This window comes from Aptenodytes forsteri, unplaced genomic scaffold, assembly GCF_000699145.1.
Source record: "Aptenodytes forsteri isolate BGI_AS27 unplaced genomic scaffold, ASM69914v1 Scaffold168, whole genome shotgun sequence".
Classification (NCBI taxonomy): domain Eukaryota; kingdom Metazoa; phylum Chordata; class Aves; order Sphenisciformes; family Spheniscidae; genus Aptenodytes; species Aptenodytes forsteri.
In genome coordinates this window covers 884,312-956,400 of record NW_008796047.1, presented here as the reverse complement: position 1 = coordinate 956,400, position 72,089 = coordinate 884,312, and positions in this window count along the sequence as shown.

Here is a 72,089-nt window from a genome sequence, read left to right as displayed (position 1 = left end):
ACTGCTGTATGATTACACTCTAATATCTGCACCTACCATCTATTCAGATAAGCATTATCCATAAAATTCACTACCTGACTGAAAACAATTAGTATCAATCATTAGTATGCTTGGATTCCAACAGAATCTTTTTCAAGATCAGACAGCACAAGTCAGTACATCAGTTAAGCTTCTAGCTATATAAATTAACAATATTTTCCTGTAGCAAAACAAAACTACACACACAACTGTAAGCTTATTTTAACCAAGACAAATCGCCTCCTGAGACCCAAAATATCAAACCAGCCCATCTATGACCTTCCTCATTTCAATCAGCTAGTGGCAGTGAAGAGCGGTGAAGCATTTCTGTAGAGCTTACACAGATTTACCACTGGAGACACATGCATGTCTCTAGGGCTTGTCCACTGTGTCTTTGTGCAGCCAAAGTTAAAAACAGATCCTTCCATTTTAACCCTCCATCACAGAGTTACCTGGGATTGCAGAGGACCAGATCTTTGGCATCTAAGCCTATCTGGATCATTCAGTTCTACTTAACAGAACTGGCAATTACCTGACAGGCAAGAGCTTGAGCATATCATAGGTGTATCCCCAGAGAAATTTAGAACCAATTCAGGAATATTAGGGTTGTACTCATTGCAGCAGCAGTAGAATCAGACCCTCTGTCTCCAAGGCTGTCGATCTTCTTTCATTGCCATTAAATGTACTTAAGGGAACTCCCCAGAAGAGGTTCGACTATAAAAAAGTTTCAGCCTGCTTTAACATAAAGGCAGGCTGCAATTAGTAATATATCAGACATGCTTCTCAGCAAAATATCTTCCCTTTTCCCAGCATCATAACCAGAACAAAACACCACTTTGGCACAAAGCTGAAGTGCAAGCCCCCAGAACTTTGAGCAAGTAATTCATAATTACCAAATAGTCCAGCAGCTAGCAATCAATATATTATGTTGTGTGAACATAAAGATATAAAACTAAAGCCTTAGTGAAATCTCATTTTTTTTTTCTGCTAAATGATAAACCTGTTCCTCTTTGTCAGCTGTGGCTGAAGAGATCTTTCACTGATATTATGAAATACAAAAATAGAAGCAGCCATATCCTGCATTGTAATTGGCAATTTAAGAAAAATAAAGTTGTGATTCCAAGGCTTACATTGTAATACTAGTGATTAGAGGAGATTGGATAGGAACCCAAGATTATCAGCAGCAAGTGAGAACTCCTCACTTGATTTCCAAGAACTCAAAATGCAAATTAGACATGCAAGAGGATAGGAGTCAGGCCTAGCCTATCCACCCAATTAGGACAGCTTCAAGAAAGTTTTCCTTTTTCTCATTTGGATCTGATCATGAGCCAGGAATAAATCAGGCCTACAACAAAGAGAAATAATTTGGTGGTATTCTAAAAGACTGTCTTTTAAGAGCTATTTAGAGGCAGAATACAGAGGTCTTCATTGGTTACTGGCTGTATCAAAGGACTGAATGAATGTCAGACCTCCCACATTGACCTGTTGGGATACTCTGTTCAAAACACTGATTTTTTTCAGTAGCTATTTCTATCAGAAAGGTTCATTGACATGGTTTTTAAAAGAAAAATGAAACTTTAAGTGTTATTATTCCACTTTAACCCACAAAAGGCTTTTATTTAAAAAAGAAATTACCATTACAAAATTCACTTCAGAGTTAAAGTCAAAGCATTTCAAATTCATCTAAGATTTTAGGACTGATCAAGTTCTGAAGCAGTTTTAGGTCTATGCAGTTTTGCCTTTTTCATCCCCAAAGCTACTTTGCAAATTAAACCAAGATTGTATTCAGTTTCAGGAGTGAATTACTTGTGTGGCTAGGACACACTATAGCCCTGCTCTCAAGAGGTTTTGCTGTCCAGTGCATAGATCTTTCATCTGCCCAAAGCACATTCCTTTAAACCATATTTTGCGCAGGTCTGAGCAATGACATCATACACAAAGCAGCAGTGAACAGTCCTAAGCAATCTATTCAAGTTAGAGTGCACAGATATACCTATGATCAGGCCCTTGCCTGACAGGAATCAGGGGTACTGAACCCAACAGAAGTCCTCTGTACTTGGTAGAGCCACACACCTTAATTACCCACCCAGTTGTAGCCCTGTTTCCAAAACTCCTACAAATAGAAGTCTAGACTAATGCCATTTAACTTTTCACCAGCTCAGCATCTGACTTAGAATCTGTTCAATTTCCCCTAATTATGATTAGCAAGGTAGCAGGTTCAAAACACTATATACACAAAATTATGCCAGGCATATAAAGGACAGGTATTTTTGATCTCTGGATAGACAGGACTTGATTCCTATTTTAGACTAAAGTTATTCTCTAGATGCATTAAGAACCTTAAATTGACTGTAAGCAGTTTTTTCCTCAGACTAATGTAGTGGGATGCAACGAATCAAAGTGAGAATTGGGATCTAGAATTCAACTTGGGCTTTTCAGAGCTTGAAAAGCTCAGTGCCACACTGGAGCCAAGGTTTATAGGTAACAAAACCAAACTGATAGCAGGCAGACTCAAGACTGTAGTCCAACATCTATACAACAATTGGTACAAGTATTCTGTGGAACATTTTATAACAGATTTTCATATGACAAAAAAGTGTAATATGTTATTTATTATAACAGACTGGGTTGGGAATAACCCAGACTCTTGACATTATTTCCAGCACTGGGCTCTTCAGGTAAGTCCAGCTGCCCTTGCAAATGCTTTTACCATAGCAGCAAATGGCTCCTGTACCAAGTGGCTTAAACATCTTCAGTGAGTCATTTTGAACAAATAGGCACTTCTTATAAAAGCATTTATACGAGGTTTGTTGGTTCATTTAAGCTTTTCAGTGTTGCATGTAAATTCTGAGGAGAAAAAAACATTCATGATCCACATGCGTCTAAATATTCCTCCACCGACACTCAACTCTTAGCAGAAAGGCATTATCATGCATGCTGGAGGAGGAGCACAGCAGAACAACAGCAAGCCTTCTCCCCCAATTTCAGGGAACTCCCAGATTCTACTTTTATATCTTACTGACATATTCTGTGAAGATGAGCAAGTTGTTTCCCTGCTGTGGCCTTTCTAAACTGTTAAGCAAAGCTTTATATAATTTATAATAGTCACATGAGGCTTTATTATAATAAGAAGCTCCAAGGACTTTTCCATTTGTGATTACTTAATACATCCATAAAACCAGTGTGCAAAATGTCTTGCACCCTCATTAAGACAAGTTGAATCCAGAGACAATGCCACATTGACATTAAGGTCACAATGTCATCTGTTGGCAGAAGACAGCCATGGAAGCCAGGGTGGGGAGTATTAAATGCTTTACTGAGGATCAGTGTATGTTGCAGAAAAATATCCTGGTGCAGTATTACTACTGCTAACAATGGTGGCACCTACGTGGTCTTCGAGTAATTACCTCTCTTGGGAAAAAGTCTCACATCTTGGTTACCCATATTATCTTCTGCATGTTCTGCTCAACTGTACATCTGTGATGGCAGCAGACCATAATGTCCAAATTTCTTTCTAAGACAGACACAGGGATGTGAACCCCAAAGAGCACGCCATGAGTCAGTCTTAGCTACAGCTCAAGTTCAGCTTAGTTTCCCCTCACCTATATAGTCTCATTGACTTGTATATTCATAGTAACAACATAGAGCATGGGACATTAGGCACAGCCCTTCCTGAAGATCTACAGTTATAATACAGGCTTTTGGATTCTTCTCCCTTACAGCTGTTTCTCTAACAAAGAAAGCAACAGGTTTACAGTGATGTTCATCATTCCTGGATTGCACAGAGCTAGTGGTAGAGTCTCTCAAGTTTGTGTTGAGTGGAAACATACTGTATTTACTTCTAATATTTCTGGATGCTGCACAACTCTGCCGGATTTCCCTCTGGGGACAGAATAGCTAGATACATTTCAGAAACATCAGGCTCCCCAGGGGAACAGCACCTCTCTGGCAAATATTAAACAGTATTTTCTTTTGGCAGCGTGTGTTAAGTGCAAGCTTATCCACAGTATTAACAAGTGAGTTTTTGTGCATGACTCCTATGTGATGCTCTAAAACAGACACAGAACAAGAAGTTCCTGTGATTACTGATGTTAACAACAGGTATGATTTTTCAGAGGGATGAGGCAAACAGGATTACAACAGCCATTTATTTTTAAGTGGAGAGCAGTTGCCCAAAGTCCTAGGTACAGTTATTTCAGAGTAAGAGTTTACCACATAGAAAAGGGAACAGGAGACTTCAGATTAAGCTTCCAGCCAACATCTCCTATCGAGCATTCACTCTAGATACCTGCTGGGAATGTTCTTAATCTTACCTCCTCCTTATAAGGACTACTTACTCCCCAGACACATATACACATTTTTAGAAACCCAGGTTAGAGAGCAGTACAAACAGACCCATAAATTTTTTTGTTTACAGAGCTTTGGTCTCCAGTGCTTGAAAGGATAAAATTGCCTGTAATAATAATTATCAAGAAAGCTCTTTGGGTAATTAACAAAGCTGACATGACAAACAAACCCAAAGAGGTAATTCCCTCAGCTCCAACATGAAATTAATGTATTATTTTTGCCCTTTCAACATTGCAGTCAGAAAAATCCTGTAAGTCAGGGCAGTAAGGTCACCTCCATGACTTCATTGCAGGCAGATCATCAATATTTGCTGCACAAGGTATGTTTATTTTGTCAGTGTGCTGGTTCCTGTTTTGCCAAGGAGTTTCAAATCAATACCCAACCATTGAGACTTCCAACCGGCTCCAACCTCATGATTATTTCTATCTTGTAGCAAAAAAATATCCGTGGAATTAAACTGCTGGACCATCCTCCCTCCTGTCTTAACTCAGTATAAATATAAAGGAGGTGGAGGAAGTCTCTTTAGAGCTAAGATCTGGCACACCTGAGAGCACTATCTTTGGTACCTTTACCACTCAACACAAACTCCTTCTGTAGCTGCCACCTTCAGTGGCCTACATTCTCAAAGTTGCCCACAACCCAGGAAACCTTGGGATTTTTGCATGCCAGTTGGCAAGACATATTATAGTAGTGAGGGCTACTCCAGAAGTAAACACAGGCTGGATAGACAAGATATGGTTACTTAAACCACAGTTCAGCATTAACTTCTGCCAAATCTTGGAGCAAGCACATGAGGCCCACTTATCTATACAGGTACCCACAATTTTGATAGCACAGTTAAGTGCATTGAGTTCTTCCAGTGTACAGAAGAGCCACTTGTTCCAACAGAATTTAGAACTCAAGACTCCCAGATTTATAAGAACAAGTGTCCCTTTCTGTCCTCTTCAACATTTAAGTCGCCAGTTTTTCAGGGTGGCAGCTATACTTAGACTGTTTTCTTTTCTAGGCTCCTATTTTTTTTTAATTGTCAAACAGGACTCTGTTCCACCTAGTATAGCTGTCCTTATAGTCCCTTACCATGCATCTTTAAAGCACTTAACAACAGGCAAAACCTGACTTTGTGTGTAAACCCTGCAAACAGATTCATACCCTGTGACTGCTCATTTAAGACAGGGTAATAAGAGCTTGTTGACTTAGAGCAAGGCAAGCCATACTTCATGGGGGGGGGGGGATAAAATTGCACTTCCTTATTGTTCTTCATTTAAAATACAAGTTGTTTTAAAAAACCCAAAGCTTTCAGTCAAAGAGGTTGGCAGGATTAGTAAATAAAGGATACATTTTAATAGGGGAGTTGTCAGCATGACCCCTTCTTTTACAAAATAGATGTGACAAAAGACAACATTCTCCCCACCCCTTATTGCATTTCTAGTACATGTCAGAAGAGGAATGATTTGTTCCCAAACCCTAAACTGACATGGCTTCCTATAAATCAATCTCCTATCACAGCCAGGAGAGGAAGAATAAGACAGAAAGAAAATCTCCTCAGCATCTCTTTAATAGCAGCATCTAGCCTGATTGCTTGTATACTCATTTAAGATAAGGTTTCCTAGCAACCTCAGGGATTTGTAATTAACATTGGGCTGTGAGAAAGACTGCTTTTTACATCCCCTGGTTTTACATCTAAGGTACGAGTATGAACAAACATATAGTTATAAAATTAATTTTAGTTGAAGTCAAACATCTTGGTAGAAGTTAGACATTTTAATATTAGAGACACTCCTTTGGGTGGCAAACCTGACTCTTAAAAATAAGATTCTAAAATTCTTCAGCTCTTTTTGTTCTCACAACATGGTAAAACCTTGATGGGCTGTTTCACATACACCAGTGTGACTTAGATAGGTCAGGGAGATTTGAACAGTATAAATTTCAGATCCCAATGCAGTTTCAGCACTGTAAGAGTCAAAATTACATCCTCTTTTCTGTGATAACTAGAACATCTAAGGCAACAAGACACTCCTCTTTTCCTAGACCCAAGTATTACAGCTTTTGTCTACTATTTTTCACTATCAATAAGAATGAAGTAAAATATTCATGTGCTATCATTATTCTAATGCCTACAAGGATAGGAGATGCAGTTACTAGCCATCATACTGCTTGAAGGAACCAAAAGTTATCAGTATCATTACTCAGCTTAGTTTTACGATTATTCACATTGGTAGCATTAAATCCTAAGTAGTCAGCTACAAAACCTATGGTGAAAAAGCATGAAACACCCATAAGCATCATCCTAGAGGTAAATCTATGTTACATGCACAGAACTAAAACCTTCCTAAATAAGACAAATGGCCCCACCAGCATCTGAACAGCTAACTGCATTAAGGAAATATAAAACTGTCTCTAACCATGACAAATTCCTCACACAGCCTCAGTGACACAGCTGGAGCCCCCGCCTTCCTCACTCCCTTTCCTGGCCAACACTGAAAAGAGCAAGCCAGTTGTAATGCCAGGACAAGTCAAGAGCTGATCACAGAAGGAAAGAAATATATTGGCTAAGGGAAAACACAGAAAAAAAATCTCAGCTTAACAAAGTGTGTTACTTAAAAGCAATTGAAGACAATGGTTCTATTTACAAGCCAACAGGAGACCCTCTGTGTAACAGCTTTGTTCCTCTTGGACAGACAGTCACCACCTTGGATTAGGGGAGATGCAGTTTAAGCTTATAGCAGAATGGAGTCAACTGTCCAAATGTGAGGCAGACGACACAGGCACAGGAGAGAGAGGCCCATGACAACAGGAAAGTATATTTTCCACACCATGTCTGAAAACAGTAAAGTGTTTCTAACAGAAATCATACAATTGGATGAAAGTATATGGTAAAGGTAGCAGCATTAGACAAGCTTTAATCGACTATTACCATTGAAGTTGTAGCAATAGATTTTTTTTTAATTAATAAATTAGACACAAAGAAAAGCCTGAATCTTTACAGTCTGACCCTTTGTCTCTGTATGCTGAGCATGTCCCCTCCCTTATCCCTCTGCATGTGTTTCTACATAAGTAGTGACTTACAGAATACCCTCTACTGCATGCTCTATGCTCTGGTCACAGGTCCATCCCCTCAAGATAATTACTCACCATCTTCACTTCATCTAAAAGTCATTCACAACTGATCCATCCCCCCTTACCTCCAAGCTTCCTCTAGTTCATTGGAAACCCATCTACCATGAACAAGACACACACCTATTCAGTGAAAATAAGAAGAAACAAAAAACACACTCAGAGTTACACATTAATGTCAAGTTAAGGAGCTACTCTGAGCCACAGCTCTGTTCCTTCCATCCTCTACACAGGCAGTGCTGTGGTGATAAGAGTGTTAACTAGAAACAGTTGAAAGTGTTTTACATCAGAGCATTTCACCTGACTGAAGAGGTGCTTGGGCAGAACTAAATGCTAAAGGAATGGGCTACTTCACCTTAACAAAACATTTACATTTTGATATTAAGTTCTGAGACACCTGTGAACAGTTTTAGAACATTACACTAATATTGACATACAAGCCAAGGTTGTATCCAAAATACTCTTACTGAAATAAAAATATTGCCATTTAACCAGAAAAACACATTAAGTGGTTTTCCTTGTGAGGACTTTGAAGTGAACTTCCACTTTCAAGTGAACTAAGAATCAGCAGAAAGGAAACTGTGCAGATTAAAAAAACTATAAATAGCAGTTACATTTGGGTCTTCCTTCACTTTAAGTATTTTGGGGTTCCCATTTCAGAGTTCCCCTCCCCTTAAACTAGCAGATTTCCATAATGATGGAAGTCTTTCCCCAGCAAACTGTACTGCAGATTTTGCTGCTTTAGATCACCTCCATACGCTAAAGTGGCAAAACCCAGCAATAACCAAACACTTTTTTTCTCCTTTCAAGAACTGCTACAGACTCTGGGTCAATCGGGACTAGCAAAACAAAAGAGACAGGTAAAAATTAAAGTGACAAAGTCAAGCTTGGAACCATATTAAAGCATGAGAAAAAGCTCAGATGTAACATGATTTTTAGACTAAACCTGCTCATCTGAGAGCTCTTCCACATCTTTAGCTTGATCTTTGCTGTTCATATAGAGTAGCTGCAAAGGTCAGGAAATATCAGATAGAGAAATGAGCTCTTACAATCTTTACTATTCCCAGGACACAGGGAAAAGGAAGCATCTTTCTGCAGTCTTTGGCACAACAAGCTTTTCAATAGTCAGCTTAGACATTTGAGTAACTAAATCCCTGTTGCACAGCCTTTGAGTTGCATAACCTTTATATTGACAGTAGATTTTCAAGGTTGTTCTGAGGGGCTTTACTCCCTTCTCCCCTCCATGCAAGCCTCCTGCATTGCTTTATTGCTAAAAGGTGTCCAACAGTACTCAGGTTTTAGAAATTGAGACAGCAAAGCCTACTACTTTTTTTTTTTAGAAAAAGAGTAGGGAGGAATTATTCTTTTTCTTAGAAGGAAGAAAATAAGAATTTTGAACAAGGTTTATCACTCAGACAGAGCCCCCTTGGCCTCATTTAGCACCCTGAGAACTCCAGGATTAAACATGCCCTGGAACCACACTACACAGTACCTCAGCCATAACACAGCACATTCATAACTTCTATTTTAATAGTACCCAGATACTGTACTTTTTAAGCAGGAACCAGTTTTTAAGACAGCAGAGATCCCTCAGTTCCCAAACCCATTATTTTTGTCACTACTTATTGAACCATCTCAAAGTTTGAGCAGGAACAAAGCCAAGCATTACCACTAGAGAACATTACCAAAACACACTAACACCCTTCTCTCCACCCAGAAAGCTGCTTCATGACCCTCTATTGACCAGGCAAAGCACCAGCAATGGATGCCTTTTAAGTTGCACTGGGAGTAGCAGCTTTCATGCTTTAATGCTTCCTTCATTTCCACTGGTTGAATTACTCCCCCTTTTTCAGGATATAGAGTTTAAACACTACTGGAGATTCTTATGCAGTTATTTGTCAGGGATTGCAGGCCCAGTGCAGGCCTTAGGCTTACTACTCACCAAGACACCATTTCCCTTCTAGACAGTAGCTGTTCTTGTGCAGTCCCAGCACTATAGTAGCACCTTGTACCACATATACCACCTAATTTAAAAAGAAAAAAAATAAGTTATTTAGCTAGGCACAAATCTCCTCAGAGAAAGCTGCCATCAACAGCCAGCACTCCTTACAGAACCAACCCACCACAGCTCCCTCACTCCCACACCACCATTACTTACCTGAGGTGGCAGCAGCTCCCCAGGCAGCCTGAGCCAACCCTAGGGCAGTACTCCATACCCCACTACTCTCTCACAAAACAATTACTTTCTGCCCTTTTCTGCTTTAAATACCCGCCTTCCTGCACAGGTGAGGCTGGGGAGAGCAGCCCCTCCCAGCAGTGCCCTCAGATGAGCCCCATCAGCTGTGGCCCAACACGGCCCACCTGGGCTGGGCAGAGCCCCCAGTGCTGCTACAAAACCCCCCTCAGAAGGGCCTTACTTCTCCTAGAGATGGTTGCTGTCTCTTTCTTTTCCTCATCTTGGTTGCTTGCAGTGCTGTTGAGGCATTCCCTGCTCCTTCTCAGCTACAGGTACCTGTGGCCTTGCTTACCTGGGTGGTGGGGTTGTTGCACCCTCATTTCATCCTTGCCTTAAATATTTGGTTTTAATTGATGGCTATTTTTGTTGGGAGCCTCTAGTTAGGCCGTGCTTTGAGTCAGGGTTTGGTTAAGCAATGTGGGTAGAGGCCATGCCTGGGCCTGTTCCCCTGAGGGGGTAAGTACAGGCCTTGGGTCCTGCCTGGTGTAACGCACAGGGGCTTGAAGGAGGCTCTCTGAGCTTTTGCCCTTAGCAGTACTTAAGCCTGGGCTGCTATGCCTTATGGCTGGGTTTCAGTCCTTAGCTGACCTCAGCTGCTCCTGTGCAGCAGAAGGAATCTGGATGAGGAGCCAAACTTAATGGTTTAGGCTCATCTTTGGCTGTGCTCTCTGGTTTCCCTCAAGTGCCCAGGGGGCACAGGGGGGGGGGGGGAATCCCTTGGGCTTTAAAAAGTGTTATTTTCTTGCCCTTTGGGCCCTTCTAATGTATTATTTTATCTTATTTGCTGTTTTTATCATGCTGTAACCTGGCGTGCTTCTCGGCATCAAAGAACATTGCTTTATTGTGACATTTTCAAATGAAAACTACATGGCAGTAATAGCTTTCCAAAGAATGTTCGTTTAGCTTGGCAACATTTATGTGTGGCAGGGAGAAGAAGGGGGGGGAACTCAACTCTACATAAAACTGGTGCTTTGAGCAAAACTCTATGATGATTATTTAGCAAACAAGCTCCTCTATTAGAATGGCAGAGAGGAAGATTGCATATCCAGACTAAATTACACTTTACAGGGAGATGGCACAGAATGGCTTTCTGCTGAGGTTATACTTAAATTATAGCTGTTGCTAAAGCAAACAGCTCACAGTTTATATGTGAATTTGAATTATGTATCTAGCAGGCAGTATGTTTATGGAAAAAAATGAAGTCGAGTCAATAGATTGTTAAATTGCAATAACATTTGTAAAGGACAAAAATAACTGTGGTAGTAGGGCATCAAAAATGAACCATAAAAGTGCATTATTCACTGTTGTCCAGCACTCTTCAGAGAAACAGTTTGGCTTTTGAAGGCACCAGGAATCATTGCCAATGATAAAACTGTAAAGTAGCTAGATAAGTTTCTGACTCTTGTGAGTGTTTAATGTTTCATTTGGGACCTTCAGTGCCTTAAAGTTGCCCAATGCTTTGGAGAAGTATGTTCATAGAAGTATAGAGTGTGGTGGTCAATGGTTTAGGATGTCTTCTGGAGGTGTTACTGTAGTAAGAAGACTTGTTCATTTGCATCAAGTAGTGTAGATAGTGTACTAGTGTAGTGTTTGGAGGTAGATGTGAATTTGTTACCTCTATTGCATGAACTGGAGGCAGTGTTCTTAAAACAGGTTAGATAATTTGAAAACATTGGTCCATGGAGTGCTGTGGGGCACCTCGGGGTCCTAATGCACATAGGCACTTATTGTTTGATGTTAAGGTGCATGAAATGTTAAGAGATCTGATTTTAAACATGGTTTTAATTTAGATGTGACAACTAGGGCAGTTCTCTTCCTCCATCTGTGTGCTCCACCTCTCTGCATAGGTTATGATCTCAACAGCAAGGAAGGTAGATACAGTTCAGCCCCTGGTCTGTTGTCTATGCAAAAAAATGTCATCGCTAAGTAGTGAACTGTGGCTGAAGAACTGCACATCTGTTTTGCTCTCCTGATACAGCAATGGTAAGCCCTTCTGGGGTTGTGGGTCAAGTATGAAGGGAAGGTCCCACCAGGGAGTTAGTGGCTGAGCCAGCACCTCCTCAGAGATCTGTCCTTGCTCTGCTACTAAAATGCTGTTTATGGTTCCAGCACTGAAAGCGCATGCTGAGCAATGCTTCATTAAGTTCATAATGCCTAAGTGTTACAGTGGACACAAAGGTAAACCTCAACAGTGTATCTCTTTCATTTGAAGCCATTTTTTTGTTTGCTAATATTGTTTTTCTTGCTGTCTTTTAATAAAACTGGGCAATTGTTTTTCCTGTTCCAAGAAAATTGTCTTTGTTATTTTTTTCCATTGTTATTAATGTGAGTGCAGCATATAAAGTCTCCAATGAAGATCAAAGTAGTATAGTTCTGCTTGTTTTATCATTACAAAGGGAGAGGTGTAAAAGACAAACAAGACATAGGCTTTCTCTGCCTGTTGGAGTGGAATTGTGTTAAGTAGAGCCCTGGAAGAGACCATGGGTGTTCATGTACTGCATGTTTCCTATGCTCTGTCTAATTGCTTTTAATTGGAAGTACAAGCTTTAAATTTGTGATCCAATAACTGTAATGGTAGCATTGTCAGGACATTCTCCTCACCAGCCTTTTTATTAGAACTGAAGTAAAAAGATAATGCAAGATTCAGTCAAGCATTTTCTCTGTAACATTTCAAACTGTCACTTAAAATGTATAAACATTCCTGAGCAAGGGAGACTTTTTCTACTCCCACCCTTTTATTCCTTTGTGATAACTCCCCTAACAGTGCCTTTGACAGCTGAACATGCTTTCTGACTTGTGATCAAAACCACAAGAGAAATCAGTCAGTTCCTCCCCTTGTCTTGCCCTTCCTCCCCCTTTCTTGTGCAATGCTAGCCCTGTGAAAGTCAAATCTAATGCTCCCACTAAGACACTGACTATCGTCAAATCTAATGCTCCCACTAAGACACTGGCTATCAAATAAATAATTACTTATGCTATCATTTAGTTAATGCTTTATTACCCCAGGAACAGTTTTAACCTAGGTGAGGGGAGAAAGACTGATTGAAATGTATAGGAAAACTGTAACCTGCAAACTGAAATGTGAAGAGATGGGAATATAACTGGTGTATGAAGGAAGCAGTGACACGTACTGCAAGGCTGCAGAGCTTCTCAATAGCTAAAAATGTGAGAAAGTGCATCTCAATACTTTTAAAAGCTAATTATTAACTTCAAAACCAGACTGTTTTTGAAGGACTTTAGGAAACAGGACATTAAGAATGGTTAAATAGATCTTCAGTCTTGCACATGAAGCTTTCAATGTTGAAGCCTTGAAAGTAAGGGCAAGAAATGGAAGATGGAGGCTGCCTTAAATATTTTCCTCTACTGAACTGTAACAAGCCAACTTTGAACTCCCAGGGAGGCATGTAAATATGAAGCACTAGGTATTTTTTCCTGTCTGTAAGGACTAGCTTCATATAAAGTGCTTATGAGAGAGAGGAATTGCAGCTGCTCAGCAAATGTATATGGAAAATTGAGGCAGATGCTCACAAAGGAGGACAAAGAACCAGAGGCAGGAGAAAGAAAATGGAAAATTGAAAGCATAAAGGGTGGTACTGTGTAACTGGTATAATGGTAGAAATTGAAATGCATTAGGTATGTCAAGCATGTGAGTGTGTAAGATACTTCTACAAATTCTAGAGTAGTAAGTTACTCTTCATTAAAAAGTGATGATGAGAAGCTAAATAAAAAGAAGAAAAATAGGGGGGGGGGAAAGATGAGTAATAACTACTGCTGCTGTACCTGAAGGAAGTATTTTCCCTCCTACTTAGACACACATTTTTTACATCCTTATAAAGCCAAAAGGTCTTTCTGATTTGTTCTAATACAAATCCAAACGATACAAATGAAGCTCCATGGAGTGTCTCCCAGTAGTTGTGGCATCTTATGTGCTGAAAGGATCTGTTACATGCCTGTCTTTCTAAAGAAAGTAGAGGTAGGAATAAGGGGAGCTTGTATTCAGCTTCACTAAGGCTCCTCCAAAGAACTGGAGTGTGAGAACATTTGCCCACAAGCTGCACCAGAGTGAGGTTTCCTGAGCTCTTACATCTTAATTGGCTTACGATATAACACCAGAGAATAGGTCAGAGGGACAGAGCTATTTGTCAGACTGATTACTAACACCGGGCAGGTTTAGTGTGTAGTCCTCTTGGGGAGGAAACATGTTCTGTATTGAGTGTGGGAGAGAGAGCAAATAGATGGAGTTGGGCAGTAAATCTAGAGGTAAATGACTCACAAAGATGGAAGCAGCCCATAACTTGTCCATGCATAACAGAGAAAGGTTGAGATAAATAAGGGGGTATTTTTTCCAGGAAAAGAAGTAGAAACTGAGAGAAATAGGTGGAGGAGATGTAGGATGGCATCTCAGCAGGCTGTGACAAAAGGGTGGTTAGTGCAATTAAGCATTAACAATGACTAGCAGTGAAAATTAATGCTTTGTTATGGCATTTGCTGGTGTGCTGAGGTATAGACAGCCAAATGAGATGCAAGAGTTCGTGTTTGGAGGTAAGCTTACATTCATGGAATACATAGTTTGTGAAATGGATCTTGGACTGACATTCAGGAGGGCTGGGTATAGTTCCTGGTTTTCCCACAGATCTGGGTTAGCTAGGGAGAAATCACAGAAGCACTGTCTCCCAAGTTTGCCACCTACAAGCAGTTTTCTGTCCTTAGGCTGGTTTCCGGAAAGAACAAAAATTCAGCAGTCACACTGCATGTATGTCTGTCATTGTGCCTTCAGGATTGGGACTGTTTCTTACTGTGTTAAGATAGAGTATCTAGAGCAATGGGGTCTGACTTTTTGGAGATATGCTAGTTCTTAATGAAACACAAATGAAAATAAAGGTGGATTGGTTTCAGTGGGGGATAGGATATAAGCAGTATCTTACAAAGAAAAGCACTTGGGATTATGGCAGTAGAGTTTGTGAAGAATTAAATTCTCAGCTGCTAAATTTTCTTGTTTTAGTTAAGAACTTGCCTGTCATTGCATTACCAGTGAAGAATTAACTCTAAGGTGCTGTTTCAGGGTGCAGTTGTGTTATGATTCATAATCTCTTTTTGTGGAGATGTTGTGGAATAACTGATATGCTGTCATGAAACAAATATGCAGATGTGTATCTTACTGAACATGACATGAGCAAATGCAGCCATCTTTTTATGTATGCATGAACAGAAGTGCTATTGGAAACTGCCAAAAAAATGTTGCATTAAGATACAAACTTTTTATATTTTTTCCAGAAAGGTCTCCTGGAAAACTTCCATCAAAATGTTAAGAAATGAGCTTAGAATAGTAATCAATCAGTTTTAATGTACAGCACCAAACACAAGAAGGCCAAAAACCTTTTTGGCCTTTCTACTATAATACAAACAATAAAACTCAGTAATCTAATTATTCATTTCTTCCCTTTCTTTTTTGAGATCTAAAAATACCAATGTGAAGAAGGGGGGAAGTACATAAGGACCTGTAATTGTTTTACAGAAGCTATTAAAAAGTGCTATTAAAATAAGCTTAATGAATAGATATTAATATCTGGTTAGGGCTGCTCTGACCTCCTGTCTTACAGGTCCCATTTATGTCTTGTTTGATGAAAGTTCTCTGAGACTGTGAAGCAAAAGGGCAAACTGATTTATGAACAAGACTTATTGTTGCACTGGCAGATTTGTATAATGAGAAATATATTAAATCTAATGAAGGGAAAGCGTGCCTTTCCAAGGCAGTAACTTTCCACCATGATGAAGTGATTCAATATCCCTTAGTGGATTAATTTAGACAATGCAGTAAGGCATGCAGCCACTGTTGCAGCCTCTTGCACTAATGACAAATGTTAAGCAATGTTGAGTATTTGTTTTCTATTTTAAATTGTGGTGATAGTGAGAAGAGGCTCACTAAGTGATGAGTTAACAAGTCCCCCAGTGCCAGTGTCTCCAGTGATTGCCTTGGAAGAAGATGCATCAGAGCCTCTGTCACTTTATACAGGAGAATGTCATGGCTTATTCCATTTGACAAGAATTGACTGTAGGCTGTATTTTTTCAGCCACCGGCCTCTACAGATTAAAACTGTGCCTTCAGCCCATTAGTTGTGTTCATAGTCCTTAATGTTTAGGTTTAGGGTGGGAGGGCAGAGCGAGAGTTGTTGCTGGCAGTACATTATGGTAAGAAATGTGCAAGAAGCAGCATGATGAACAGAATTCAGAGCCAATGTTTTCAGAGCAGCCATTTCCTTATCTAGGAACAACTCCCCTAAGGCTGGAGACTTTTCACTTTCTGAACAGGAGTGTGTACGACCTTATCTCTGCATGCTCTGTAAATCAGTGTAACTCCATTACCTTCAGTTTAAATCTAGTGGTACATTGGCTTGAGGTCTGTACAGTCTAAGCTTGCCTGGCTTGTTCCAGAGCTGTGTGCCTGAAAACGTAGTGCATGTGAAGGACGTGCTGCTCTAAATTGAGAAGATAGGTGGAAAAGATGAAGATGGCTTAATGTATATGGCCAACATCAAAGTATCGGCCTTCATTCAAGGTTTGGACTTTGCAGTATCGATGTTCTGGGTTGATCAGATGCCTGTGACTGTGCCTGAACTAATGTATCTGCCTTTGTGCTCCAAGAAATGGTCATGGTCAATGTAGATATGCCTTTAGTATTAAAAGGTTGAACTTGAAATCTTGATGTCCTCTCTTAGTGAAGTGGCAGAGCACCAGCAAAGGCTGCAAGTATATCCCTGACTTTCTCTGCTTTGAAATATTGAACAGATTAGTGTCAAGAGAAAAAATGAAAAATTAAAAAGCAGGGTATAGTAGAAAAAATTTCCCCTCCCACCTCACTAAAAATATTGATTAAACAAAGGAAAGCCTGGGGAAGATGGTAGAAAACAAGGCCAAAGAAGCCAAACACTGATAAACTTAATTAAATTTCTAATGAAAGCAGAGGCAGCCTGTGGTGATTACTCTGTGTAACTGAGACTAATACACCAATTAGGCTAATTCATCCCCTGGTGCTCTAAACACAGTTATAAACTTAATCCATATTTCTTCTCACATGTCAACAATTGATTTCTTTAGTTTTGGAAGCTCCTGGTTTGGACATGGAAAGCAGCATATACTGTTCACTAGGGAGATCCTATATAGGAACAGATAATGTCTAGCTGTATGTTGTCCTCTAGGGATTATCTTTTTTTCTTCATCTTTCACAGGAACCCTAATCTGCACTGAACACTTAATGAGCCTAGTTCAAGATATTATTAATTAGTGAATTCAGCAGTTGGAAAACATTATCTATGGTGGAACAAATGCACAATGGATGGAGAAATTCCTTGTGTCTCTGGGATGAGTGAAACCTCCTGCACAAGGTGAAGCTCAAACCATTTCTGTTGGTCTTACATTTTGGGCCTGATGTTGTAAATCTGACCAAAGCATCAGGTTCATACAAAGCAATTTCCACCAAAACTGAAACAGTTTCTTCCTAATGTATGATAGAAAATAACAATGGAGGACTGAAATGGTCTGACTCCTGCTTTATTTATAAAATGTCTTTGGATAGCAGTTACTGAACCCCAACTGTTTAAAAAGACACAGAGGTTCAGAACTGCAAGAACAGTTTGTGTTTGTGACTGTGTCAGAATGCAGGCCTGTGTACCAGATTAATCCCCTTTTGTGATTTTCCAGAAGTTAAGGTGTGTTTAAGCTTTTGACATCTCTGCACACAGATAAATTCTGTTGCATATGGGAATTAGATAGTAGAAAGGTCAGAGACTGCCTGATGTCTGTTCTGCATATCCTGGAAACAAATCCTGGGCAAAATAGAAGGAAGAACATCTAGCAACTTTGGCTCAGTTGCCTGTCAATAATGTAAACTTAGATCAGCTAGTTAGATACAGTGGCTGTACCAAATAAATACTATCTCTGGCAATTAGCAACACTTAATTTTGAAAATGAGCTAATATAATCAATTATGTCTTTTAATTTGCCAGACAGTATTTTACAGGGTTTAATTTTCTGCTACTACACCTTTCAAATTATCTTCAGGTGCTGTTTTGAATGTCATCATTGATGCTTATTCTGAAACTATTAGCACTGAAGGTGCCCCCACATGTACAGCCTCCTCCAACCACCCACAAAATGTTAGTGATCTATGGGATAGAAGGTGGGAGAAGATGTCGAGGCCCATAATGGGATCCAACCTTTTTCTGTGTCATCAAAACTTTATGGTTTCCAGATCAATGGGTGTGAATCTGTTCTACTGCTCTATGAAGCACGTGTCTGGCATGTTTTATTTTATCTCAACCTGCTGAAGGATAACACTATTTTGGGAGGTTTTACATGAGTAGATTAGAATTATTACCAGCAGGAGGATATGCAGTATGCAGATTGTGAATGGCATAAAGAGTGTGTTTATGCATGTATTTCTTTCCCTCCTTCTCTCTGAATCAGGTAGGCTGTGCTGAGCTGCCTTGGGTTTGCACAGAATTTGGAATCAAAAGTTTAAAGAGAAAGCTTAAATTAAGGAGCTGCTTTTTAGATAGGAATTGCATACTCAAGTAGACTATTGACCTACTAGTCTAATATTTTATTCATAGCTGTGGCTAGTAATAGATGGTGAATGCTAGTCATAGCTTTCTCTTTTCTGCTGTGTTCCCCCAAGCAAATGTAGCATTCCTGGTAATTCAGCAGAAGGGAGGGATGGAGAATGGCTGAGTTTTAATGGTGATCCTGCTGGGGAGAGGTGTTGTGCATCCAGGCTCTGTGTTTTTGGTTGCAGCTGATGAATCCTAATGGAGTGGAGAAGTTCCAAGCTTACACTGTCTGTTTAAGGGTTACAGGGTTTAAGTGATCACTTGGTAGTGGGTATGAATTCTTTGCTAGGTAAGATCCAGGGGGGTGAAGGGGGCAGTTGTTCTCTAGCATAGGGTACAGCCTGTTTCTTAGGATGATCCCATTTTGTTTTTTCTTCTGATGAAATTCCCTACTCTTGCAGAGACAGAGGGCATTGCTTCTGGGCTTGATCTTATTTTCTTCTCTCCAATGCAGCCTTCCTGACATGTTGTCATGCTGTCCACTGTTCTGCACTGGCTGTGTTTAGAGACAGGCAGGACTTGGGGTATGCCACCTACTCTGCAAACAGCTACTGTACACAGTATCCAATTCCTCTTCTGTGTGTCTCCTTACCAAGTGGTGAACAGAACAATCTTTTATTCCTTCTTAACAGTTTGGACTTGAGAAATACATAGCACTCTTTTTGGTGGCGCTTGTCTCACCAGAAGGCTTTGTTCGTGCCTGGCCTAGGCAGAAAAAATGCATTTAAATCAAAGCAATTATATTTATGCAAATACAGTGAATGTGCTTTTCATTTTTTACTTGCAATGAGTGCTGTGATTGCAAAAAAGCCATGGTTGAATAAAGGGCCGGTAGGCATTGCTGGCATTTGATTTGCTTCCCTTGAAAGGAAAACATGCTTTAAAGCAATGTGGTCAAGTTATGGCCATATATGTGGAGTCATTGCATTGAGGATCTTCTCCATTTCCTCCTTAAATCAGCTGTGCTCAGCAGGAGACCCAAGCATAAATCCAGAGTGAACAGCAAACTTTCTCCATGTTTCTAAGCTTCTTGTATTGTTGGTAGCAGCCACGCTGAACAACCTGCAGTTACCAAGGCTATTTTCTTGTAACATGTAACCCTTTCTTCAGAAACTTCTGAAACATACGTAAGTCAGCAGCTATTCAAGTCGTCCCATCCCAACTTTGAGCTACTTCACAAGCAGCTGCTGAAGTCAGAAGCCCAGATTTGAATATAATAATAATTTTAGTCAATTTACAGAAATAATGTGATTTCCTAAAACATGGGAATTAGCAAGTCAAGCCCAGAGAATTAAAATTGCCGAGAGGCTCAGATGCTCTGAAAGAATTTGGTAAAACTCTGTCTAAAGTTAGCAAGAAACAGAACATAGCATCTCTTTTTATTATGATGTCCTTAAGGTCAGACCAGCAATGGGGAGGGGAAGAAATTAAAAGGTAGTTTCTCTGAAGACACTATTTTACAACGCTTTTTGCTTGTAGCTTGTTAATTTTCACAGCAGAGTTGCCTTGGGATGTGAATTAAAGAAACAGATGAAAAAAGTCTTGTGCCTCTAACTGTACTGAAGGCCCTATGCATACTCCTGTGCCTTTGATGAGAAACATTAAACATTTTTAATTTAGCACATCAATTTGAAAATCTAATTTTTTTAATGCTTTGTAGCAGCAGACGCTTTTCACAGTGCTGTCACTACCATAGAAGAATTATGAGAAACTTGAACTGCGAAAAGTAAATTAGAAAAATCTCATTTCAGTTACTCTAAAAAGAGGGGAAATTAGATTTTGATTAAAATCACTCACACATACAATTTTAGGTAAACTAATTTAGCAAGACTGACTATATAATTTTTTCTGCTTGCCTCTGCGTCCTTTTAATAGCAGCTGCAATGGCCTTGTATAAGCATCTTCTCTAACAGCCAATAGGAGAGGAAGAGCTGTTAAGTGTGGTCTTTTCCTTGACCAGTTGTTGCAAGGCTATGGAAAAGAGCTACTTGTTTAATTTGTCAATGAAAAGTCAATAATTAAAGAAAATAGTTAGAATTTGTCATTGAAATGTGCCATATTGTATATTTTATTTTTCTTATCAATTTGCTTAATTAACTGTAAGAACAATCACAGTTAATTTGAGCTGCTCAAAATTCTGGTATGATTGGAAGGAGTTTAACATTTTGGCTTTGGGGACAAGTGAGTGATTTCCAGAAGGCACTCACTCTATCTGCTTTTTTCTAGTTCATGTTGATTCATGAATTCTCTGTGAATACAGCATGATTTCTCTGAAATATATTTGTCATTTTAAACTATTGACTGTATAATGACAGCATCTAATTTTTGACCTACCATTTGTTTGAAAGGTGCTTATTGAGAGCTGCATTTGCTTTTTTAAATGCATTCTGTGTTTTTAGTTTTGATATGGGACATCAATTATATAGCCTCACTTTTTCTTCTCCTGTGCTGGTAGTCATTGCCTCACTTTTTCTTCTCCTGTGCTGGTAGAGTCATTAAGAGACAGGTTTACAGTGCAACTATCCACAATGTTTGTAAAAAGGTTTTGTATTGTTTTATTGTTTCTGTTCTATTTGTACAGTCCCACACTTCTTGGTGGTTAATTGTTGTAAGTACTTTATAAAATAGATAATTGAGTTGTAAAAGGATGTGAGAGTAGAGAAAGATATTAAGGCTCTGAATCTGTACCACAGATCTCTGCAGCAGAGGATGAGAACACTGGAATCCCAAACCCTGTGCTTTTGCTAATTCTTCCATCACATGTTGTTTAAGGAACTGGCTGTCTCCTATTGTGGTTTCACATGCAAGAAGAGGTGTGACAGGAAGAATCCTTCACTGGCCTTAAGTGTACAGTGGTTATGGAACATCTTTTAGTAACTCCGGCTCCTTTTTTTTGAGAGAAGTGGTACATGCTTGCAGACAACCTGATGTGATGGTGTGACTATGCACTTTTGCATTTCAGGCTGGTAGAAGCAATAAATGTTCAACTGAAAATAACTGATTCAGTATTTTACATTTGACAGTAGTTTGCATTTGACAACAATTTTGTGCACTGTCAGTAGTTTCCTAAGGTATTATCCTTACCACCTGAACAGGTCTTAGTGGGACCAAAGTGATGTATTGCTTTGGACTGTTGCACTGGGATGAGCTACACCCGTGTAGTGCTGCAGAGCATTCTCCTTTCAGTGTTCTGTTTCCCTTCATTAGTAACCCAGATGTAGTAATAAAATGTACTTTTTCCCTGGATGGTTGGATCAACTAAAGTCAGCTGGCTTTTATCTCTTTTGCTTTGATTTAATTTGAATATCCTTATAGCAGAAATACCATGATCAAAGATGAAATGCATGAAGTGATAAATGCGTTTATTTGGTCCTAATATGTATGAGCTGTTTGTATGTTTTTAACTCCAGACTGAACATTTGTGAGAATATACAAATGACACATTTTTTATTTTATTTTAGGGACCTATGAGGAGACTGAGGCGCGAGACATGTCCCTGAGGAGAATTTGAGATGAAATACTGTCTGCCTCAATGTGTGGGGTGCCGAACTGCATATGCTGGTGCAGAGGGAGTGAAGTGGGAACAGCTCACAGCAGTAAGATTACATGCCCTCTGTGTTGGCATGCACAATTACACCAAATACAGCAGTGTCAGGACCAAGCAATAGCATAAGGCATCACAGGAGGGAGAAGTGATTGATATGCTAAACAAAAAATCATAAAGATGATGCAGGATAAGCTTTTTTACAAAAACATAACCTTAAAGATGACAAGGCCAATTGACTCTGAATCCCAAGCCAGTTTCTCTCATCACCCTAAACTTCTGATCTGTACTGAAGTATGAGAAATGTTAGTCTGTCTTTTTTAATCACTTGTATTAAATTCTGCTTTGTTTGCTTGCATCTGAGGGAGCAACACAATCTCTCTGCGGGTAAATTTTCAGCTGGTTCAACTCAGCTTAGCACCAGGATCTTCAATAGCAGTATGTAATTTGTGCCCATGGTGAACCTGCCCCATAAGTGTGATGCCCAAGCCTTTTTATTGCTCTAGCTTTTAAACTGCAGATTGCTGGCATTGTTTTTCTCCTCCTTCACAATATGCTTCCTTTTTATTAGCTTGTTCTAGCCTTTTTAGTATATGATTAAACTATTTGGTAGTTTTATTGCAAGATCCATAAAATAAGTAATTTACAAAGAACATTAAAATCAGTTTTATTTCAATAATAACTATTTCCAGTGTAATGGTTCTGGTATAACTGTGAGTCAAGTGAGAAAACTGACCTCTCTATCAAGAATACCTCTGATACTTGAGACAATTTTTACCATGACTAGATGAATGACCTAAGCACATTGACAATGGCTGAAGTTTTGATAGTTAAATAATGTTTGCAAGGTAGTTACACAAAATCCCAGCTGAAGCCATATTTGAGATCTGATCTCTCATCCTATTTCCACGTGAAAGAAATGAACACCTTCTCAGACCCTTGTGTGGCAAAAATCAAGTCTTAGCTTTCAGCTGGTGTTCTAGTCAACCACATCCAGAACCTGAAGCCATATATTCACAGGCAAGTACCTGCTAATATATATTGCTGAATTAGGGCCAAAAGTAGGAGGAGGCCTACATATCTCTTAAGTACTGTCTAGGTCCTCAAAATAGAGGAAAGATGAAATCTCAACTGGCATGTAAGGCTTTGTACAGGTCTTCTGCACTGGGGAAAAAAGATCCCCTATCTGTATTGCACTCTTGGATTTAACTGATGTTGTGTTCTCAATTTCCAGCTTGTCATTGGGCATGAGATTCACTTGGTTACCGAAGGGACCAGTTGATAACTGCAGAGTGGGCTGTATTGATCAAAAGAAATAAAAAGACATTGAAGGTGGCAGGTGTTTTTGTCTCTAATGAAAGCTAACTGGTGGAGTGCTGAGCTGAACACAGGAGTTTCTCCCTGCTGTTAGGAATGGGCTTGTAGTCAGTGCACACCTGCCCTTGTGACACTGAGGGTCACTTCACTACCTCAGGAGGTCCCTGTTGCAGACACAGGGGAAGAATACATGTCTAAAAGTTTGTAGATGGAAATAAAAGTTGGAAGGTGCCTGTGTATAAGCCAGCAAAAGAGGTAGACTGTGTGATGGGTAAATGATTGCTCTGTGTGGCCTTAAAGCTGCAATAGCTACTTACTGGTGTCAGAAAGAAAGCTGTGATTTAGTGTTAAGCCCAAAGTTTGGAGATCTGGCATCCTTAGTTCAGTATATTGCTGTTGCTTTTCTGTATGTTCCCAGGGAGAAATCACCATGTCCTAGCAAATACTGTTCACTGGAGAAGGTCAGAAAAATTATAGCTGTTATGTGGGAAATAACTTAAAGGTAATAACTAGTTTTCCATTTTTCCTATGGGAATTTTCTCTGGAAGAAAAAAATATTATTTCTCTTCTCTTTTCCACTTTTCATTTGTTTTTCATCTTTTATTTTTATAAGTGGAAAAAGGAAAGGGACAGTCGACTCAGTGGAAAATAAGAAGCTTTGCTTTTCTATAGAAACCGGAAAAAATAGGTGGCAACAAGTTAAAATGGGGGGGGGGGAATATTATTCAAAAAGGCTTTGTTTTCCCCTGAAAAAGTGCTCCTAGTAGGTTTGCCAGTTATTTTTATGAAGTGCTTTTGGTGACTTTACTGTGTAAGTATAAAGTATCCTAAGCAAGTAGATGTTTCCATGTGGAAAAAATCCTGTGGTCTCTTGCCTGATGCATTGTCTCCTCTAAGCATTGGAAAACATTGGAAAAAACATTGCTTTAATTTTTTACAATAAAATTGTTTCTTAAGCTTCTGAAATCTGGAAGAGAGCACTTTTTCCAGAGCGTGACCCAGGGTACCAGTGGTAAATGCATGCATCCTGCTGCAGGGTGGGTTTGGGGCACAGTCCAGCTGTACACCTGGGCCTGGCAGTCTGGAACTGCTCCCAGTGCTTGGTTTGGAGCAAGTGTTGTGGCTGTTCCCTCACTGCAGTGGAACAGAAGCTGGTTCGGCAGTACCTTGTGATTGTGTGATGCAGGACACTGACAAAAGATTCTCCATCTGTTTTTTATACTGTCTCAGTAGGAGTTTTCTTTCACTGGGGTGTCCTGAGGATATAAATTATAAATTAATCTGAATACCATACACACTGAATCTTTCTCCCTAAGCAAATGTTGGCAGTTGGAGACCATCAGTGTCCCATTATTACATGAGGATGATCTGAGCTATCTGTGGGTTTGCCAAGGCTGATATTTATTTCCTTCCTTTCCTGTGTGTGTTTGGCCAGGAGCGCATAGGAGCCAGTGCCCTTTTCTTTCTGCCCTGCAGCTGTTTTCCAGAGCAGTGAATCACACTTAAATGGGGGTGCAGCCAAGCATGTGGCTAGAAGTCCTGTGTTTGGCAGCTCCTTTTATGCAGACAGAAGCTTATTAATGCCAGCTGAATCCATGGTGATAGGAAGTGAATATGGCAATGCTACCTGTGGAAACTACAAAACTACCTACTGTCACTGCATCCTGCTCACAGGTGCTTAAGAGTGCACTGGAAATCTAAGGAGAGAATCTACCTGCCTCCCATACTGCATTTAAATGTAGGTCTTAAACATGGAATAAGAAATTTAAATAATTAGTGAAAAGAAAATTAAAATGCCAGACATCTTTACTATACAGCTGACTGATAGGACATAATAGGCTTTAATATGTTGTCATTTATCTTAGCTTTGCTCCCATGTATGCCTTCCTAAATCTGGAGTAAGTCTTTCACTCAATGAGCTCCAGAAAGCACTAAAAGGAATTGGAGCCAGTGGTCTATTGCCCCCTCAAGGAATGACCAGCACACCACATCTTTTTGCTGCACAGGAACATTAATGTAGCTTCCTGACAGTGTAATTGTAAGCAGACTGTCTGCTCTCGGGAGATCCAAGGAAGGTATGTTTTCTGCTGTGTCCCTGCAGAGGAACAGAGGAGTATTTAAATGATATAGCTGGGGAGTAAGGCAGCAACTCAGTGAATAAATCTGTGCAGGCAGATTCTAGTCACCCCACAGGGATGAGTTAGGTGTTGAACACAGTGAGGATACTTTACTTGCATGCATTGCCCAGTTTAAATGAAAAGGTGGGTTATAGTTTGTGCTTCATTGTTGGACAGAGACTAGAAGAGCAAAGATTTATAAAGTTAGGTGATGCTGTGTCCCTCTATCACTTTTTCCTTTCCTACTTGTCTGTTCTCTGTTCCTATTTAGACAAAACACTCCAAGGTAAGGAGGAAGGTGTGTGTTGCTTAATATCCTTGTTTTCATGAGGATGTCATCTAGACCAACTTCCTTTTGCTGGTGGTCTTGCTGAAACATAGGTACAAAATGCCTGTGTGGCCAATCACTTACCTGTAGGAGAAGATCATTCTGCTCAGCCCAGGTTGTTTTAAGTTTGATTTAAAACCAGAGTGTTTAAATGCCCTGTGGGCATTGATATACCCTGCACACACAAATGTGTATGTATCACCATAATATACATATGTCATAGAATCATAGAAAGGTTTGGGTTGGAAGGGACCTCTAAAGGCCATCTAGTCCAACCCCTCTGCTGTGGGCAGGGACATCTTCAACTAGATCAGGTTGCTCAGAGCCCCGTCCAGCCTGACCTTGAATGTTGCTAGGGATGGAGCATCTACCACATTTCTGGGCTATATATGTGTATACTTTTTTAAATTTCTCTGAACTAAACCACTCTGAGCTGAAATTTTTGTCCTAATTGAAATCAATTTGATCAAATCAGAAGACGTTTACCTGCCATCTTTTCAGTCTTTGAATGAAAATCCCTCCAGGACTCTGATCATCCCCTCCACTGGTCTCTTAACACCTATTTCTCTATTGCATAGTGAGGTTCCATTTCTGATCTCTCAGCTTGGAGATGCTCCAAACCTGGCCACAGGTGTATCACTGGTACACAGGAATGGAAATGCTCTCTACAAATTAATTTTCTCCATGTTCTTGGGTTTGAAAGATAATCAGCAAAAATTAATTTACATCAATTCCTAGCAATAGGTCAGTGGCAACTTTCCCAAGGACAGACTAGCAGGAATCTGGAAATGATTGAACAGGAATAACCAGACAGATTGATACTGAAATAGATGGTAAAAATATTGCATTACTATTAGCTGTAGTAGTAGTGGGAATAGTCATACTGGTAGCTGTCATGAAAAATCTTAAATCTAAAATTCCTAATTGCTATCAGCACTGTTAATCTAGCTATGGAAGCCTTCAATTGGTATCTAGAATGATAAACTATTGGTCTTTGTTATGGTCATCACTGATCGGGGGAAGGCTGTGACTGAATCTGTTTCTGGACTCTTGTGCTCTCCCTCAGAGATAATGTTCAAAGTATAACACAAGGAGCAACAGCTGGATTCTGCAGACAGATGCAGGGAGCAGTGAGTCAGTGAGATTGCTGTGATTAGTGTGATAAGCAGCAATCACAACATACCAGCTGCCTTGTCACTTCCAAGGTTTTTGCAACATAGTGAAGCTTCTGTGATGTCTCAGCCTAGGAAAGTCCCCAACATCTGTGTGCAGAGCTCAGACCTCTCTGCAGAACCAGAGCTCACCTGTGTGAAGCATTAAAAGATCTTCTACAGCGAGCTCTACAGTTACTGTCTGCGAACCTGAGATACTTAAGGCTCCCCTTCTGTGAGGTGAATGCAGTCCAGAGCTTTATTAGCACTTGTGGCATTTTGAGACCCCTTTTCAGTCCCAGGTGACCCATTTCTCCACTGCTCTTTCTGAACTCTATCCTGACTTGTATGTCAAGGCATCATTTCAATCTAAATGCAGATGCCATTTTTCCCTGATTGCCAGATTCTTATGATATAATGTGACCTGATAAGTGTCAGCAGAAGCATCCATCTGGCCTTACTTGGTGAGATCCAAGTTATCTGCAGAGAACACAAATGCACACGTGGGCACTCTCTGTGCACCCGTAAGTGTGCTTCTCTAGTGCTTCTGCTCAAAAACATTTGATCAATAATTCTCAACCCATAGGGTAATGCAAAGGACCTCTGTGTGTCCTGGAAGCAGCCTATCTTCAAGACAGCTTATATTCTACCTTGGTAGAAACCCCCAAGTTTTCTAGGGCTTCAACAACTGGCAGCTTATTTAGCTGTGGCTGTACTCCTGCTAACAAGGCAGTGGTGTCAAAAGACACTGAGGGCTCATGATTGTAAATAGGCGCAGTTATTCTTGTAACCACAGCCTTTTACTTCATTTGATATCAAGTGCTGAAAGTATAACTATGCTGCTGGTTTTCTTGGACACCTTTTATCAATGGCATACGCTTATGTCCAGTATTTCAGAAGTACCCAGAAAGCCTCACACCTAAGACAGTGAATGGTGCCAAATGCTCTGGAAACAAGAGTAACACCAAGAGATGTTCCTTGCCAAAACAGCAAAAGCACTTTAAAATACTACTGCCTTGCCTTTATTACCACTAGCCTTCCAGTAAAATAAAATGTAGCAATGCTCCAAAGCAGTGCAAGTCTGGTGACTAAGCTCAAAGTGCCTACTGCAGCAGCTAGAACTAAGCCAAGTTTTTCACTAAAGCATATGAAGAGAGTTTGTGCTCTGTTTCACCAGCAGAGCTTTAAGGATAGTAACTTTTGTCAAGAGAAGAACAACTTAAACCATTGCAGCTATTTTGATAGTGAATCTTTTCTATAACCTAAGAGCTAGTTCCTTCTGTGATGCAATGACATGCTAAAAGCCTAAGGCACGGGGTGGGGGTGGGGAAGCAGGGTTATTTCCATTTTACAGGTGGGAAATCTGAAACATAAGGGAGGTGATGTGATTTTCTCCAAGCTTCACAGGAACTGATAAAAACCACCAGACTTCAATGGAGACATATCCATTTTACAGTTGTACTATGGGAGGCAAGTGCAGCTTGTGACTGCAACTGCAAGGTGATGTTTGATTTCAAATTTTCTTGTTTGCTGTTGGATGGAGGGAACTGGATGAAGGCAGTGAAGCTGCTGAGGGGACTGTGTTAAATGTGCCTGTGTAATTACAGGCCAGGGAAAGGTGATAGTTGAGAGCCTACAGTCTTTCAGCACATTTAATAAAGATCTCTCTCCTACTGCAGCAGCTAGGGCTAACAAAACAATGTTTGCATATACTCAAGTTTAACCTGAGACCCCTCGTGCCTGCCACTTCGTGTGTGTGTTCACTGAGGGTCAGAAGGCTGCAGAGCAAGTCAGCTTACAACTTCTCTCCTTAGAGCAGTTCCTTGCATTGTGTTCTCCTCAATCTGCTGTGAATGCCAGCTGGATGGATGTAAACACAGGAGGGTTTTTTGCATATGGGAAAATACATCAGGAGAGGAAGGGTGTGTGTGCAAACCTCCCTACAGAGTGGCATAAATTATCTGTTGAAGAGCTAGGCTGTGGCCATCACCATTACCTGAATTATAGGTCTTTAGTCTGAATGGCTTCAAAGCAAGCTATGTTTTTGTATATTACCCCTTCGTCCTTTAATATTTAGAAGATGAAAGGAATGATTTCAAGCACCAATGGGGAACTTAGGCAGGAACAGAACATTCTGTTGCTTATTGTGTAGACAGAGGATGTCTCTTAATCAAGGTAGAAACTATGAGCACAACTACATAGAAATGCTTATTTCTAATGGCTTATGGGATATGCCTGGGAATATAGTTTACCTGTGTGTTTTGACCAATTCAGGCCAAAAGCAGGACATACTAGAAGGCCTGTGATCCTAAATTTTTCAGCTCAGTTTTTGATCTGTTGGACAAGTCTCAAGTCAAAGCTGCTGAAAGCTAGCTAAAAACAATGGGTGAAGTTAGTTTATAATTTCATTAATATTTACAAATTACTACTCTTGATTTTTCAGAAGAAAATATCTAGTAACAATAGCAACAAACCTCTATTTTGGGGGCTTTCTGGTAGACCAGAAAGCAGCTCTTGTGAGGCATAACAACTGTGTATGATGCCAAGGACAAATGAGAGCTAATAAAATGCAGAATATATATCACCCATTTACACTTATTGCACATTAAACCTCAGCACACACAAAAGATAATGACAGATGCAAACTGAGAGCACTCAAACAGTGTGTCTGTCGATGGGGAACAGGCACTGTGCCAGAGACCCATATTTTCATGAACCACGTGTTTTGAGGGAGGGTCAGGGAGGAACCAAGCTGCAATGCAGGGTCTGTTAGACTGTGGATTAACCTCACCGGGGAAGTGTGCTTGCATCTTCTGTTTTGCATCCAGATTCACTGTAACTAATTGCAGAGGTGGGTCTGAAGTTGAAGCCAAAATACCACCTTCACAAACTTGGAATTCTGATCCAGACAGCCTATCTTGGGCTCACCTGACTGTTCACTTGTATTATGGCAGCAGCTAGGAACCCCAGCTAAGGTCAAAGTCCTGTTGTACAAATGTATAAAAGGCAGTCCCTCACTGGAAGAATTTATGATATAAATAGACAATTCAGACAAAGGAGTTAGCGTCCCTCTTGCTTAGGTGGGGTGACACTGAACTTTGGTGATACACACACAAGATCCTATATGAGTGCATGGTAGAGTTGGAAATTGCCTTCCAATGTGCTATCTTTATGCCGGTGTATTAACAAGGCAAACTATCTGTTCTAGGAAGGAGCTGGCTAGTTTATTCTTTCTCCTTATTCTGTGTGTTCAAACTGTTTACTCTCTTTAGATCACTTTTCTTTAGTCAATCAGCACAAGAGTCTGTTCCTCTAATGCAGAAACTCCCCTTTTAGATGGGAACAGCAGAGCAAGATGCAAGTTTCTGCACAGCTGGAGCATAGCTATAGTACTGGAGAAACATCTGGATAGAACACAAAGCACTTAGTATTACAAGCGAGTGAGTTGACAGGGCTGTATCAAAATAGTTACCTGGACAGTTACCTAGAGATCTGGTCCTTGTTCAAGTATGTATTATAAAGAAATAATGCTGGCACCAAAGACTGAATATGTTTGTCTTCAGCTTTTCTGTCTCTCCCCCTCCTCCTGTGAGTGAATTGCTACAAGAACGTTTTGCTGCTTCCTTTGCTTCTGCTGTGCCAAAGATAAACAGCCCATCAGCGCAATGCTGAAAAGGAACAGAGAAAGAGGGCTGGAAGTAGTTTAATTACGAAGAGTGCTTGTTTTGTGTATGGTGTGATTGCTTCCCATGATACAGTAACTTCTCTTTCCCTATGCAAGCATGGTGTTTCTATTTATCAGGATGAAACTGAAGCAGCAAATTACAGAGGGAGAAGGAGCAACTGTATTGCTCTATTTGTAAGCAAAACTGGCAGTGTGTGTGAAAAAGCAGCAGTTCCTGTTGGAAGCCTATTATGGATTTACTCCTTGCAGAATTCCAGCTTCTTTGGCCCTTTCTTGTACTTCGTTATTAATTAGATTTTAAAAGATTGCCCAAGTTCTTGCCAAGTTTGAAAGAGTTAGATACTATTCCCATTTTACAGAGGGGGAAACTAAGACACAGGACAACTTTTATCTGTGAACATTGGTAGTTACCATTTTTTTTAAATACTAAAAGTGTGTTGAAGCTGGAAAATCAGATATAGTGGACAGCAAAGCTGACTCTGCTCTAGCTCCTTGCTGCAGGGAGCTGCCTCAGCTGGGTCCAGAGCTGTTCAGGCCTTGAGATGTCATGGGCTATATACCAGAAAACCTGTCTCAGTGCAGCAATGCAACAGACTGGAAAGATGCTGTCTAGTCAGTGGATTCATCTGCAGATTCATGTGCAGCATTGGGGTCTCTGATGACAGGGGGGGAAGGGTTCTGTTTACATTGGGTAACGTTTCTTTAATCACCTTGTCGGTTTAATTTTCTGTGCTTTGTGCTGCCTACTAGGGATCGTTAAGCAATACTCTAGTTATTGCTGCATATCACTTAGTGTGCTTTGCTCTAACAAGCTTTTGTAAATAAAACCCGGAGAGATGAAAAGGCCAATGCCTGATTACGAGCTACCAATTTTGTCTCATTAAGTTCTTATAAGGGGAAAAAAGTAAATAGAATCTTTATCAATCTCATACACTTACAGCGCTGAAGAGAGCTTTCCACATTCATTAAGGAGGATGCTGAGAATAGAGATGCATTTCCAGTCGCTTTTGGCTTATGAAGCTGTTAAGGGATGTTTTACTGATGATCAGCTTTACCTTCTCATCTTTTGATTGAAGTAAAAAATGGAACCAAAGGAATCATAAAATATTTATATGCAGAGGTTGGAAGGGGCTGATACACAATGGTATGCCATTTTCACTCTTCAAATGTGTATCTTGGCAGTGTTATGGATACTAAAAGAGAAGAATAGCTTTCCTGCTGGAACTTTCTGCATTTCCATTTTGGTAGCTGTTTACATGGGATTACCAATAAATGTGGAAAAATATAATACAGGAATCATACATAATTAGGTTGACCTGTCTGCTGATCAACAGGAATTTACCTACCATTTTGTATTTCTTTTCTACATCTACAATTAAAAAAAAACAAACCTGAAATAGATGTCACTTACCTGTTTTCATCTTTTATCACCCATACTTTCTTGAATGTGTTAGTCATCAGTTTAAAGACAAATTACTATTGTGTTCATTTGACTATTCCAGTAAAAGCATCCATAAGTTTCACTAAGCAGAACTTAAACCCAGCTTCAGCTTTTACTAGATAAATACCTTTACAAGGAAAGCCTTCCTGTTGCAGGTGTTTCCCTGAAATTTGGGGTAACACTTACTCCAAAGTCTGCAATTGGAAAATGTTGGCCAACTATGAGCGGACCCTGGAATTTTCATTGGCAATTTGAAATTCAGAGAATCCTGATGGATTCTCCTCAGGGCAAGGCTGGTAGCCTGCATGTGTATCTTTGGTTTGTTAGTTATGCATTACTGTATTTCCTCTAATACACTGAATACATAAAATCCCCCATTCTTCTCCATCTTCCATTATATAATCCCCTTTTATATTCTTGCACATCCATACTCCAGCTTCAGTGTCCTTGTGTTTCCTTCCTTCATGAAGACAAGCAATTCATTCATCAGACAAATTTGTGAAATAGATGAGTAGAGATGGCTTAGTCAGCCAATTTCTTGTGGGTGTCACAGCACAAGTAGATGATTTAAAAATTATAATAGCATTTTCTTTTTGAGCAGATATAGTGGGGAATTCTTTCTTTTAACTTTTCATGTTTCTCAGGTTCTATTTAATCTTTTTTTTTTTAACCCAGTCTTCACAGCTTTGACCTCTATCATTTCTGGTCATTCCTCCTTTCATCCTGTTTAGGAACAAGAGCAATCTTCCCCACAGGGTACCATGGCAAGGAGCTTAACCTTTGCCCTTTCCTTTAAATACTGAACAGAAATCATCCATTAACATTAGCTGAATGAAACCTGCACTCCCTAAAACTGCTTGGCATTATTATATTGACATTCCTGACCTCTGTTGATATTTGAAGCCTGACCATTTTTCTGGTGTGTGGTTCTCTGAAAATTGCTCTGAGGCACTGCGTATGAAGTGATCTTTAGTCCTAGACTGCTCAGGAGCTGTGAATGTTGGAGAGGCATTAAGTAACCATCCAGTTTGAAAACTGGGCACTTTGCTTTCTTAGTTGGGGGGGTTTGGATTGGATTTCCTGCATTCAGTGATCACGGCACCATGTCCGAGCTGTCTGCCTGCTTCTCACGGTACACGCTTTTGTTGTAACTGCAGCCTTTTCTCACTGTACCCACTTTTCTCTACTCTTTGGGCTGTGCAGTGCCATTTTCATTCTGTTCATAGGCTTGGATGGTGCCAAGATGCACGCTCAGCCATTGCAGACCCTCTCAAGCTGTAGTCTCCAATGCATGAAGCTGATGCTGCAGAAGCATGGAAAAGGTTTTGTGAACCAATGTGGTTGTAGGTTCTTCTGTGACTAGTGGCTATTCAGGGTCTGAGAGAGGCCCTGGAGGACCTGTCCTTCCAGTACTTCCATTTCTGTTAAAACTGTGCTGAGGCTGCTGAACCAGGGACGCCATGCACCAGTCAATACCTCTAGCTAAAAGCGAGCTCAGCAGCAGCAATAGGAATACAGATGCACCAGACATGTTAATGGCAAAGGCATACATGCAGGTGTCAGACTTAAATATGGCTTGTGAAGTTAAACAATACACAGTTTTAATCTACAGGCAACTTGATTTAACGTTTTCTTTAATAAAAAAAAGGGGTATGTGCCAGTGTACTGCCCTTAACAGTAAATGCAACAGCACCACCTTTGGGTTCTGGAAGAAAATGCACTTAGAGCCGCAGCTACTTTCCCTGTTTTTCTGTGTAGCTGACTTATCTGCTGCATTGATGAAGATTTAATATGAATAGTAAAACTGGGGAGGGGGGGAGGATCTGCTGCAGTACTGAAGTAGCCTATCACAGGGTAGAAGCAATGGCAGGTCCATAGCTATCGTATACATGATGTCTTGATGCTGGTAGTCAGATGGTAAGCACAGAATGCAGGGACAAACTCAGACTTTGTAGGCAATACTAGGACCCAGAATCAGGCTAGAGTGGATTTTCCCACCTCTAATTCTTATTTTTGCATTTGGCAATAATTCATGTTAATGCTATGCATTTTAATTAGAAAGATTAGCTCTGTGAATAGCAAGCTAGGTACTTCTTCCTCAGGAAAGAAGGTTTTGAACCTTTCATTCTCGCTTACAGAATGTGCATGTCTGTCTGAGATGGCATCAGATGGGCGCACATGGCTGTGCAAATACACGAGCATGCATACGTGATGGTTGTGCTGATAAGTGTTGCTGAGCACACGCTCTGAGTTCCTGTACATGCCCGTGTGTCCATGGGAAGTCAGTTATCTGCATAAGCAAGTGGTTTTATGAACCATGCAGCTTTCATGCTGGTGTTTGTATGTGTTTGTATGCTCCCATTGATATGCTGATGTCTTATTGTGTTTATATGGCTATATCTACAGATGGTGCCTGTGCGTGCACAGATAGCAATTATGCTTGCTTAAGAATCTGGTCCCTGTATAACTCCGTGTGTGCATGTGGGAGTGTTTGCGCAAAAACCACTGAAGTTAAAAAATTTTGGTAGAAGTAATTGGATACATTTATTATTGTCAGTGCGTTCAGTGAGATTCCTGACTAGAACAACTTTTCCCCCTAAGAAACAAAGCAAAGCCCCAAACAACCAAGTAAATGAAGTAAAAATACTATTGCTTTTATATGTGGAAAGTGAAATCTAAACCTTGTTAGCCCTTGCTCTTTCACATGGTCTAAGCGACTGGAAACTTGCTAATCACAGGGAGATAAACTGGAGAAGTGTTGCTAACAAGCCTTCAAACTGACAGCAGGATTTGGCAGGGTTGCTGTACTGCTGTGTTGAAGGTCTTTAAACTTTAGGGGTCATTATCATCTGACCCTGGAAAAAACCCTACCAGATATCCATATGCAGTGGCTGCACAGTTCTCATTCCTAATTGGACATACAAGTGTGCTAAGGAGCATCTGACATTGACGGACTATCTGCATAGTTTTTCACATGTCTCTACTCTGCGCCTTTACAGAACAAGAGAACAGCTTGTGCTGTGTCTGTCCAAGATGGTCATCAGCCTCATACCAAACTGTGGATGCCAGTCAAAAAGCTCCCCTGGGCTCCAGCAGGTTTTAAGCCAGACCTGGCCAAATCCTCTGCTTTTGTTAGGTATTTGTGCGAGTGTAAATATGACCCCAAACTTGATCATCTGCACTTAATGTTCACAGGACCTGCAGAGATTAGCAACCCACAAAACACCTCTTTGCATTTCATGTTCGCATCCAGTCCTATGAATTTTGGTCCCTTTACGTTCAGGCTTGATGTTCCTGGGAGTAAAGTCCTTCAGCACTACTATCCTTCAGTCTACTTAGCTTTCAGCAAGGTCATTTCTTCACTTTTCTTATGTCCTCTGTCATTACCTCTTCCTATACTCGCTTTGATGCGATTGATTTCATTGCTGTTTCTCAACTCCCCAAAGGGTTTTTCTCAGATCCTGTCAAGCATGCTGCAGTCATGCACCTCTTAGCAGTTTCTAGCTAGGCTCTTGTTAAGACCCTTTAATTGAAAAGGCTCCTAAGATGTAGCACTCTGTGCATGTGTCATTTGAAGTATCTGTGTTTTTTCTCATAGTTCACTTGCACATAATGCTCAAAGGAGTGAAATTAGTCAAGTGGGATTTGGCCTATTCTATCTCCCGCTTTTCATTCCCTCCCCCATCTCTGAGGCAATGGTAAGAAAAGTGAGAATGTGCCCATCCACAGCCACAAAAGGAGATCAGCTCCCCGGGGTGGAAAGGACAAAGCCCAGGTTTGTATTGGTTGTCTTATGCTACCGCTGCTCTGTTCGCTTCCCATGGGTTCTGACACTAGAAGACAGAGCACAGCGCTGATTCCACAAAAACTTGTCTGATCTACACTGTGGTCTCAGCCACGTGTTGTCAGACCCCTCTGAGTCTCTTTTTGAGGCATGCAGAGTACTTTTAACCACACGCAGCTCTTGGAACAAGTTGCCAATGCAGAGCAGTGTTTGAGATCAGCCCCCCGAGATCACTCGCTGCATGTACCTTGTTCTCCTTAGGAAGGTCTCTGGGGCCGTATGCTCTCAGAGGTCAGGGTAAGCTATGCATTCTTACAGATGAGTGCAAAGCACCATGCAGATTTATAGCACTGCGCAGATGATTTTAAGTCTCTGTGAAAAATAGTTGATAGCATTGACACACAACCCAATCCTGCCAGATGCCATGACTTCCCTGGGGAATGGGATACTGCCAACTCTCTCTGACCTTGGTGCTTGAGATTGCGTTGCGCCCTCGGGGAGGCATCCAGGTAATTACTCTGGATCGGGCCCTTCATTAGCAGTACTTTCAGATCACATCCATTAGAATCAATTATCGGCTGAATTATCAATAAAGGGCAGCGTGGTGACAGCAGTGGGTGACCACATGAACTATCAAGCAGACATATCTTGAGAGAGTTCCCTGGTAGAAAGGGAAGGGAGGAAGGAGCAAGCAACTGTTGCTACTTCCATAAGATTTCTTTAGGGGAAAAAAGAAAGCAAATGAAGTGGAATAAAAGCTGCAAAATGGAACACCCCTGACAGTTTGCTACTGAATATAGCTTTTCATTTAGAATCAAGAGGGTGGTTCATAATGGGAGCAGAATGAGGGGCACACAAGTGTAGGTGCCATCCCAGGGAGATTTCAAAGAATATCTTGAATTGAAGAATTTGTGCGATTAGCTGGAATTACACAAAGATGCACAAACAACCTTGGCAAAATGGCATGAGCAAAAAGGAAAAAAAAAATTCCAGTGCTTCAGTGTCTGATGCTATTTTGTCTTTTGATGTTTGTTTTCTGCACAGTGCCAGCAATTTCTGTCATCTCTGGTGCATGTTGCCAAGTCTATTATTTGGGATGATTCCTGCTTTAAATATTTTTAGCAGCAGCGGATCTTTAATCACGGGGAAATTGTTTTTCAGGAATGATTATTTTATGTGCATCCAAAAGCAAATCTGAAGGTCTAATCCAAAAGCGTTTGTGATCATCTTGTAGCCAAGGGACAAAGTAAGAAGGATGGGACAAACGCAAAGGCCATTAAGGAGAAGGATGTTTCATTTGGATGAAACAACTGATCTCTGCCCTCTGCTGAATCCATAGGGTGCTTTTGACTGGTAATGATAAATTCAGTCTGTGACCAGAGAAAGCAGTCGACCCTCTGATATCCGTAATGCTGGAAATTAAGTATTTATCTGCAGCATGTTTGTGATGAGCTAAGTAAATCATGACTATAGAAAAGACTTTTTACTGCACCAGTATATCCATTGTTCTTTTAAAAGAAGCAATGATTTTTTTGATGCTTGCGAGTTAGATACCCAGCTGGTGTACGTCTATATAGTTCCATTGACTTCACTAAGGAAATGGCAAACTGGAGAGCAGAAACGTAAAATCAAGTTTGTTTTTTATTTCTTTCCTAAGATCCTGGAATAAAATAGTCCGATTTTGAAAAGTCCTATTAAGAATTTAAGAAATGTGGCTTTGGAGCTAAGTGAGACATTGACCTTGAATTTGTTCCCCCTCTGATGTAAATATCACCCAGGATACACTGGTATTTGAGTACAAAGCTTCCATGAATTTTACTGCTCTTTGTGTATACTAAATACCTTTAACAATGTTACCTCAGTATCAGAGGCTTGAAGGTTCAGATAAGCACATAAAAATCTCAAATGATTATCTGAATCAATTTTGGAATGTAAAATTAATATAAAAACTTAGCAAGAGCACAGCTTTTCTAACAGCCTATCTGCATGACTCCTATTGATTATTATTTTTATTAAGGAAGCACCTGTAGTAGTCTACTGAAATTAAAAGCAGGTATTTTTCATACTCGTGCTTAAAATCCATAGCCAGGGATTGCAAACTCAGAAATGTGCACACAACTTGCATTCATAGGTTTCTGTGCTACTGGTGAAGCAACAAAGACATTAAGAGCTTGTTTGTACAGGTAGACATGGAAAAAACTAATCCAAATTAACTTTCAAAGTAGACTAAGTACATGACCTTAAATTGTGGTGTGGACAACCTCAGTCAAAACTAAAGGAAATGTAATTCAGTTAGTGTGGATGTAGGATTGGAACAGACTGAGCTCCAGAGCTTTCCGAGCTGCCACCTGTCAGCTGCATTGCAGTAACTGACTGTGCACAAACTCTTACCCTGGCTCAACTGTAAAGCAAAATCCCAGTAAAGCTAGCATTTTTCTTTGCAGTTAGGATGGGCTAAGAGCACGCACACAGGCAGTTCCTGTCTTATATGAAGTAAATTATTAAGTCATGGTAACTTGATTGCTCTTGACAATACCCATTCTCTCTAGATGGAATTAAAGTTGCTTCAGTTATGAATGTGTGTGTCCCCATGAGGCTAAATGTGTTTTAACTAAATCATTCTAAATTCACATCATTAGTTAATTAGGATCAACTTTCCTAAGTATCTCAGCATTGTATAGGAAAACTAGGACAGAACAGGGATGGATACACATTAACCAGCTCCTTTATTAGCCAAGATTGTCTCTTCTGTCTTTGCAACCAGATGTTTTTCCACAGTATATTTTAGTATTTTGCTGTCAGTCCTCTGAGCCTACTGATAGGAACAGAATATAAAATGAGAAAATAAGTAAGAAAACCCCATAGAATATTTGGGCCCTTCCACGCAAAGCTGTGGTTCAAGGTCCAGTCTGGGTCCTGTATAGACACAATAGCTGGTTCTTACTTCAGTCCAGGGTAAATGGACCGCCTCTGGATTCTGATGCTTGCTGTCTAGGCTGTATCATCGAGCACAGTTGTGTTTATGATTTTCCCAGAGCTGGCACCTCTGCAGAGCACTGCCTCTCAGCCCCAAGCTATTTGACACTGGGATGCTGCCAGTCCCATTATGCCTTATGTGTGTGGAGCTCTCTCAGTAATGGTAATTTAGGCAATGTGTGAGCCTACTGCTATGACAATCCAGGGAGTAGTCTTAGAGCTGCCCCTCTCTAACAGGAGCTAATCTTTCCCAGCTAGAACGCCGTCTGCTTGGAGCTGGTGGTTTTACTTCAATAGAAAATTACAACAACTGACAGGACCACATTAGTTACAGTAAATTAGCTTTGGTAACATTCAGAGAAACAAGCATGCAAACAGTCTCTAAAGGAGTTTAGCTGCTGCTTGCTGACTAAATCAAGATGGGATGACGTGTGGATTCCCATCCTTCAGTACAGTAACAAAGAGCTTTGTTTTAACTCAGGGCAGCAGCCTGCACTGCAGTGCTCAGGCTGATCCAGTAAGAGGCATTAGTCCGAATGGAAATTTACAGTGCAATCAGTTTGGTAATTTTTGAAGAAAAGGAATTGAAAACCAGAAGAGTAATTCCTTGCCTCTTTTGCAGAAATACGTAGGAGTCAGTTCATTCTGAGTTATTATAATGTGTGCCAGTCAAAAGGAGTGTGTGAAACAGGCTAAAATGAGGCATATTTCTGTTACTGGTATTGTTGTTGCAGTCTAGTATTCATTAACCAGTTCCTCAATGGCGTAGACATACCTGCCTCAGGAAATTAGTAAGAGCGTCATTGAGACCATCTTCTGGGTAATGTGGGTTCCAATCAACTCAAAGTCAAAATTAAATGTATCAGGGAGAGTCCAACCTTAATAAATCTTATGTCCTGGGTGGTTCCAAACATATGCTTATGCCTTGCTTAGAAAGAAGCTTAGAAATAAGATAACATTTACAGAAGAGGATTCAGTTGATATAAGCATTTGGGGGCAAGGTCTGTCATTTTCCTTTGTAGGATAGTTTTCTTGTTACGCCTGTAGGCACTGCTATAATAAATGCAATGGCATAAGGTACATGCGGAGCTGGAGTAAGGAGGCTGCCTTGGGTCAGCACTGAGGTGCAACAGAAGAGCTAGGAAGGAAAAAAAACCTCCTTGCTTGAATAATAGTCTGATGCATATTTGTTGCATCAGATTCTGTAGCCCTTCAGAGAATCAGTATGTGGAATATTGGTACTACTGGGGCAAAACAAGTATATTTCAAGCTGATGCTAAATGCAAAACATAATCATGTGCTTAAAATCTAAGGTGCTGTATGCATGTGTCAAAAGAGATGACTAATGAAATTGGCCCCAGGAGCATAATTCAGTACTCATTAGCCTCCTTGCTTTCATGATTATACTAATCCAAAGAAGGAGACGAGGAGATGGCTGAGGTAATCCCACAAGTGATCTTTAAAAAAAAAAAAAAGTTTGTTTTAAATCCCTCTTATAATTTTGGGCTGAAAAGAAACCTGGTCACTAAATACAATGAACAATCCCAAAGCAAACCTGAAACAAATCAAAACATTTCTTTTTTTAGTACCTGCATCCTTTTTCGTTTTCTTAATGTAGCAGTTTCTCTGTGGCAGACAAAAGAGAAGGGCCCCAAGAGGGGACTACATTGTTTGCAAATGAGCTAATACAATGCAGTCCATGACTTGGGTGATCCCTTGGCACTCCAGTATCAGAGCCAGTTAAGTATGGTAATTGTACAGTCCAAGGTAAAGGACTGATGGGGTTGCTTTACCAGGTGGGGCTCTGATATGTATGAAAGATTTCGTGGCCACTCAGTTCATGGAAACTGAGGTAACTCGCATCAGTTTTGCAGCTGGTCAGGAAGAATTCCTGGGCCTGACAGTTCACACTGCAAAGTTTGTGACGTGGCAAGGGGCCCCATCATGGGAGAAACCTGGAGCTGGAAGAAGAGGTCCTGCAAGCCTGTTGCAGAATTCGGTTTCCTTCATTATGCTGCTGTTGCAAATCAGGGCTTTCACAGAAACCTGAGGCAGTCTGCTTCTGTGGGAGTGCCACACACCATTTGCTTTTCATTCTTTCTTTGTTTAAATCACTTTAGGCTTCTAGTTAGAGAACAGACCTGTAAGACTTACAGCAACCTATCTCCCACCACCAAGAGCAGATAGCTATGTAAAATTTACTGAGCAAATACTTCTTGGATTGCAAGCTTTTAAGGATAGGCAGGAGATATTCAAAGTCTCCAAAGGGATTTATAATGTTGCCAGTTTTTGTGATTCTATCAGTACAAGTCTCTCAATATTGACTGTTCTTAAGGCTGCATTTGTTGCAGAGATGTGATTACATGCGAATCTCAGCATTATGCGCTCGTTTCTTTATGAAAAGGAATGTTTCTAACCCTTGTAGATTTAGAGGAAAAATGGGAGATGTGCCTGGCCTGTACCCTGGGGCAAATAGAAAGAAATCAAAGCACAAATGTTAAAGATATTCCATAAATTTAATCAGACTTTTGCATTTTGAGCTATGCCTTTGACACACGATAGCCTTAGTTGAGCCGTATGCTGCCTCTGTATCTCAGTTTCCCTGTCTTTATCATGCCTGAGGCAGATTGCTCTCTTGATAGTACTGTGACCACTCCAGAGGAGAAGTTTTCTGTTTGTTACTAAAAGCCGGTGAGATGTAAATTCCTAATGCTTTATGTATGTTTATAAATCTGTACCAGGAGAATATGCTTCAGAATCTCCAGGACTCACTGTTTACCTCTGAGCTGCGATGGGACAAGGCTGCAGCAGTGCAGTTTCAGCCATTTCCTCTCCTGCCAGAGACAACTGCATGTGTGTGGAAGCTTTTTCAGAGATGTGCTCCCTTAGTCCGTATTTCTACTGCCTTACAGCCAAAGCAGGTCCACCTCCTGGCTGCCACTACCCAGCCTAGTAGTGCACTAAGCCACAGATCTTCTTTTACCCTCTGGCAGTCTAACTATCTTCTCTAATGTAATTAAAATGATAATTATTCCCTGTGCAGAACATTTCTCTTACTTATAGTCTGTGGAAGTATTAAAGTTGATTAAACACATATGCTGCTAGTAGATAGCTCCTCCAATCACATATGGAGTGATAAAGGGTTAGCTAAGGGAGAACAAAATACAATGCAATACTCTGCTAATGCAAAAGAAAGGACAACTGAAAAAAGCTGAGTCTGTGACAGCAGGAAGGCCTACATTCAACAGAAAGACCTCTTTGCATAAGATAGGGCTAAGGCAGTAGGGAGAACAAGCCTACAGAAGTTTTGAGAGAGCTGGGAGAGCATTTCTTACCTCTTTACCTGGTAGAGGCCAATTATCTGCACTGCCAAAGCTGATCATTCAGCTAGGAGTCAATCCTAATACTCTGCCCTTGCCAGGTATCTGTGCAATTACTTTGCTTGGTTTCAGTTTGTGAGGTGCACGTGCTCATTGTTGAATGAAGTGCAAATGCAGAGAGATGGCGTACATAGGCATATGCCAGATAGATATGATCAGTCCATCTGTCTATATTTGTCTATGTATCCATATGTCTAGCCATCCATTTATTCCTATATTTATTTGCTGTTGTCTTACATATGTCTTCTCTCAATCCTGATAGAACAAACGGAATCGGAGAGGCAATGTTATTAATTATTTCATGGTGTTTTTCTGCACACTGAAATTGTTAAGCAAGGTCTGAGGTATGTATACAAATACCACGCTATCTGACAAAGCTGGCTTAGGGCTGAGAGCAGTTCAGTGTTAGCACCAAGGGGCCTGGCTGCTATTATGTTTTTCCCTTCAGGAGTGCCTGCGTGGGCTCTGGTACAGGAACACTGCACCCATTTCAGGTACTGCACTGTCCCAAGCAGCCATAACCAACAGTGGAAACCCATGGCAGTTCTGGGCCTGAAGAACACTATGGAGGAAAGTTTGCAGAGTTTTGTGGATGAAAAGAACTTCAGCCTCCAAGGCTTTCAAAGAATTTTATTTAACTAGTATGAAAACTAATATGAAGCAAAGCTATTTCCTCATTCCCTGATCTCATAGACTAGATGCAAACTGCTGAAGGTGGCCATCTTTCTCACCACAAACAAATCTATCTTTATGTATCTTAAAAGCATTAGTAAGACTGCGAGGCAAAAGGGACAGAAATAGCACTTTCACAGTGTAATTGCCTATATTCCATCTGGGGAAGAAGTGTGCGTTTTCTAATTTGCAGAAGTCACAATCTAAAATGCTTTAAATGTACTCTCTTTTTTCCCCCCCTTTTCCTCCCATGGAAAAAGCGCTGAGGTAGATTTTTCCTTCCCCGTAAACAGGATGCATTTTATCATTGTGGTAGGTACACTGCAAACCTTTACAAAGAAAAGAGAGTGGAAGTCAGAGAGAGAGAGAGAATGACAAAAGCTTCACAGATTGAATTTGCTCCCCTGTATACTGGAGGGAAAGAATAGGACATGTTGGTATGGAATGAGGTCTTTGATCATATGAAAAAGTGGAGGAAGCTGCAGAGGTAGGGGCAATTTTTGAATAACTAATAACTAACAAAAATTTTTGGTGCGTGCTCTTTGCTCAGAATTTATTCCTTTCTAATCACGACCTCTGACTACTTGCCTTTATTCTGCTGCTGTCAGCAAAGTTTCACAGAAGACCCAGGTTCCTTTTCCTGCTGCTTCAGTGACAAGGCTGTGTTACTTGGGCTGCTATTTTGTAAGACTATAAGCTGCTGAAGCACAGGTTTACATTCACCCACCTTCTTGACCCACACATTTTCCGCCCGTATAGCCTTCTGTTAACCTGGCTGTACCTCAGGACTGTTTATTTTTTAATATACGTCTGGATGGTACCCTAGTACAAGGGTTAGGTCCAGAGTCTAGAGCTGCAGCTGTAAATAACAGAAATGTCTGGCTCTTACTGCCAGGAAATAGCCTACCATGAGGATTCCCTTCTGCAAGACTTACTTTCCCTTTCCAGAAAAAGCCATGGAAGATTTTTCCCCTAAGGGAGGCCATGGCTAGCGATGAGAAGCTCAAATGTAAGGGTCCAGCCTGTGATTTGGTTGTACACCCGAGGTCTCCAAGCCTGAGATGTACTTTAGATGAGATCACACCTTTGAGCCAGTTCTGCGTGCTCCTGCCCTCTCCAATGCTTTGCCCATCAGTGGCTACAAATTACTGTCCCCCCACTCTTTGAGACAGGCCCTTGCAGAGCATGTGATACAGCTTTCTGACTCACCCTTTGGACATCTGTCTTGCTCTGGTACACAAATGGATGATGAGTAGACCCTATTCTAGTTCATCCTCTGCCTATCCATCATCCACCCTGCCACCTGCTGTCCCCTTAATGAAGGGAACAGAGACAGATGAGAGCTAGACAGACAAATGGACAAAGACTAACAAAGGGATACGCTCCTGGGTTTCACCGCTCTCAGCACCATATGAATAAGGGATACATGGAGCTAATCGAACTACTTCCCCGTGATGGAAACTGTTCCAATTGATTTTTTTTCAGTATTTTTTTCTCAGGGATTTGCAGATAACAGTTAACTTGGGAACAGTATCTACACAGACACACACACATTTGTGGGGGGTGCAGGTAAAGCAGGAATCATTAACCAAAAGATATTGGTGGGAACGACTCATTCTATAGAATACTGCTGTACTTTTGTGATACAGCCTGCTACAACATGGTGCACGGAGAAAGAAAGGATGATGTCTCTGCACAAGTAGGAGAACCCTGTAGCTTCATGCCATACTAAGGTATTTATAAGGAACCTAATGCAAAGGTGATTGAGATCTGGGCAAGACCACAGTGGCCTTTGGATCAAGCTTATATTCATGGAGTAAGACATCTACAGCATTCATTGTACTCAGGACTTTTATGGCAAGTAGATCTTAAAGCAGTTTGCAAAAGCAGGCACTCTCTAGTACACTGTCCCTTGTGCTGTGTTGGTATGTCACCCTGCGCATGCCAGTCATGCAATGGAGATAATAAAAAAAAAAAATCTCTGGCAACCTTCTCATTTATGATCTTAGATTAACACTGCCTACAAGGAGGAACTCTACGCTTATATTTGACTGTTGTCAGAGAAACAGTGACAGAGCACTAGTTTCCTGACAGCCTTATCTCTCCCAGAGAAACCACTACAGAGTTTCTTCTAACTCGAAGAAGATATGCTCCTGTGCCAAGAGAACATGTAAGAGGACATGTAAGGGCACCATCTGGAGCCCCCTGCTACGGTGGCATTACCAGAGACATCCAACTGAATGACTTGCAATGAAAGTGCCATTTGTTTTTAGAAGGGAAAATGGAAATTCATTATCCTGCAGGAGGGGGAGGTGATATTAGCATATTCTTGCCCCAGATGCCAGTTTCAGCAAGCAGTGGTACAAGCTGAGAGTAGAAGTTCCCAAACATTTACATTAATTCAGAAAGTTGCAGTGGGAAAGCCAGCTTGTCTCCATCCTGTAGTGCCTGGCTTTCTCTTCTCCCGTGGAGTTATTTCAGGTCAGCTCATGCTGAGAGTTCCCTGCTAAAGACTACTGCTGCCCTCGTCATTGCTAATGCATGTTGACGTACTAGAGAATCTCTACCTCCATTTAACTAGACAGAAAATATTACACTGTTGTAAGCACTGTTGATGCAGTAAGTTACGTCTGTAAGCTCACCTGTCACCTTCCAAGAGGTGGGAAAGGATGGGGATGCAGTCTCTGAAGTCTTTGCTAAATGGGTTTTTGAACAAGGCAGAAGAAAATTCTGTTGGTTTTGTTTGTTTGTTTGTTTTTCTGTTTTAAAACAAACTGGTTTGGTTATAGAAAACAAAAGAATGTGTGCTTAGCTTTTTGGTGTATACCCATTTCTTGGAAATACCTTGGAATTTTCATGCCTCTCCACATAACCTAAAGAGATATTATGCCAGCTGTATGCAGGACTGTCTTGTATTTATCTTTTTGTGGTTATTGCCAAGAGGATTCAGTAACTAGCATGGATGCTCAGGGATTTGAGGGAACAACCTGATAAGAATGCAGTCTGCATTACTGTGGTGCACATACAGCTCCGCTGCAGAATGCCAGCGCTCTGCTTCCAAACAAACTCTGCTCGTCGCCACTGGCAGTTTGCTCTATGGGATGGATGTGTGGTCAAGGCATAACACAAAAGCAGTAAATATCTGGCAACCTGCTGAGCCACCTGCAGATTGCAAAGTGTGCCTGATTATATATAAAACCAGACCTGATGAGAAGCCTATTGCATTCAAGTTTACTGTGTCCTTTAGAGACAGGTAGCTGACTCCCCAGGTGGAAGCAAATACCTGATTAACTCTGGCATGGTGTTTGGCAGAGTTGCAGAGTCCTGGGAAAAAAGAGAAAGACAAAGAGAGGGATCCATGATCAATAATTAACTGCCATACTCAGTGTTTTACTGAGACATAATTACACTGTTCCACAACTGCCTTTTTTTTCTCTTCTTGTTCAAGCTTTTTGAAGCTTTCTATCCATCAAATCCTTTTTCGAGTGAGCATCGCAGCGATGACTGTGTTTTCAGTCCTGACCGGGTACCAATGCTATAATAAACACAAATATCTTCCAGGCCCCTGATCGCCTCCAGTACGAAAGCCACATGAATGCTAATTGTCTCTCTGTGTACTACTTCTGGATGCTGTACGCAGGCTGTGATGAACTTACCAGCTTGTTTGGCACCATCCAGATGAAGCAAGTGCACTGCCAGTTATGCTTCTGTACCTCCTTTGCCAGCAGATAATTAGACCTGCACAAGGTGGTCCTTGCAAATGATATGATACTCATCTGATTTAGCAGGAGATACAGGTTATGTTCTTTGCAAGATTCATGGACTTTTCAACCTATACAGATTCTCTCCCCACTTAGATGAGGATCATATCTGAACATCTCACCAGCATGAATGCTTTATTCTACCAATGCTGCCACTAGCTAAACAAGGATTATTCCCATTTTATAGGAAGAACTGAATCACAGAGGGATCAAATGACTTACCACAGGGAGTAGGTGGTGGCACCAGGAAATGAATGTAGTTCTGATGCCTATCAACTATTTCGATTAACCTCTCTGAATCTGGCTGCACATGGTTATTTGTGACCTTTTAGGGGCTTTGCCTCAAAATCAAGTGAAGCTGGCAATTTTTCAGTGTTTCAGGGTAAAATCAGATGTCATTTGTCATTTGTTCCCATTGTTTAGTCACACAATAGGACATTTTCAGCATTTAAGGACAGTAAATTTCTTGCACATAATGTCCCACAAGCACGGAGGATGGAAAGAGGCAAATCTCCCATTGCCTTGAAGTGAATCTCCGCCTACCCATCTTGCAGCACCAGAGTGTTTGAAGAGAACTGGAAGCTTGTTTAGATCGATGGGAACCAAGCACAGACAGGAAAGGCTGCAGTGATTTTAATATCATGTTATGAAGGAAAGAGAAAGGTGCCTTTCTGCTTCAGCTGAAGGGAGAATGGGAAAAGACAGCTCTCTCCTTCCCTAAACGAAGCCATCTGCAACACTTCCAATTTGAATCCAAATAATATCTGAGGTTTGGGATTCAGCAACAAACTAGCTTTGAGTCCTTAATCCCAGCGCCTGATGTTTGGGGGTGTTGGGATTTGGAGCTAATTAATTCAGCCACCTGTAATTTTCGCTCAGATGTGCTGTCTGCCTTTTCCTTAGATATATCATATGGTTTGGAAGGCTGCAGACAATGCTGGCCTGAATCCTAATCCCCCATACTGCTTTTTTTTTAATCTTTCCCTTATTCTTTTTTTTTTGATGCTTTTTTTAATTTCTTCTTCTTTTCTTCCATCTTTCTCTTCTTGCTGTCTCCCTCTTCTGGATCCTTAAAAAAAAAACCAACAACAACAAAAAAAATCTGACATTCAATAAATGATTCGGCTCTGCATGAATGGAACGGTCTCGTTCCCTTCAGGGCCATCTGCAGAATGGTGCTCCCAGTGCCTGTCCCAGTCTCCCTGTGCTTAGTTTCATCTAAGCACAAAAGATTCGGTGCTGAGTGTTCCTCTTGGGAACAAGGCTTCAGGTGATAAATATTGCAAGATCTAGAAAGCCCAGGAGTCCTCTCCTGATTTCTTTCCCTTGGCAGTGAAAGGATAGAAGAAGAATGAAAAGATAATTAGTTTGGAGTTTTCAGAAATGAAATAGAAAAGGTTTGTTCATTCCCTTCTAATGCCAAGTGAGAGCTTGGGCTTAAACTATCCAGGCTGCAAGGTTCTGCAGCCAGCGAATGTGTCTGCTTGCTTGTTCGCAAAACACCCTCTGCTCTTTTGTTCCTGTAAAAATAATGCCTTGCAATAACTAAAGCTGGAGTCAGTTTTCCCACATCTGTAGAGCCTGGAGCTGTTATTTTTTATGACTACTTTTCATATTACATTAGCGCCATGTGAGCCTGGGAGCCTGATTCTACTGGGTGCTGCACACGCGGGCGGCAGGAGGCAGCTGCAGCCCAAGCAGCTTGCAGCCCGGGGCCTCCGTCCAGAAACGAGCTCTCTGCAGCAGTTCTGGGCACACGTGCAGAGGCTTAATGGCTTCACTGGGAGCGCCATACTGAACAGGTGTGTCCCTTCAGATCTTATGCAGGCCCGGAGGCTAATGGATACATGAAAAAATGAAGAGGGATGAAAGATGTCAGAGCAACAGGAACAAGATAGTGGTGTTGCACTGGTTACCTTTACATCCAGCTTTTAGGTGCACTAAACCAATCAACAGTACAAGGCTCATCTCATCCTCTGCCCAGCCAGTATCAGCAGGATTGTGAGTTTCTGAGCTAGTCCATTTGAATTTCCAAATCTCCACCAGATTTACCTTGATTTTGCAAGGGAAAATGATCAGGCTTTGCAGGATTTCCTAGTTCAATCCCTGTTTTCCCAGGCTGTTAAGGATGGTTGGTAATAAAACTTCCCCTAAGCCACATTTGTCATTTCACTTTACATAAATTGGTAGCAAACTTGAGAAAATCCTACAGCTGCAAGCCCTTCACACGGTTTGGAGGTCTCTCTTGCAAATACGTCCTATTGCTCCTGCCTGATTTTAGGCATGCCTGGTAGATTCAGGTGTATGAAAACCCTTCTTTGTCTCCTGCTACCTTAGCAAGCATCAGCTTATATTCTTGTCTCATGCAATCAGGCAGCAGACCTATTGTTTCTGGTCGTGGCAGCTGTTCATTAATGCTGTCATCCATGCTTGGATCTGTCTTGAGGACTCAGGTGAAGCACTTTGATACTGGTATAGTCAGACTGCTCATGCATACTACCACTGTTTCTCTTGCAGAAATCTTTCTTTTGAAGGTACAGAGAGGCCACCCGGGTTGTTTTGATTGAAGGTCAGAGGACATCTGCAGTGGTAGCAACAAATAGGCCAAAAGAACCCTGGAGCTCACAGGCCATTGCTGTTTGAATGAGATAAAAGTTATAACTATTTAACATTCCTGGGTGTGAAATTAGAATGATCACATAATCTCCTTAGTCTCTGACTACAGGTCCAGCATGGGAATATGAATCTTAATTGGTATTTTCTTATCAATACACTCAAGTTGAGGGATTAAGGATAAGACTCTTAATACAACCTGAATTTTTGGAAGATGCTTCTGATTTTAGTGTGATCAAAGAAGCATCACTGGTGCAGAGAGAGCCTGGGGAGGAGTGTAGGAACACGAACGTCAGTTCTCAAGGTGCACATACTCTGTACACATGATCCCACCCGTGCTGTTCTTCACCTGCACACCTAATGTACAGGCTGTGCAAAATGTCTCAAAGAATCAGTAACACGGACAGGTAGGAAATGCAAATGCATTGTCGCTTGGTCTCTAGGTAGTTTTTTAGACAATTTATTGGTATGACAGTACTTTAAACGATGTTCCATAAAAAAGATCTGTGACCATGTGAATAAATACACAAAGGACTCCTGTTGATTGCTCTATTTTTATTTGCTATTTAAAGTTAAGGGCATGGTTAAAAACTTTGCTGAACAGTGATGATAAGATGAATCCCCTTAACACATACCAAAACATGCATTACAGTAACACATTGCATCTCCTCTGTCTTCTCCTAAATACAGCATCATGAATTACTGTGTTAATGCAAAACTCTTGCCGTCCTAACAAATGAAGAGTGGCAGGTATAATACACCATCAACCCAGTCCCAGAGCACCAGCTGCTGGCTTTGTCAGGGTGACCTGGAGCAACAACAGGATGTGTGAATTGGTGTATTTTCCTCCCATTAAGTGCAAACTCAGGGCTCCTTGGAGTACATTAGTGTGCAGGAATGCCCTCTGTGCGAGACTGCCTGCCAACACACATCCATGTCCGTCTTCATTTACAGTGAAAGGCAGAGGTTTGTACCTTCTGTGGTAGTAAATGGGCAAATATGACTGCAATAACCAAATCTGCAATTCTCTTCTGTTGTGGGAGCTCTTCCTATTTGTTCCTTCCCTGTCAGCTCCAAGTTGCATTTCTCTCTTCATTATGTCGGCTATAACTATCTATCTCACCCCTCCTTCCCTGCTCCCCCTTGTTCCCTAGAGCTTTTCCTGTGAAGTTCTTGTTTCATTAATTCTTAACTGCAGTTATGTCCTCTGCCTGACCATCAACCTTAGAAGTTGAATGGCTACAAGGAAATACTGCTATATAGGGGGATATTTCCATCCCCTTACTCTAAAATGTCTGGGTTCAAAGCACATCTCCATAGACTCCTCATAGTCATGAGACAAATTCCTCTTGTGAGCAATTCAGAGCCAGACCCAGCTTAGGAGCAGAGGCAGCTTGGAGTGAGGAGGAGCTGACCGTATCAGTTTAATAATCATCCCTTTGCGAATGAGGACTTCTGTGCAGACAACCCTGAGTGCAGACATGATAAGGCAAGCAGCCCCACTTGTTTTCATTTTTCATTGCAGTCAAGCAGGAAGATCATAAGATTTGGCTATTATATCGTAGCGTATATACACACTGGGCTGTGTCGTCTCTTCAAAACATTCAGTGTTGGAGGCAGTTAGAGACTGATAGGGCCTTAGCCCAGACAGTGGCCTAATCCAGCCTGTGAATTGCAGTGGGTCTTGCATTAGCATGCATCAGCCCTGATTTTCCTCTCAGATCACTGTATATCACAAGTATTTACAATTGTGTATTCCCACATTGTAATGAGCAAAAGAATTGTACTTTCGTTTCTTAGCTTCAGTGGCTGAAAGGTTAGAAAGTAAAGAGGGTATTTTATTCCTAGAACTCAGAGCATTTACCATTTTCCTCATTATACAGATGGAGGTGGGGGACACATGGAGGGGCATGACTGCATATATTAAGGATGTCATATATGAAGTCAGTGGCAAACTGGGAAAAACTCTCATAAGTCCCAAGACCAAACAGTATTAGAGAGACCAGAGGAAACGCCTTGCAGAAAACTACAAACGCTTCCTTTCCAGGGAGTCAGAATCCCATCTAACTCAAACAGCCACCAATACTGTTCTTGGCACCATAGTGTCAAGTCTCCTGAAATTGCCCTGCTGCTTAATCCTTCATGCCTAGCATAACATAATGCTTAATTAAATGTACCGCTTCCTCTTCCAAGTAACGTTTCAGGAGTAAATGGAACCCTTGGCCTCAATGAACAGGCCATTTTGTGTGTAGTTATTACAGTCAGTTTGTGAAATGAGCTTGCTGTGCTGCGGAGATGGTTATTATAATACAGCTGTCAAAGACAGAAACTGCTCGGATCAGAGGGTGAAGGTAAGGCAGCCCAGCCCAGGGCAGCCTCCCTGCTCTAACCAGGTGCAGCCTGGAAGACGTCCAGCCCCGGGATGCAACACAGCATCCCAGTCCAGCCCCAGTTGCTCAGGTTGGAGCACGACAAAGCAGGACTTTGTTACTAACGAGAGCAGTAACAGGCCATGTTATACCACTGTGCAGGGTTGCATGAGCCCACCCAAGCTGTGCTGTTATCAGCCTGCTTTAAATTAACTTTTTTTCTCTGTGTGGCATAGCATCAAACTCTTGAACTTACAAGCGTGGTGTTACCTGGCTCCTTAGTATAAGATACCTGTTTTTAGAGCACTGCCAGCATAGGAAAACTGTGCAATTGGTGAAACCTAAACCTGTATGGGGAAACAACAACAAATCTCTGCATGGTACAGAGCTATCAGGTTGCGTCTACAGCCGTAAACATGCTTTGCCCACACCCAGGGCCAGTTGGATGTCATCCAGGCCTGAAGTGGAAGCTGTATAGAGGTATTAGTGCAGTGCCAGCACCGAACTCTCCTGAGAGGCAGGGCATATTACCCTGGGCTCAGCATTGCTCTAAAACTGATCCACCTCTTTTGGACTTGAGCTGGCTCACATCTGTCCGTAGCTGACCCTGTAGATACTCCTTTAAATTCATCATTTGCATGCTAGTTCTCTGCATAATGATGAATCTCACCCAGTATAATTACTGTCCAACTCCAGTCCCTAAGGTCAGCAGCTGGTTCCAAGGAGTTAAAAGCGTATCCAGGAAACTTTGGGTGATCTGGTATGCACAGGCTCACACTATCTGGTATAGTTCAGTTCAGGAGGCTGCACTTAATTAAAATGGCAAAATGGAACAATTAGCTGAGGCTGAAAATTTCTTACAGCCTCAGCTGAGTGTAATGGGTGTTTTCTAATCTATTTATCTTATTGTTAATCTGTAGCTATCAATTAAAATAATTCTCCAAACTTTGATGGGTCCATTTGGAAACTACTCAGATAACAGTAGAATCATTTAACTTTTCTTTTGTGAAGCTTAATTTGCCTTCCCTTTTTTTTCAGTGCATGCCATTATTAAAGGGAGTTTGTGCTCTGATCTCAGACCTGACATGTTACAGAGAATGCAGTGGGGGTTCCAACGCTGGCTGGGCTGGCAGAAAGGGCAGAAGTATCATTTATGGCACTTTTCAGATGCTGTAGTAACTCCCAGTTGTGCTGATAGTTTTAGTCAGTTGAGGAAAAACATGCAGCAGAGTCTCGGGTCAGGAAAAAGCAGTTGGGGTATGGAGCCTTTGAAGTTGAAAATTTATTTTCTTCAAAAGGAAAAAAGCTTCCTATCAGCTCACAGCTACAGTCATGGGCAGTGGTGGCTTTTTCCTGTGGTCACAGTTCAAATCCAGACTAAGAGTTAAAGAATAAATAGTGTGTGATGCTTAGTCACAAGGCATTACTTTAGGTCCATTTTCTGGTAGTCAGGCTGGGGGCATCTAATTGAGTAGGCACTGGTGAGAAACTGTATTGCCAGTTCAGGGTGTCACAAGCTTCTGCTGATGCAAGGAGGCACAGTGCAGTAATTTCGTATGAGCCACACAGCTCCTGCTAACGTGTCACCCTGTCAGTGTGTCCCAGGCCGCCTTGCAGGGAGGCTCTCTGGGCTTGGGGAAGATTTACATCACGCCATTCTGTCCTGGATCGCTCTGTTTGCATTGTAACAAGGCTGGCAGTTCTGGTGCATGTGCATTTTTTTTTAATCCAGTGTAGATGCTATTCTTTCAGGCCATTTCACACAAGTTGCTGGGCAGGCAGAAATAACCTGTATTGTCTACCGGCCCCCAGCAGTGCTCAGAGCTGTAGTGCAGGGACAACAGCTTTCCCTCCCTGCCCCCTCTCAGTGGAGCCCTCCAGTTCCACCTTAGCATTTGATTCAATAATCATGAATAAACTGTGGGAAGAGCTGACCTTTGCAGTGACCCTTCCCGCACAAAGCTCATGTTCTAGCTGAGAGCTGCATTTTTGTTTTTAGCATGAGTTTTAAGCACTGTAATTAAATCAGGGACCTGGTTTAATAATCCTGGTTGGCTCAGGCAGCTGGGATAATTTGTTCACAGTTGCTTTATTAATTCAGCAGTAATCTCCAGGTTGGGAGTTCACCTCTTTATTCATTCATCCAATTCTTTGGGAATGGGGAATGATTTTTAAAGCAGCACATGCTCTGGCTGGGAAGGCCCAGCCTGCAGCCCGGTGTACAGAATTAAAGCACTTGCCCAAAGAGGGCAGAGAAGGATGGAGCAAAGAAACCGCACTGACAGTTTTCCATCAGGCTTTCACATTATGCCATTTTGTATTTCCGCAGCACCCGCCATAGTTCAGGTCCATTAAGTCTCACACCTAAGCTCCTGGGTACTCACTAACTAAATCTGTTGTCACCTGTTCATGGTTTAGAGCAAGCCTAGCAAAACCCTGACCAGGTTTTGAGCTGAAAATTGTATTGTTCTGTAAGCTATAAGTATGTGGCTTTGACTATTGAGCTTCCTGTATGTGGCTTGGATTCGAATCTATTCTAGTGTCCTCCCAGTAAAACTGATATATTCATCCAATGTCTGATGCTGTTTGCACTCACTAGGGTGTAAACCAGCAGCAACTTGATTCAAATTGACAGCTACACCACATAAAAATTGGCATGAGCAAGAGGAGAATCAGTCCCCTGTGTTTTCAAGGTGTAGAATGAAATGCTTTTCAAAATGCTGCATGGTATACAACCTAGCGAGTATACAGGATGGTTTGATTTTTCTTGGTTCTCCAAAATATATAAGATGATAGAGATATAAAAAGAAAAAATATGCATTGCTCAATACGTGGAAACTATATCACAAAGTGGCTCTAAGGCAGATATATTTTCTTAGATGACACCAGTTTCTTAGTAAAATATCTGACATCTCAACTGTTGTAAATCACCATTGCTGTGTTGACACAAGTGAAGCTGCATTGATTTACACCAACCAATGATCTGGCCTTTATTCATTATTATGGCCTCAAATTAATCCCTCCGGAGAAAAACAGAGAATTTTGGAAAGTTGGGCTAGTTTGTTGTGCATGTGTATTCAATCAAGACAACTTCCAGAAACTCAGATAAAGAAAAACATTCAAATGAAGCAAAGATGAGTAATTGACGATCACAACTGTGATTATAAGGTATAATTACAATTAGCTGCACAAGAGTGTTAATCATGAAAATAATTATGTTAGCTGTTTCCAGAAGAAAAGGGAATGTAATTAAGTGGCCCAAACGGGTGACAAAAACATACTACAGGAGTGACAGAGATGGTGTTGGCAGAAGGGGAACAGGAGCGTTCCAAAGCTCCCAAAGCTTAGGAGCAAAGTCCACTGGATATTTGCTATTGCCTCAAGACTTTCTGAAGAAAGAAAAGCAGGGAGACAAGTTCTTAGCTCTAATAATGGGCTGTTTAGGTTGATTGAGCCAATTTTAACACCACTAGAAAATAGGGAGAAAAGGAGTTTCAGGGATACAGCTATTGGATTTCTAATAGGTTAGGGCTGTCTTTATTTCTTTTGCAATGGCATTAAGATCAGACCAGTCCTCAAGCCACCTCTCCTCTACTAGACTCCACTACCAAATGAAGCAGCCACCCAATTTTTAGACGGTATTTATACAGCAAGTCTCTTTTATTTCTCATGGGGTTGTTTTAGCTGGCTGTACTGGGAGCTTGCTTTTGGTCCTTTCCCTCTTTTTGCTTAGACAGCTACTTCTTGTTCCAGCTGGTGTTGGGTGAATCAAATATTGCAACCTCCAGAGCAGGTCATTGTGCCACAGGATATCTGTCAGAAAACCCAACCGTCCATTCCCTTACACACACATTGTGAATTATAAAAAGCTCTCTTCAGGGAGTGAGGGTGGCAGGGTCCTGTAATTTATCTTGCATGAAATTAGCTTGTTTGAATGGACTGGAAAAGCCAAGCCATTAATTTAGAATAGCTTCTGGACTCTGCAGAGCTGCAATTCCATTCTACATATCCACTGCTGTAAAAGTTATGGGATTTTAATACCTTTTCCTTTTTTTTTTTTTTTTTTAATTTTGTCCTGCTGCAGACTCAGTGCTGGCTGCTCCAGTTGCATGCTTCTGAATGCTTCTTCACCTCACCAGTCACGTGTGAACAATTGAGTAAGTTTGCTCAGTGTAAATCCTCTTCTTTAAACTCATTAAAGTGTGCCAAGCCTCTCCAAGAGCCATTTGACAAACTCCCCTGAGTAGCAAAGTAGTGTTTATTATGATTATTATTACTATTATTATTTTTCTCTCAGCTCCATCTGTAATGTAAACACCATTATGTTTTAATTATCTGTTTGAAAAGGAGATTTAAAAGTGAATCCCGCAGGAGCCTGGCCAGCATACACAATAGAAATCCCCTTGAGACTTGAGTCACTCCAGTAGGTGAAATCTGACATGGGAGGCATCAAAGATGTGCTGGAAGGAACAGTGCTGAATGTCACGGCCATCCCATACCCACAAAGTCTTTTGTCCCATAGAAGTGGGACTGAAAGCTGATGGATCACCCCCTCCAAGGGGGTGTTTTTCCAGGTCTATTCTCAGCTATGTGTTACGGGAAAGGAAGGTGCTGGCAAAAGGATGTTTCTCTGTCTTTGGTAAAGGGATTGTCACCCATTCAGCCGAGAAGGGACTCGGGAACTGAAGGAGCATCATCCTAAAGACAAGGAAATGAAAATGCATTGGTTGCCATGGTGCCTTGTCTCAGACACGATGATAATAACAAGTATGAGATCACGCAGACAGCGTACCTCTGCAGACCCCATACACATCACCAGCTGGAGATCTGGTATTCTTGGCCAGCTTTTCAGATCCCTTTTTCTCTCCCTTGCTCCTAAGCCAGCTCTGTCCTCTCCCCTGTCGTGCGCTACAAAGGGAACTAGGGGACTCTGCTCTTTGCTGGTTTTCCTCCCCTTTCTCACACTAAGGACCATGTTTTAATGTGCAGGATTTGGTGGGGAACACTTGGACTCACCCAAGTAAAGGAAATAGGAAAGATAAGTTGTTAGGACAGGTGACCAAAGGGCATGCAAATGCATTCATGAATTAAAAATGCTGCCAAAAGGAAAGGCACACTGAGGGAGCGAAGTCAGATCAAAAACAAGACAGGAATGAATTGTTGCAAAACCTGAAAAACATCTTTCTCTTTCTTCTTAAGCTTGAAGTAAACTCAGCTTTGTGACCCCTTTTTCACACCCTTGCATTGGGACAAATCTATTTGCCAGTCCTCCTCTGCAATGTAATCACTCCACTGTTTAATGTTCCGCATTTTCCATTATCGCTAATCTCCTCAAATGAAAGGCAGGAACCCAGGCTGCTCCTCTGCCCGTGCCAGAGCCAGTGTATTAATCGCAGCCCTCCTGCCTGCCAGGACTGTGGGAGGTGGATTCCCTCCCGCACAGCAGTCTCTTCCTGACCATCCCCTGTGCTGACCTGAGTGAAATCACCTGTAGGGAGGATGGACAGCAATGCACAACAGTCTTCTGGACTGCAAAGCTCTTTTTCCCCTTCCTGCGCTCCAGGGAGGTCAGCAGCCCCCCAGGAGAAGGTCCCGTAACATCATGACTTAGATGTGACCATAACACCTTAAAACTAAAGGCTTCCCAGGAACTTGGAAGAGGCCCTCCTGCGTCTTGCAAATCCACAAGGCTTAGAATTCCTCTGGGAGGAATGACACTGTGAAGAAGCAAGATGAGAATATTAACAGCCCCAGCATTACCAAATAAAAAAAAATGATTTTTAATAACTCTAACCATCTCTTCAGCTTTCATTAGTCTCCTCTTTGGCTTTATAGTGCTGGGCATGAAGAATATGAGGATTTGAAGAATTAACTGAATTAATGAGGGCTGATTATTAATGTTCAGAGCTCAATAAAAAAGGGAGAGAGAGAAATAAAACACAAAAAAATGAGCTGAAAATAAGGGTAATCTTTCATTCCCCCAAAATGAGATACATTGGATTATTGCTATACTTAAAATTGAAGCACCAAAGGAATGGAAATAAATACTTCCCATTAGCTATTGAAGGACCTGTGAAATTTGCTGCAAGCAAATGTCCAAGTCAGGGGAAGAGGATGATAATGAGGAAATGGTACTGAAGACTGCCGCTGGGGCTTTGGGCAACTCCTTTTGGGCCAGACTTTGAAAAACGCTCAGCCTCTGCATTGTGGCCAGATCACCAAAGAACCCAGTGCCACTTCTGCCGTGCCTGAGGATCGTAGGGGATCCTGGAATCGGGAGAACCTGGTCCATAACCGGAAGCTGTTTAGGGGTTCAACTCCTCTAAAGGTTTTAGCATTCAGTCTTGTAAAAGGCCTGCTCCTTTGCACCTTTGAATATCCGACCATTAATTCCTCTTCCCCGATGAGAGTTGTACAGACAGAATCATTAGTGCTCCCATGCGTTTAGGTTGCAAAATCTTCAGGAGAGGGATTGTCTGTGGAAGTCTGAACTTAGTCCAGGCCTACAGTCACAACTGTAGCACAGCTATCACTAACAGTAATCCCTACCTCCCCTCCATCCCGAAGTCCTAACCAGCTTTGCCCTTACAGGAAAAGCAAAGCACTTAATTATCTGCATAGAAAGAAACACAGAACTGACTGCCATTGCTCCTTCTCCATGGGTGGGATAGTCCAGGATTGTCAGGGCTAATGGTAATTGATGTTTCCTTTCACACCTGCTCTCTTTCCTGCTTTATTAAGCCTCTGCAAACACTGCTGTCTCTGGGGAAACAGTGGGAGTGGAGGAGGAAGCCTGTGGAAGAGAACAATTCCGGTTGTTCAGCACAGCGCTTTGCTAAATTGCATTCAGCCTCTTTTGCAGAGTAATAAAGTGTTGTCTGAAAGGCAGCATGGAGTTTTAATTTTCTCATTGTCAATGGATGCTGTAATCACATAATTAACAAGGTGCAGGAGATAGTCATTTAAAGCAAGCCGAGAAAGCCAGGACATGAAGCAGATGCTTGGGGGAGTGGAACAACTTTTATTTGAGCTCTTCTAGACCTGGAGACCTTTTTAGTACTTGAAAGATGGAGGAATCGCACTTGGATAACAGGAGTAGTTAAAAGAAGGAGTGTGCTTTGGTTTGCTATGTTATCCCTGTACTAACTTAAAAATTCAAGGGTTAAGTTTTCCCCTGCATCGCCCCAATCTGAGAGTCAGGGTACTCAGTGAGGGGTAAATCCTAGCATCCAATCCCCTGGCTTCAGGGGACACTGATCTCTATGGTCCTACGGCTTCAAATCTCATGCTGCTTTTTTCTCCTGCAACTTCAAGATTTCTCCCTACCCCAGCAGTCTTCACTATATCTATTTTTCACAGCCACTGCACTTCTACCAAATTTTATTGCTGGTTGGACAGAGCCCTGACTGCTTTATATTACGACACCAGCGTTTCTTCTGCTGTGGTTTTGTGTTTTTCTCAGAAGCGAGCAAAGGGCTTTTTGGACCAAATAGCAGCAGTGCCTCCCCCTCCTGATGGAGTTGTGAGGGTGTTGGGGTTGTCATGGCACCCGCACAGCCATAGCCTACGTGTGTCATATCAGAGTAATCAGCAATCTTCGGAGAGACAGCAGGCGGTGATACGTAACCAATAACTTCTCATACTCTGTGATCAGCAATAGGCAGCTGATGACTTTTTCAAAGTAACTCTCATAACCCAGTGCACAGACTGTAGGCACAAATGCAGCATCTGCATCCAGACAGCTCCTGTATGCGGCCCCGAAGCCCGTTTTACTGAGGGGGCAATGGCTCCTGTGCCTTAGCCCTGGCCTAGAGTCAGATTTTCTAGAGCTGAAGAGACTAGTGAGTGTGGTGGTCTCTCCTCCGTTCTGCACCAGCTCACCTCATGGCTTTGGCAAGTACCAAGACCACTTGAATATTTCACCGCAAATGCTGCCTGCCTGCATGCTGTGTAAACACTCTTGGGCTACTCCAGCACCTGGTCCTTGGCTGTGGGGATGCTGAGTGTGGACCAGGTCTTGCAGCTGCTGAGAACAAGACCAGATCTATCACCGCGTTTCTTCTCCGCAGTGCCTTTCCTCAGCGTGGGCTGAGAGCTGGAGAGGGTCAGACCACGGTGTGCCCAGCAGCCTCCATAAAGCATCCTCTTCTTACCCTCCCTCTTTCTATTAGTTTGTAGATATTTTAGGGTGAGGAAATGTAATCTATCTGCAGGGAAAACTTTCCTCCTCAGTGGCTATTAACCAAAGAAAGAGACTGTCTGAAGGAAGGAGAAGAGAGGTACTATTTTTTATGCAGGAAATGCCTCCCTAAGTCTGAGAAGCCAGTAAACAATTACAGCAATGGAAGGATCCTGGAGATTTAGAGATGCAAGAGTGCTGACAAGGGCTAAGCTTGACCTATTTATCTCTCAGCCTCTCTCACCATATTTAGCAGCAGCTAAGAAGCACCTCGCAAAATTGAAACTGGAGAATTTAAATGATAGCCTCTTCTGGTCTGGCTTTTTAATTTCACATCCCTTGGATACTCCCCTCCCCACTTTGAAATGTGGAGTCCTCTTCGCCTCCAGTGATATATCACGTCTGTCCCCACCTCCATACTGCTGAACTGGAAATTGTTTATAAAATGGACATTACAGGTCTGCTGACTTTAATTAGGAGGAGATACCAGCTTACAGGTTGCAGGCAGGGAATGCAGACTTTGGGAGGAGGTGGGGCTTGAAGGGTTCGTTTGTGGACCAAAATGAGCTCAAGGAAACATTGCAGATAATCCAAGGTCACAGTGTTCCTCTAGATGTTTGCTGCTGTGAAACTCCTTTAACTATCAGACCCCTTTTAAAGTACTTGTTTGCTTTATACCTCATTAACTGAGAAAGAAATCACCAAACAGAGCCCATAATTTTGTGTGCCTGACCTGTGGATGCTCTGTACTTATATGGCTTTGAAGAAACCATCAAGATTTGTAGTAGTATTTATAGTATGACAGTGTTTAGAGGCCCCGGCCGAGAACAAGACCTACAGTACGAGGTCTCATACGTACATAGTGAAAAATGTGTGAGGTACAAGCTTATGGGCTTAAAAGCTGAGGGAGCAAACAGGCAGCAGGATTGCACAGGAGGGCAGTGCTGGAGAATGGTTCAGGTTTGACACCCTGCTAACAGGGCCATGCGTGTGACTGTAAGCATCAAAGTAGAACTGAATGGAGCTGTAGTGAAATTCAATATCTTATCAATGCTTCAATACATACTGGGATTTAATGGGGAACAGCATCCAGATTATATAAAGGTTTGAGACAGAGACTGCTAATGGAACTGCCCCTACAGTCAATGGAGGGAAGTAGTTGCAATTCTTGCATAAATCATGTCTAGGAGACAACGTTACTACTTGATATTACACCCCTAAATAGTATGCAATGTGTATCCCTCGCTGCTGTCTTGAACTTAGGCATCATAGTTAGTGGTTTACCTCTCAGTGCCTCACTTAGTGTTTTGGGTGTAGGGCCAGGAACCAGACAAAGACCTCCAACATCTCATTTTTACCCATAACATCACCACATCTGTGCAAAATTGATGCCAGATTTATACACAAGCACAAATGCACTGGCTTGGTGGATTGACTCCCAGTTTGCGTGGGGGTAAATAAAAGGAACATTATTTCTGTGTGTGCTGCACGCAGTCCCTGTTAAGATTTTCCCTGGGACTGTCACTGTCTGCAGTCACCCTTCCAGATGGGAGAATAGGAAACCTTGCTGGTAGCTACAGTGCTAGCAGCAGTGCAGAGCTTGTCTCATCTGCAGGTCACTGCTTGCACAGCCCGCAGCCACCCACAACAGTAATTATTCACAGCTCTTTAAATTCCTTTTGTACTGCTCCACTGCAATTTTAAATCACTCCATTCGTTGTGACAGTTTATGAGAGCTGATGTGGCTCATCCTCTGGAACAGACAAGCGGGCATAGGAGCAATTATTCCATAAACTCCATTTTATTTTTCACCCTGTGTCTTCCCTGATCCTTAAGCCATTAAATATCAACTGCTTTCCTTTTTTTTTTTTTTTTTTTTTTTTTTTTTTTTTTTTTTTTTTTTTTTTTTTTTTTTTTTTTTTTTTTTTTTTTTTTTTTTTTTTTTTTTTTTTTTTTTTTTTTTTTTTTTTTTTTTTTTTTTTTTTTTTTTTTTTTTTTTTTTTTTTTTTTTTTTTTTTTTTTTTTTTTTTTTTTTTTTTTTTTTTTTTTTTTTTTTTTTTTTTTTTTTTTTTTTTTTTTTTTTTTTTTTTTTTTTTTTTTTTTTTTTTTTTTTTTTTTTTTTTTTTTTTTTTTTTTTTTTTTTTTTTTTTTTTTTTTTTTTTTTTTTTTTTTTTTTTTTTTTTTTTTTTTTTTTTTTTTTTTTTTTTTTTTTTTTTTTTTTTTTTTTTTTTTTTTTTTTTTTTTTTTTTTTTTTTTTTTTCCCTTGAGCAACTCTTGTCAGCAGGGCTGGAGCCCAAGTTATTTTTTTCATAATGCCCCAGTGTGTTCACAGCTCCACCACTCCCCCACAAATGACAGGCTCCATATTGTGCCAGGGAAAGGTAAATTGTTAAGTGCATTTACTTCTGTTAACACAATAGTCGACACAGTGCAGTCTCCTGTTTGAGCTGCCAGGCATCCGTATGATTTTTAAGCAGCTGTCACTTAGGTACCTTGGAAGGATAAATGGCACTCTGAAAACTCAAAGATGCGGGGAAAGGTATTTGCTTATGTAGCTCATTTATGTAAAATGATGAGCCCTATTAATTAATCACTCCCTTTCCAGGATAGGTGTCAGAATCGGACAAGAGCCAATCAGTAAACATGGGAGCACCAGTATCGTGCAGGAGTGGTGCTGGCAGCAGCAGAAGGAAACAGGATGAAGCGAAGAAGGAGCCATGCCAGGGGATGATGGTGTCACCCCAGCTGGTGTGTTAGACCACAGGATAAGCTGTCCCAGAGCTGACCAAGGCCTTACAGGTAAACTGTAACGACTCTCCTTAGCTTACACACAGCAATGTATAACAGGAATAGCCCTACTGAAAGTTAACAGGCTATGCCAATGTAAAACTCACTGAAGCCTAGAATTTTAAAATTCATTTAGGTGCCTAACAGCCATCGAAATCAATGGCAGTTAGATACTTATAATCCTTGAAATACAGCAGATCTTATTGAAAGCCGGTGAAGTCAGTGGAAAGATTCCTGTTGATTGCAACAGATATTAGTCTGAGATGAAAATGTGAGACAGAATCAGGGAACAGTTGGATGTGGCCCTGTTGGTTTCTTCTGATGTTACCCTACAGATGGTCCCAGTGTCACTGCATGTCTGCACAAGCCAGGGTTCTTCTTCAGACAAAGGGGCATATTCAGATGTAAAACTCGAGCAATAAATTGTTTCCAAATGCACAGCTAGGTCAAGGGAAGGAGTCAGCAATCCCTGGGCAGTTTTATGATCTAATTTAATTTCTCAAGTGTATCAGTCTGTGGTTCATATAGTCCCTGACATAATGTACTTGGCCAAAACCTAAGAATAGGGATATGTGGGTGGCAGAATAACTCTGGACAAGACAGGAATATAGACTTTTATCAGCAGAATGAAATCATCAACCCTTTATTGGTTTGAATTGCTTACCTTCACTCTCCTACAGAGTCAGATCTCAAGCTGATATATATCAGCTGAGGACCTGCCTCATGGCAGCATTATCAGCAGAGAATAAAGTCCTTAGAAATGTGCATTAATCATCTAGGAGGAAGCATTTGCATCTACACACACGCTTGAGTTTTGCCTTGAGGTGTGTCAGTTTTGTCTCTATTTAAAATGGTAGCTGTATCAGCACAGCCGAAGGCAGAATTCATGCCAGCATGGTTTGGAGCAGCAAACCAGACCAAGGTGTAAATGTGGCCAGGGCCTTCTCTTCTCACATTCATTTACAAAACTGGCCGAGGTGAGCCTGCGTTTTGTTTGATATCCTCACTGCATTCAGAAGCATAGAGAATTATTTCAGTCTTTGTGTTGAGGGCTATAGTCCCTTTCCACTCCAGAAAACAGCTGTATGAGGCCACCCAAGTATCTGAGGAGAGGAATTAAGCTGCAAGATGGCTGGTGAGGTCACATAACACCATGAAAGCTGTAATTTTCCTGCAATTGATTTCCTAAAGACAACTTGTGGTCTGTGTGCAGTGAAAGCTAATTTAAACAAGAAAGATGAGTCTTTCCAACACACCTTGATTGGCAATTGTGATAAATTCCTATAATTACTATTGACTCCACAGAGGGTTTTCGTTTGTTAAAGATGTTGCTGAAATGACAGCCCAGCAATGGAATAAAACAGGCAAAGAGGAAAGTTGCATAAAATGCCTGTCTTTGCAGAGTTCCCTCAGTAGATCTGTGATGAACCACCAGTTTTCCTTCTCTCACCCTTGAGAATCTCACTTCTCATAGTCAGATAATGCACACTGAAGTTGTTTTGTTCTGTTTTCTGGCCAGGTAATTTCCAACATGGTCATTTATTATTCAGTCCCTGTACTAGAACATGGAGCAATGTGTGCTTGAATCACATGGGGTTTAGTCATAGGAATAAAATATTTACAAATGTGAACTATTTCACAAGTCTCTATGGTCTCTAGGAAGCATTGAGAAATTAGGAGTATCATCCATAAATATTTTGATCTCTTTTTAAAAAGTCCCAAGTTTAGCAATGCTATAATACATGTGGCATCTTCATCTTCTGATTTCTGACTCTTCAAGTTGCTCTTGCTTCATGTTTTCAAGCTTTTGTCGTTCCCCCTCTCCTTTTTTAAGAAAAATAGAAATGGTGATGTTTTTGCCATGATTCAGCCTCTAAAATTGTAAGAAAAAATCAGAGCTGAGACCCACGATAAAATAGCAAAACCAGGCAACATTACTACACCCCCCCAAAATTAATCAGGAGGTTTGCAAAGCCCTAATCTCTAAGGAGTCTTTCCTGATCTGTTTGAAAGTTGTTCTTGCCTCAAAGCTTCCAGGACAAGAAGAACAAGGAAAAATGAAAACTGCAGATGGAATCTGTGTTAAATCAGCAGTGGCTGGGAGGAGTCCTGGGGTCTGATGCATTGACTTCAGCAGAATTTGGAAGGAGCCCAGGAGGGAAAGAGCTCCAGAGCTGTTTTGCTTCCATTAAGGACTGAAAGTATGAGGCCAGGTCACTCAAGAGCTCACGTTGGATACTGAGCTCTTTTAACAAGCAGACCACACGTCCGCTAAGTTCATTATTCCCTTTCCTGCTCTTTGGAGACAGCCCCAGAGCCCATGCTGTTTTGTAACCTCACAGATTAAGAAAGACAGGCCTGGAGTTGCAAAGAATGCCAGTCTGCATGACCAAACCCAAAGGGGTCAGATATTTTCCCTCTGAAAAGAAAACTACATGTTTACATCTGCTATTTGTTTCCAAAAGAAAAACAGTTTATAAGCAACAGACAGTCAGAGGCCACGTCTTCTATGTGAAACACTCAAAAGCAAGCAGGAATCATACTGGCCACACATAAACCTGCCTCTCTGTATTATAAATTTTCATACCTTAAATTTGGCCAATTGTGTGGGTGTGGAAAGCTCAGCCAGAAGCCGTGTTTCTTGCAGTGAAGAAGTGAGTGAACACAAAGGGAAAAGAACAGCAGGTAAAATGAGTGCCTTGTAGGAGTCCTCCACTCATTACTGCAATGATGATTTGACTTGTGCACTTTTGCTTTTGGGCTTTTTCCCTCCTTGGAGACAGAACACTTAATGATAAAATACCACCTTTGTTAAAGTAGAACTAATATTTAACAGCTGCAAAGCAACCAGTTCACACTGGAGTCAGCTTCTTCAGTGGAGAAGGAAGGGGGAAATGTCAAGGGCACAGCAGGTGCTGCAGTTTCCTCCCAGCCTGCTCGCATCTGTGTTTGAAGTGGGTTTATAGATTGCTTATGCCCAGGTCCATAGGCAAGCTGCAGATCCAGCACTACACACATGTGCGTGAGTCTATGACATGTGCAAGTCATGGCTGTGAACACACTTGGCCGCCTGCAAGATATGGTGTCACCTCTCACTTCACCTAGCAGTGCTGGAGCTGGAGCAGGTGTGTCCCCATGGCCCTCTGTATATGTAAGTGCCACCAGATACATGTACTAACATAGACACACCTTATTAAACACATCAGTATGCCACTACACAAACTCACATGTGACTGCAGCCACCTCAGGAGTACATGGCCCTGCTCACAGCCGCAGAGAGGTCTGAGCTTTGCTTCCCATCCTGAAGAAGCTGGGAGCTGTGGACCGCTAAAACCATACCAGCTGCAGTCTGTCCAGCCTCTCCAAGACCCTGCGAAAGAAGCTGACAGAGACCACTCACAGGCGAACTTCTTTGTGGGGAATGAACGTTGAGGTCCCGGCTTAACCCTGTGTACAAATTGCAGTCCTTGGGATATTTGCACTGGAGGAGGAGGAGGACAGAGCAAGCTGCGTGCACACACAGAGCAGATTGCTGAGCCAACAGAGGAAAGGAAAATGCAAGCACTTCCTACAGAAATATATGACAAGGCACTGGAAAAATTTCAGGCAGAAAAGTCACCGTAGTTTTGTGTTCTGTAAGAAATTTGAGGGCAGAGAAAGAGTGAACTTCTGGCACTAATGGACATTTCTGAATTGGCTCTTCCAGCGATTGCTGAGACTGTGCTGGAAGGCTCAGCACAGGAATTTCACAGACTGAGCCTTTCCAGTGACTGGGTTATTATTCTCAGTAAGGGTCTGCATTCAACTCTAAGGCCTCTCTGCTGAAAAGGAGGGAGAAACTTCCTTTATGGCCCCAAATCTACGTCTGAAGGCCCGGTTGCCTCCTTTAGATTCTCACTGGTTTTACTGGCAATCTGGCACACACAAGGGAAGTGAGGGCAGAATCAGGACTTGGAATTTGCTTTGCCCACCAACAAGGGAAAAGGCAGGCTACCCCACCTTTCAGAAAGGCGTCTTGAGTACATCTTGCCAAATTGGGACCTTATTTTCACCGGGGAAGCTGCTGTGGACTTGGTCCCACCAGAATGTCTCGGAAATAACCCCACAGAAAGCTCACAGATACAGATCTGTGTTACAATGCAAGAGGAATAAGTGGGAAACTGGCTCCTACATCTGCAATGGGGAAAGACAGATCTCAAAAGATTAGTTTCCTCACCTATAGTTTGCTATTGTTTCCTGTTAACTGCATCATCCGAAATCAGCCCCTTTCCACTTCTTTCTTAAGCGCCTCCATGCCAACACAGCCCTACAATTCCCAGCAGAGTTACTTTGTAGATACGCTATTTTAGTGAATGGCAGAATTTGACCTGTCTCGTTGCTGACACAATACTTTCCTATTGTTCCCACCATTCCTAAGTAATTACAATAGCTCTGTGTTATTGCAAGACATATATTATTGGCTTAATTCTCCTCCTTCTCTGGAATAACAGGAGTATGTACACGTATTCCAGATATATTCTGCATTCTAGCCAAAGCTTGGCGAGTGCAATATGTGTATCAATCACACCAGTTACAGCTATAGCATGAGTAATTTGGGGGAGGAGGGAGGTGAGGGAGCAGAAAAAGAAAGAGCTTCTCCAAATCCTTCAGCTCTTCACTTGGACACCGTGAATGAGATATTTAAATACGTTGCCGTGGAAACAATCGAAGAGGGGGGTCTTTGTGTGTGTATGAGTGTGTGTGTTTTAGTAATCCCAAAGGGGGTATTTAATTGGAATCAACCACAGCTTTTTAACTGTGTTTTAAATTGGAGAGAAATAAAAAGAAGAAGCTGCCAGAAAAGGAACATTAAAAAAAAGAGGGAAAAAAAAGCCCACATGAAACAAGATGGGGGAGAAAGGGAAATGAAAAGAATAAATTTACTGTAACCGGCAAAGGATTCATTAGGGTTACAACAAAGCTCAGTTCAATTTCCCTCCTATTAACATTAACGAGTTTGATGTAGGTCCAGCCTGAAAGGCAGCAAGAACGCCTTTCTCTCTCCCCCTCTCCGCCTGGTCCCAGGGGACCAAGCAGCTGTCTGTAAATTGTTCCACACAGGGGAATAAGGTTTCTTTTCTTTCCTCCGTGCATTTTTCTTTGTCTGACTGCACCCGCATTGAGCAGTGCCCTAGGAGCCTGCCTTACCACTTTCCACTCATTGCAGCATCTCTCCTCCCTCCTGGAGACTCTGACTGGGACAAGCCATTTTATTGCCGATAAACCTGAGATGTTATTTATTACTATCCTGCAGCTTGAATACATTGGGTTTAACAGGGTTGTTTTTGGTCCCAGGAACAGCCCCTCTAGGCTCATAATTAACTATTATTATTATTGTTAATGTTAGTATTGAAGTTGCTATTTAAGCTAAAGGACACTCTTAGTATAAGAGCAACCTCACTGTGAGTAAACTTATGCTGGAAATTAGAGAGATTTCTATGCATTGGAAAGACTGATCCTGGACTAAGGGCTGCGGGAGAGGAAGCCTAACAGTTTTAAGAGAAAATTTGATAGGGTATGAATGAGATTTTATCTTGAAGAGCTGAACTTCATGGTCCAGAAGGTCTTTTCCAATCTCTTGCTCCTATGTTTTACGCTTTTTGTATTAAAATGAGATGTCAAAGGGCCTGAATTACAATGCAGTGTGTATTCAGTCACGCGTGCACAGAGTAGGAGCCAGTTCCTGACCCTTGTGTAAAAAGATGAGATTACATCTGAGATTAATTCTGCATGGACAGAGGTGCCAGTACTTGCACATTAAGGAAGGGGCGTTGATCCCAGATGCCAGGATCAGGCTCTGATGTTCTGCTGCAGAGAGAGCCAGCACACAAAATAGACAGTAGCTGGGAGGAGTCCAGAGGCACAGCGAAAGGAAGGGACTTACTCAAGGTCCAGTTTTAGTGTTATTTTTAGATACAGCACATTTTCACCATCCTCGGGAGAGGAAATGGGAGAATGCTGCTTGGTCCTACTGCCTTTCTAAAGGACTTGGAGCTCAGGTGACAGAAGAAGTTAGGTGGTTTTGTCATTATTAATAATCACCTATTGGACTCATAAGTGCAGTTGTTAGAAACTGGGAATGCCCAGGGAGGTGAAGAAATCAGAGCCCGAGCAGGACCAAGCTAATTCGGCCTCAGCATTGTGTAACCTTGCAGACTGGCTCCGTTACATTGGGAGATCTCTGTGAATGGTCCTACTGCCTTTCTAAAGGACTTGGAGCTCAGGTGACAGAAGAAGTTAGGTGGTTTTGTCATTATTAATAATCACCTATTGGACTCATAAGTGCAGTTGTTAGAAACTGGGAATGCCCAGGGAGGTGAAGAAATCAGAGCCCGAGCAGGACCAAGCTAATTCGGCCTCAGCATTGTGTAACCTTGCAGACTGGCTCCGTTACATTGGGAGGTCTCTGTGAAGAGGCCGTAACTGTGATGGAAGTGCTCTGTCTCTGCACTTGGTACTGTCCCAACGCACAAGAAAAGCAGTCTGTCAGAGATAAGCCTCAGAGACCCTGGCGTTCTGTGAGGAGCAGCTTTACCTCATGGACCAGAAATTAGGACACGCTGAGCTCCCATCAGTTGAAATTATTATGTTTTGGCAATACTCCCTTCCCACTTGGCCATTCCTTGACCGGATCTTCCAATTTTCAACCGCAACAGCTCCAAGCCTAACTCAAGTGCAGAAACCTCCGCTTGCTTCTCCCTCCTTTTCACCATAAACCAAACTCCTCCTGCCAGCCTTTCCTCCTCACTCCCCCCACTCCTTGAAACTGGCACCTTCCTTGAAGAAAAATAGCAAGAAAGAAAATGTATAGCTGTAATAGATTTTCCCCACTGGAGTGTACATTAAATTTAAGGCTTTGCTCTGGACACTGAATGGTTGGTCATTAATGTACCTCGAACCAGCAGCATAAAACAATCCTCATAAGTGCTACCATGAAAAATGGTGGCAGAGATCAGAAGTGATCAGAATGCAGACGGGAGCTGCAGCTCTCGGCGTAAAAATGATTAATGAAAAATCCCCAGCATGCTTTCTTCTCTTTGCAAGGGAGGAAGTGAGCGAGCTTGACAAGAACAACGGCTCCTCATGTGAGGAGGATAATAGCAGGAATGATATGTCTCCAGGAGATTCCCAAGGCCTTGTGTGCACATAATAAATTGCCCTTGTCACTTTTGGGAAACTTATGAAGAAAGATCACCAAAGCCAGCAGAAGTAGTGAGGGAAAAGAACAAAAGATTCAACCCAAAAGAGCCCAGCCTTGCCTGGGAGATGCACCGGCTCTGCTCCCCCCTTTCCTCCATTTGCTCAGCAAAGTGATTTTGAAGTGAACAGAAGGAGTTGGGTCCCCAGGCTCATAAAGTATCTGTCAGAGTATGACGGCAGTAAAGCCAAGAAAGGGACTGCAAGATGCAGAGCTGCAGATCTTAAACCCTGTGTTAGAGAGAGCAGAATGTGCCACTGAAATGCTGGCCTGTGCTGCGATGGCAGATGTTTGCAGTCAGGTGTCCAGGTGACTGACAAGGATGTCGTGGTAGGTAAGTGCTTTGGCTTAGGAGAGCTTGCTTGCTTCCTGAATTGAGTCAAATTTCTTACATGAATGGTGCAAAACAGCTAATCTCTTCCTGCCTCAGTTCCCTACCTGTAAAACAGAAATGTTTCCTTTCTGTGCTTCCTTGACTACTTATATTCAAACTCTTTGGGGCAGGCACTATCTCCCCCTGTACACGTATATCACATAGCTCAGGAATGTGATCCTGCAAATACAAGAGCCAATTGTCATACAAATACAGCCAAGCCTTTTGATACTGCTCTGGTTCTCCTTTAGACATGCAGTGCCATACAAGCCCTGCCACACAGACCGAGCTTTATCCCTGTGAGTTTGCATAAGCCCACTGGTGAGGTGAGGAGGGATTCAAAGAAGGGGGTCACACAGGGAAATCTACTGTAATTTCCTGCTCTGCCTCGAGCTTCCGTGTGACATTGTAAATCACTGAAAGCAAGAAACATGAAGATAGATGGACTTTGCAGTGCTCGACTGGTACTGCCCAAAGCACACAGGGACCATCTAACAGAGTGCAATCAACACAGCTCCGGGCAGCTATTTCTGCATATGCAGGAAAGGCAATTTAACAGAGCAGGGGTCCTTCAGGCAGTGACTCAGGAGTGAGATAGTTTGCTTTTGTGAGTCACCCGGTGAGACTTAGGACCTTGCAAATGATGTTTGTGGATTTTTCCTTTAGTGTCTCTGTGTCACCCTCTCTGTATTTTAATGATAGGGATGGCAGCACTTGCTGTTATCCCTCTTTCCCGTGGGCATTTGTTTGAACACCTGCTGCAGGTGTCTCATCCTCCCTTGCTAAAGCACCATCAACCTCAGCTGTGAGAATATTTCCATGAGTACCTGCCAGGTGTGTGTAGAAGATAAAGGCAGGTCCTGCATTGATGGCTGCTCTTTGGATTTCTGCCATAGCTCCAGGACTGTCTGTAAAAGAAGGGCTGGACAGCGGTAGGTAAAAGTACCCCTTGGCAAAACAGGGATGACCACGGTCAAACAGATGCCACTAATTCTGCATTGTTATTCCACTGAGGATCATAGAGAGGAATGGCTTTTGCTCAAGCACCAGCTCTCCCAGGTCTGTGTGGGGAGATAACAACCCATTGAGGCCAGGTTAGCACTGTTGTTGGTGAGAAACCTGTTGTGGAGTTGGAGAGGAGCTTCATTCCACCTTCTACCTCTGGGCAGTATAAATCATTCAAGAGCCGCTGCACAGCAGTGACTCCCCTCCCCAGGATGGCCTCACCTGGACACACTTGTTTACCTGCTGTCATATCCTATTAGTCCCAGTGCTTTATGCAAGGCAGGCTCTGGCCTCCCAGGCTCAGCCAAGTTCTTTCAAGGTGTTTGCCTTCCCCTGTGCAGCACTGGAATAATAGCGGCCAGCAGCAGGGTCGTCTATTTGGCCTTTCATCCTTCAGCATGATGGATGAGGGTACTGATAAATAGCTGCCTCTATGAGAAAGTCTATTTTTGGTCCTTAGCTCTTGTATGTGGCTGTATGAATTGTCTTCCTGCTCACCTGCTTCATGAATAACTGTTAAAGACTTCTGGATCTTTGAATGCTGTGCCCAGGATTAAAGCTGGGCCTTATGATAAGGGCTGGGGATTTTCTGCTCCCTTCCTGTAAATAAAAGCGAGTTTCTTCCCAGCTTACAGTCAGATCCTTCCCATGGGACAGTGTCTCCAAGGAAGCCCCACAGACGCCCCTGGGGCTGCATCAAATCTTCATTGATTTCACAGCCTGTTAAGTGTCCCATCCCTTGGCATTTCCCAGCTCCAAAGGCACTCCGTTCCTGAGAGGCTGATAGCTGCTGTAACTTCCAGGCCCAGGAAACACAGCTGCATATTCCTCAGGAAAAGGGCAGAGAGGGAAACATCCTCACCTGTTACAGAAAAGTTAGGAAAAGGAAAGCTATGGCATGGGAGTGGTGTGCAGGACGCTTAGGTTCAGGGCTGGATTTGCTTCAGCTCCCTGCATGACTTTGACAGCAGTCAGTGTGCGGAAGTATGTGCTTTAATTTTCTCTCCTGTTTCTGAGCATATTTTCCATTATTTTCTGTCTTGTCTATG